The sequence below is a fragment of the Henckelia pumila genome, chromosome 3 (genome assembly GCF_033568475.1).
Source record: "Henckelia pumila isolate YLH828 chromosome 3, ASM3356847v2, whole genome shotgun sequence".
Classification (NCBI taxonomy): domain Eukaryota; kingdom Viridiplantae; phylum Streptophyta; class Magnoliopsida; order Lamiales; family Gesneriaceae; genus Henckelia; species Henckelia pumila.
Genome location: NC_133122.1, coordinates 48,489,679 through 48,561,767, shown reverse-complemented (window position 1 = coordinate 48,561,767; position 72,089 = coordinate 48,489,679). Strand labels below are relative to the sequence as shown.

Genomic DNA, 72,089 nt, shown 5'->3' with positions numbered 1-72,089 from the left:
TGGTTTTGAATCCTATACAGCTGATATGAATGTTAGAATTGACTTAGTTGAGTTCGGGATTGCCGAATGATACCGATATGCTGTTGAACTTTTGATTTGAGGCTGTTTACTATCTTATGCTTGAGCTGCTATTGAGATAAGTTTAAGCTGATGTTTTTTGGCCATTATGTTGTGGTTTCAGCTTGTAAACAAGGGATATTAAGCTCGAGAACGTCGACTTCGAAACCAATAAAAGAAAGCACAAGGTTTGTAACTTTTTGCCTTGAAGTTTGGTTGAAGCTTGAGCAGCTTTTGAGATGGTTTTGGTGGTTGTGTTGGTTCAGATTGGATAGCTTGAAGTTGCCTTGAAACCTCACATTTGAAAGGTAAAAGTGGACTACTATTTGAATGGGATTACAACTCGAGATGGTTTCTATCGAGTTCCCTAAATCACATACTTATTTGCATATTTGCTTTTATATGTTTTCCTATGAATGGATGAAGGAGTATTGATGTTAATGAATGTGATCTTATTGATATATATTTCCTTCATCTTGTAAGACTTGTTCTTTGATTTCGAAATGAACGGAAACGTTCGATTAGACGATTTGAGGGATTGTATATGTATGGCCTGGGTGGTTGATTTAGCCTAGCGTCTGATTTACATATATAATGACTTCAAAGTCTAGAGAAGCAAGATAAGTAGCCCCACCTCGATTGGAAGTGTCGGTGGTTTAGCTATGATATCTTCTTCTCGGGATTCCAACCGATGAAACGATAGAATTCGATTAATGAACCTTGTTTTAAAACATGCATTGTCATTATTTATATCATGAGTTTGATATATGTTTTATATGCATATTTAGTTGCTTTTACTGGGAAATATATTTCTCACCAGAGTTATCCGGCTATTGTTGTGTTGTATGTGTCATGGAAATAGGCGAGAGTGGATCCGGGCAAAAGCAAACTTGAAGAACAAGGGATGAGGAGAATAGCGTGATGATCCGCTGTAGAATTAAAGTTGCTGTCATATATGTTAAGGATAAGAGTTCAAGTTAAGAACTATTAGACTTGAATCTTAGTGTTGGGTGTTGGTATTTGATCTTGTAAACACACTTGAACTAGATGTTTACTCTTATCTTGAGTTGTTAATATATATGTTGTTGACTTGTTAAGATTTCTATACCATGATAATGCTTATGAGAGTTGATTCAACATGTTTAGAACTTGATCCTTACCTTGTGCATGATTTGGTGTATCAAAGAATCAAGTTGGGAAGCTATTTTGCAGAGTTGGATTGAGCTGCAATCCTTGGGCAAAAATCTGCCCAGGGCAGCGCTCGAGCTGTAGAAAACAGCAGCCTGAGTGCAGCCCGGGTGTAAGGCCCGGGATTATTTAATTTTAATTCGAGAATATTTAATTTGGGAATATTTAGAGTTTAGAATTAAATTCTAATATTCTTAAATGGAAAAGGATTGAAATTGAATTAAATCGCTTCTCCGGGGACTGAATTGCAAATAGCCAAAAGTTATATATATCTCATTCTCCACTTGAATAATTCTGAATTACACGTGACATATCAGAATTTGGAGAAGGAAAACAGAGGAAACGCTTCAACCCTCCAAGACACCATTTTTGATCTGAAAAAGCTTCGATAACTCGCGCTCCGGTTGTCAGAAATTCCAGATAAATATATATCTGCAATCACCACTCCGAGACCTTCGTTTTGGTACAAGTTTCATTCATCTTTATCAGACTTTATTTTTATGTTGAAGATGGAAATTTATGATGTTAATATATAAGCATTTATGAGCTGTACCGATTACGTATTCGCAGACGGTTCGGAAAAAGACTATCGTTCGGATTTTATATGATTTTATGAAGCAAAAATTCAAACCCTACCCTATCTGATTATGATGTTTTTGATGATATTGATATGAGATTATAAGTGAGCTTGATTGTTGGATTGGTTTGGATATTGTTTGGATTGCCGTTTTGTAGCCGTTACGCCGTCGATTCGCAAAATGTCAAAATTTTGATATTATTGATTAAAAGGAGCATGGTTGAGTTGCATCTGATATTGTTAGTTATTCGATATGTTATTTCTCAGCTTTCATTCGAAGATTGACGACTCGAGAATCCCGATTCGAACCGAGAAGGAGTTGAAGCAAGGTTTGCTAGTATTGTATTTGAAATGAAGTTGAGAAGCTAAGCAGATTTTGACATGTTGTTGTTGTTGATTGTATTTATAGATTTGAAATACTTTCAGACTCGACATTGAAAGGTATAAATGACAGCGATGGGATAGAACCCTCGAGATAGCTATTATTCTCGAGTAAATCACATACGTTTTTGTTATTGTTTTGTTATGTGCTTCCATGTGATATATATGCGTTTTGATGCTTTGGTCGATTATGTGATTACATATTCAAGATGTTTTACAGTCTTTAATGCATACAGCTTATGTTGCATTCATCTTGAACTCCAGCCTGTAAAGCATAAGGGCAGATTAGCCTAGAGTGCGAAATGACGTTTGGAGAATTATAGTTGAGTGGCATGGATTGCAGCCTTCGCTTCCAGAGCCAGAATACTCTCTATAATTGCACCAAAGTCAGAGGATTAAAATACTTGATGCCGCCTCGATTGGGAGTGTCGGCGGTTTGATAGATATTTTATTCCTCGGGATCCCAAAGGACCAAGCTTTATTGATATCAGTTTTGATAGCCTATTCTTCAAACATGCATTGCATTTATTATATAGCATTAGATGAGATGCTCTTGTTATTGCATGTTTTGTTATTTATACTGGGATTTTATTCTCATCATAGGTATCCGGCTATTGCTTTGTTTTGTATGTGTGCATGGCAATAGGTGGGGCAGGAGCTAGTCAGAAGAGACAGTGATGGCTCGAGATAGAGTTGTAGCATGTGAGAATACGGGTGTTAGCAGCATTATATGTACTTTGAGTTGATGAACCATGTTAGAACAGATACAAGAATGTTGTATAAGTAGTGAAATATGTCTTAGCTTGTATATGGAAGCTTATCAGAGGTTATTAGATTGCATGTTTATTATTTTGAAGCTTAAATCAGAGTATGTGTTTGTATGTTTTAGGTTTGGATAGCAAAAACCTTCCCTGCATTTTCTGGAAAATGTAGCCCGCTCGATCGGTAGAAAGTCACCGATCGAGCGAGGCCCTTTTCGTGCAAGGCAGAGAAGTCAAGTTTTGTGCCCGCTCGATCGGTAGAAATTCACCGATCGAGCGAGGCCAAGAATCCCTGGACCCGAGAGTTTTAGTTTGAGCTCGCTCGATCGGGCAACTTTTGCCGATCGAGCGAGACTGTGTATTTTTTTTTAAAAAAAAAAAAATTTAGCTTTTGGTTCTTTATATTCTTTGTGTACTTGATTTATGGTTGATTATAATAAATTGCCCTAAGATAAGATTAGAAACCCGGGTCCCCACAACAGGTGGTATCAAAGCATAAGTTTCTGGATTGAGTTAGAAGTTGATGAGCGGGGTAGATTGAGTCTGTCTGATTGTTTGATATTACATGAGAGTATATGTTGTATCTGATTATGTGCATTATTTGCTAGCATGCTTTATATTGCAATAATTATGTGATTGCATGCTTATGTGCTTTTATTGCTACTGCATGCTATATATGCAATTGTATTCCAGATTATCCTCAGTCAGAACCTGAATTCTCATGAGAATGCATGAGAATGCTTATCAGAGAAGGATGGAATAAATTGTTGCATATGATATTATTTATGCACTAATCTGTTTGACAATCAGATATGCCTCCCCGTAAAGCACCGGCCATTAGACAGCCATTAGTGGTTCCTCCAGCTGAACCATCACCAGTACCACCGCCAGCTGTTGAACCCCAGAATGCACAGGGTAGTACATATGTTGACCCGATGGATCCTACTGCTACTCCAATGGAGACTTTGTTAAAGCGATTTCAGTCATTCAAACCGCCAAAATTGAAAGGAACAGAAAACTCAGTGGATTGTGAGAATTGGCTTGAAGATATAGAACAGTTGTTTGAATCACTCGACTATACAGATGATCGTCGTATCCGACTGGTAATACATCAACTTCATGAAGTTGCCAAAAGTTGGTGGATTACAACAAAATGGGCATTGGAACAACGAGGTACGATTATCACCTGGACTGTCTTTAAAACTGAGTTCTATCAACGTTTCTTTCCAGTCTCCTACAGTAAGGATAAGGGTGCTGAATTTGCCAATCTAAGGCAAGGTAATTTGAATATCGAAGAATATGTGGCCAAATTTTCAAGTCTTTTGAAGTTTGCACCACATATAGCAGCTACTGATGAAGCAATGGCAGATCAGTTTATCAATGGCCTTAATCCAGATGTGTTTACCTTGGTGAATAGTGGAAGACCAAATACTTTTGCTGATGCCTTGAACAAAGCTAAGGGAGCAGAAGCGGGGTTATTGCGACAACGAGGAACACCGTTCATTTCCCATCCATTTCCACAGCTTGTATCAGCATCACTTCCACAGAATCCGCCACAGTTTCAGCAACCATCTCTCAGAGTTGAGGGAGGAATCAGTGGCAGAAAGGATTCTAGATTCAGGCCGAAAGGGAAGCAATTCAAGCGGGCACCTAGTAGTTCTTCCAGTTCTAGTGGACAGCGACAGTTTGGTACAGGTCAGAGAATTGGTGAATCAGGAGTGTTTTGTGGTAAGTGTGGTGGACGACATGCTATCGATCAGTGCAAAGGTGTGTTAGGTAATTGCAATATTTGTCGCCAACCTGGTCACTATGCCAAAGTATGTCCCCAACGAGCTATTGGTGAAAGTTCTTCTCGACCAGCACCTCAGGCAGAAAGACAATCAGTGCATTCATTCCAGCCGCAACAACAGCCCAGAGCAGGAGGAAGCCAGATTGTGACTCAACCTCCTAGACAACAGGCTCGAGTATTTGCACTTACTGAGGAACAGGCTCAGGCAGCACCTGACAATGTCATAGCAGGTAACTATTTTATTTATGGTTATCCTGCCTATGTTTTGATACATACAGGTGCATCACATACATTCATATCTGAACAATTTGTTATGATGCATTCTTTATCGTCTGAGACATTGCCTACTGTTGTTTCTATTTCATCACCTTTGGGTGAAGGTATTATATCTGTTCGAATGATTCGAAATTGTGCGTTTCAATATGACGAGAATGTGATTGATATAGATTGTATAGTACTTGGATTATCAGATTTTGATTGTATTGTTGGTATAGACATGTTAACCAAGTACAGGGAAACTGTAGATTGTTTCCATAAAGTGATTCGATTTAGACCAGAAATGGCATCTGAATGGAAATTCTACGGTAAGGGTTCTCGAGCCAAGATCCCTTTGATATCTGTGTTATCTATGACCCGTTTATTGCAGAGAGGGGCGGAAGGATTTCTGATTTATGCAGTCGATGTATTGAAATCCAGTCCAGCAGTAACAGATATTCCAGTTGTACATGAATTTGCTGATGTATTTCCTGATGAAATTCCTGGTTTACCTCCAGCCCAAGAGATAGATTTCAGTATTGATTTAATGCCAGGTACGCAACCAATATCCAAAGCTCCTTACAGAATGGCACCTATTGAATTGAAGGAGTTGAAGGATCAACTGGAAGATTTATTGGCCAAAGGGTACATTAGGCCGAGCGTTTCACCTTGGGGTGCTCCGGTACTATTTGTACGAAATAAAGATGGTTCAATGCGATTATGCATCGATTATCGTCAATTGAACAAGGTAACAATCAAGAATAAATATCCACTGCCTAAAATAGATGATTTGTTTGACCAGCTACAGGGTTCAGCTATCTATTCTAAGATTGATTTGCGATCTGGATATCATCAGCTGAGAGTACGAGATAAAGATATTTCTAAAACTGCTTTTAGAACAAGGTAAGGACATTATGAATTTATCGTCATGCCTTTTGGTTTAACCAATGCTCCTGCAGTATTTATGGGATTGATGAATCGGGTATTTCAGAAATATTTGGATGACTTTGTCATTATTTTTATCGATGATATCTTGATCTATTCCAAGAATGTACATGAGCATGCTGAACATCTCCGACTCATTTTACAGACTTTGAGAAATGAGAAATTATATGCCAAGTTATCGAAATGTGAATTTTGGTTGCAGAAAGTTGTGTTTCTTGGGCATATTATTTCAGGTGATGGGATTTCAGTGGATCCAAGAAAGGTCGAGGCTGTTTTAAATTGGCCTAGACCTACATCAGTGCCAGAAATACGGAGTTTTATGGGCTTGGCAGGTTATTATCGATGCTTTATCAGAGATTTTTCCAGCATTGCAAAGCCTATTATGCAACTGACACAGAAAAATAAGCCGTATGTCTGGACTGAAGCCTGTGAAACTAGTTTCTTGGAGTTAAAGAAGAGGCTTACCAGTGCACCTGTCTTGACGATTCCATCAGGTACGGGTGATTTTGTAGTATATTGTGATACTTCTCACAAGGGTCTGGGTTGTGTGCTTATGCAGCGAGGGCATGTTATTGCTTATGCTTCGAGACAGTTAAAGCCACACGAGACTCGATATCCTATCCATGATTTGGAGCTTTCCGCTATTGTCTTTGCATTGAAGATATAGCGACACTATCTTTATGGTGAGAAGTTTGAAATCTTTTCGGATCACAAAAGTTTGAAATATATGTTTTTGCAATTAGAATTGAATATGAGACAGCGTAGATGGCTTGATTTATTGAAAGACTTCGATTGCGAGATTAAATATTATCCAGGAAAATCTAATGCAGCTGCAGATGCCTTGAGTAGAAAGGTATGTTCGTTATCCTTATCTACGATAGGTGTATCTCAATTGGTGGAAGATTGTTGTATTTCTGGATTAATATTTGAAACAGATATGCAACCTATCCGTGTTTGTGCTATACGAGCTGAGCCAGAACTGTTAATGAGAATCAAAGAAGCACAGAAAGAGGATCAAACTATTCAGAATTCGATTGCTATTGTCAGATCTGGACATCAATCTGAATATCAGGTCAGTGCTGATGATGTTTTATATGTGAATAACAGACTTGTTGTTCCAGATGTTTCAGACTTGAAACAGCAGATTTTGAAAGAGGCTCACAGCAGTCGATTCAGTATTCATCCTGGTGGCAGGAAAATGTATAATGATCTGAAGACACAGTATTGGTGGAAACAGATGAAAGCAAATGTCACAGATTTTGTGTCTAAATGTTTGAATTGACAACAGGTAAAAGCAGAAAGAAAGAAACCAGATGGTCTATTGCAGAGTCTATCAGTTCCAGAATGGAAATGGAATCACATTTTCATGGATTTCGTTACACAGCTACCACGTTCATCCAGAGGGTATGATGCCATTTGGGTGATTATCGATCGTTTGACGAAATCAGCATGTTTTATTCCGTACAGAATGACGTACAGACATGATCAGATGGCAGAAATCTACGTCAGAGAAGTGGTAAGATTACATGGTGTGCCTAAATCTATCGTTTCAGATCGAGACCCTAGATTTACATCACACTTTTGGCATAGCTTGCAACAAGCTCTTGGTACTCAATTGCATTTGAGTACAGCTTATCATCCTCAAACAGACGAACAGTCAGAGCGGACTATCCAGACACTTGAGGATATGTTGAGAGCTGTAGTACTAGATTTTGGTACTAGTTGGCAAGATTCATTACCACTTGCAGAATTCTCTTATAATAACAGCTATCAGACGAGCATTGAGATGGCTCCTTTTGAAGCACTGTACGGGAAAAAATGCAGATCACCGTTGTATTGGGATTATATCTCAGACATACCAGATGTTGGGCCAGATATGATCCGAGAAATGACTGAAAAGGTAAAGCTTATACAGAAAAGAATGAAAACAGCTCAAGACAGACAAGCAAAGTATGCAAATATCAGACGACGACCTCTATCTTTTGATCAAGGAGACAGAGTTTTCTTGAAGATTTCTCCGTTTAGAGGTACAGTCAGATTTGGAAAGAGAGGAAAGTTATCTTCACGTTTTATTGGTCCATATGAGATTATCGAGAAGATAGGCGATCTTGCTTATCGACTCGCTCTTCCTCCATCTCTGTCTGGTATTCATGACGTATTCCATGTCTCTATGCTGCGGAAATATCAGCCTGATCCTTCCCATATTCTTCAGCCTGATGAAGCTGAACTTGACGAGACTCTCAGTTATTTTGAGCAGCCTATTCAGATTCTTGATCTCAAAGATAAACAGCTCAGAAACAAGACAATTCAGCTAGTCAAGATTCAGTGGAGTCGGCATGGCACTGAAGAAGCGACTTGGGAGACTGAGTCAGATATGAGACAGAGATTTCCAGAGTTGTTTCATTGATGTGAGTTCTTATTCTGCTTTATGTTATTTCCTTATCTTATGTGTATACAGATTGTCTATACAGCTTGCTTATGATTTCGAGGACGAACTCATGTCATAGTGGGGAGATATGTAAGGCCCGGGATTATTTAATTTTAATCCGAGAATATTTAATTTGGGAATATTTAGAGTTTAGAATTAAATTCTACTATTCTTAAATGGAAAAGGATTGAAATTGAATTAAATCGCTTTTCCGGGGACTGAATTGCAAATAGCCAAAAGTTCAGGGACTAAAGTGCAAATATGCTATATATATCTCATTCTCCACTTGAATAATTCTGAATTACACGTGACATATCAGAATTTGGAGAAGGAAAACAGAGGAAACGCTTCAACCCTCCAAGACACCATTTTTGATCTGAAAAAGCTTCGATAACTCGCGCTCCGGTTGTCAGAAATTCCAGATAAATATATATCTGCGATCACCGCTCCGAGACCTTCATTTTGGTACAAGTTTCATTCATCTTTATCAGACTTTATTTTTATGTTGAAGATGGAAATTTATGATGTTAAGATATAAGCATTTATGAGCTGTACCGATTACGTATTCGCAGACGGTTCGGAAAAAGACTATCGTTCGGATTTTATATGATTTTATGAAGCAAAAATTCAAACCCTACCCTATCTGATTATGATGTTTTTGATGATATTGATATGAGATTATAAGTGATCTTGATTGTTGGATTGGTTTGGATATTGTTTGGATTGCCGGTTTGTAGCCGTTACGCCGTCGATTCGCAAAATGTCAAGATTTTGATATTATTGATTAAAAGGAGCATGGTTGAGTTGAATCTGATATTGTTAGTTATTCGATATGTTATTTCTCAGCTTTCATTTGAAGATTGACGACTCGAGAATCCCGATTCGGACCGAGAAGGAGTTGAAGCAAGGTTTGCTAGTATTGTATTTGAAATGAAGTTGAGAAGCTAAGCAGATTTTGACATGTTGTTGTTGTTGATTGTATTTACAGATTTGAAATACTTTCAGACTCGACATCGAAAGGTATAAATGACAGCTATCCAGATGGGATAGAACCCTCGAGATAGCTATTATTCTCGAGTAAATCACATACGTTCTTGCTATTGTTTTGTTATGTGCTTCCATGTGATATATCTGCGTTTTGATGCTTTGGTCGATTATGTGATTACATGTTCAAGATGTTTTACAGTCTTTAATGCATACAGCTTATGTTGCATTCATCTTGAACTTCAGCCTTTAAAGCATAAGGGTAGATTAGCCTAGAGTGCGAAATGACGTTTGGAGAATTATAGTTGAGTGGCATGGATTGCAGCCTTCGCTTCCAGAACCAGAATACTCTCTATAATTGCACCAAAGTCAGAGGATTAAAATACTTGATGCCGCCTCGATTGGGAGTTTCGATGGTTTGATAGTTATTTTATTCCTTGGGATCCCAAAGAACCAAGCTTTATTGATATCAGCTTTAATAGCCTATTCTTCAAACATGCATTGCATTTATTATATAGCACTAGATGAGATGCTCTTGTTATTGCATGTTTTGTTATTTATACTGGGATTTTATTCTCACCGGAGGTATCCGGCTATTGCTTTGTTTTGTATGTGTGCATGGCAATAAGTGGGGCAGGAGCTAGTCAGAAGAGACAGTGATGGCTCGAGATAGAGTTGTAGCATGTGAGGACACGGGTGTTAGCAGCATTATATGTACTTTGAGTTGATGAACCATGTTAGAACAGATACAAGAATGTTGTATAAGTAGTGAAATATGTCTTAGCTTGTATATGGAAGCTTATCAGAGGTTATTAGATTGCATGTTTATTATTTTGAAGCTTAAATCAGAGTATGTGTTTGTATGTTTCAGGTTTGGACAGCAAAAACCTTCCCTGCATTTTCTGGAAAATGTAGCCCGCTCGATCGGTAGAAAGTCACCGATCGAGCGAGGCCCTTTTTGTGCAAGGCAGAGAAGTCAAGTTTTGTGCCCGCTCGATCGGTAGAAATTCACCGATCGAGCAAGGCCAAGAATCCCTGGACCCGAGATTTTTAGTTTGAGCTCGCTCGATCGGGCAACTTTTGCCGATCGAGCGAGACTGTGTATTTTTTTTAAAAAAAAAAAATTTAGCTTTTGGTTCTTTATATTCTTTGTGCACTTGATTTATGGTTGATTATAATAAATTTCCCTAAGATAATATTAGCAACCCGGGTCCTCACACCGGGGCAGAGATGTTCTGCTTCGATGCAAGCAGGGCGCGCCCGAGCGGCGCTTTTCTGCCGCTCGAGCGCAGCCCAGGGTTTTAAAAAAAAAAAAAATTTTTTTGCAGCTTCAGATGCTTGATGATTGCTTATTCCTAATTCATGATCTTGGATTAATTTTGTGATTTGAGAGATTAAGAACCGGGTCGTCACAACAGGTGGTATCAGAGCAAGAAGATTCTGGACTGAGTTAGACAGTGAGTGGGGTAGATCGAGTCTTCTTCCTTGCTTACTTATTTTATCATGCTATGATTTAATTACATGATTGAATTACATGTTGTAAATGCTAGCATGGTTTACTTTCAAGTATTTTATTACATTGTATTTATTTTATTTAAAAGTATGATTTACGATGATTAAAGATGCATGCTTACTGGACTATCTGAACTGATTAGAGGCATGTGTTCTGATGAATTATGATATGCTACCTGATTATCTGAATTGATAGGTTCCGCATGTCTTGTTTGAGTACTTGATTATTTATTTAAGATTGAATCAGAACCGAGTCTTGATCAGAGGTAAGATGATCAGAGGAGGACTGAGATAGATTTGATGATTGTGGTATCCTAACCATTTTGATAATCAGATATGTCTCGACGACCAGGACGACCTCCTCTTAGACCATGGGTTTCTACTCCTATGCCAGAGCAGACAGTTCCTACTCCTCTGCCAGAACAGACAATGGTAACACCGATAGTGCCTCAAGCTATAGTCCCGAGCAATGAACAGGGAAGTACTTCTCGAGATATGACGGATATGACTGCCACTCCGATGGAAAAATTATTGAAAAGATTTCAATCATATCATCCGCCTACTCTGAACGGTACTGAAAATGCAGTTGTATGTGAAGGATGGCTCGATGACATGGAGATGTTGTTTGATTCGCTTGATTATGGTGATGAACGGAGAGTCAGATTAATTGGACATCAGTTGCATGAGGTTGCGAAGAGCTGGTGGTCCACGACCAAGAAAGCTTTGGAGCGTAGAGGAACTGTACTGACGTGGAATGTCTTCAAAACTGAGTTTTACCAACGCTTCTTTCCAGTGTCTTACCGCAAGGATAAAGGTGCAAAATTTGCGAATCTGAAGCAGGAAAACTTAAATATTGAAGATTATGTTGCAAAATTCACTACATTGCTACGTTTTGCTCCACATGTTGCTGATAGTGACGAGACAATGGCTTATCAGTTCATTAATGGACTGACTCCATAAGTATTTACTTTGGTGAACACAAAGCGACCAAATAATTTTGCGGAAGCATTGAACAATGCTAAGGGAGCGGAAGCTGGCTTGATACAACAGCGAGGAGCTTCGTATATCGCTCAGCCTCCGAGGCAGTCACAAACCTCAGCTTCCATTCCACAATAACCTCCTCGATTTGAAAGTGGTGGTAGTAGCAGTGGCAAGAAAGGGTATTTGCAAGCTCGAGGAAGATAGTTTAAGAAGTCAGGAAGCAGTTCTTAGAGTTCCAGTGGCACGAAACAGAAGTCTGGAGTGTTTTGTAACAATTGCGGTGGAGGTCATCCAACCGATCAGTGCCGAGGTGTATCTGGGAGGTGCCATATATGCCATCAGACTGGCCATTTTGCGAGGGTGTGTCCTCAGAGAGGTTATGGACAGTCACGAGGTGCAGAGTCATCACGATCAGTGGCTCAACCTGCGAGGCAAGCCTCTTCTATTCATTCCTTTCAACCACCACATCCACAGCAACAGCCAAGGCCAGGAGGAAGTCAGACGGGCAGTCAGCCTTAGAGGCAACAGGCTCATGTCTTTGCACTGACAGAGGAACAGGCACAGGGAGCACCAGATGATGTGATTGCAGGTAACTGTTCTCTTTATGGTTATCCCGCATATGTATTGATAGATACAAGTGCATCCCATACGTTTATCTCTGCACGATTTGCTTCATTACATTCTTTGCCTGTTGAAACATTACCTGTTGTAGTATCTGTTTCTTCTCCTTTGGGGAGAGGTCTTATATCTATCCAGACGATTAAGAATTGTGTGCTACAGTATGACGGTAATGAGATAGAGATAGATTGTTTTGTGCTTGGTTTGTCTGATTTTGACTGCATTATTGGGATTGATATGCTAAACAAGTACAGAGCTACCGTCGATTGTTTTCAGAAGATAGTGAGATTCAGACCTGAGATGGCTGGAGAATGGAAATTCTATGGTAAGGGTTCTCGTGCTAAGATTCCTCTGATTTCTGTATTATCAATGACCCGACTTTTGCAGAAAGGAGCGGAGGGATTTATTGTATATGCAGTTGATGTTTTGAAAACTAGCCCGAACCTGGCTGATTTGCCAGTGGTTAGTGAATTTGCGGATTTTTTCCCTGATGAGATTCCAGGACTACCTCCATATCGTGAGATTGATTTCAACATAGAACTGATGCCAGGTACTGCACCGAATTCAAAGCACCTTATCGAATGGCACCAGTAGAATTAAAAGAGTTGAAAGATCAGTTGGATGATTTACTGGCCAAGGGATACATTTGACCCAGTGTTTCTCCTTGGGGTGCTCCAGTATTATTTGTACGCAAGAAAGACGGTTCAATGAGATTGTGCATCGATTACCGGCAACTGAACAAGGCAACGGTAAAGAACAAATACCCTTTACCTCGTATTGATGATTTATTTGACCAGTTGCAGGGTTCTTCTGTGTATTCCAAGATCGATCTGAGATCTGGATACCATCAGCTGAGAGTTAGGGATTCTGATATTCCGAAAACTGCTTTTAGAACCAGGTATGACCATTATGAGTTTATAGTTATGCCGTTTGGTTTGACAAATGCTCCAGCTATGTTTATGGCTTTAATGAACCGTGTGTTTCAGAAATATCTTGACGAGTTTGTGATAATTTTTATTGATGATATTCTGATATATTCGAAGAATCTGATTGATCATTCTGAGCATTTGAGAACTGTGTTGAAGACCCTGAGATCTGAGAAACTGTATGCTAAACTGTCAAAATGCGAGTTTTGGCTTAAACAAGTTGTATTTCTTGGACATATCATATCTGGAGATGGTATAGCTGTTGATCCAAGTAAATTCGAGGCAGTGATCAGTTGGTCGAGACCAACATCTGTTCCTGAGATACGTAGTTCTATGGGTTTGGCTGGGTATTATCGTTGTTTCATCAAAGACTTTTCTAGTATTGCGAAGCCGATTACTCAGTTAACTCAGAAGAATACTCCATTTATCTGGTCTAAAGCCTGTGAATCCAGTTTTATTGAGTTGAAGAAGCGACTGACCAGTGCACCAGTCATGACGATTCCGTCAGGTACTGGTGGTTTCACTGTTTATTATGATGCATCTCATCGAGGTTTGGGGTGTGTTTTGATGCAGCGAGGGCATGTGATTGCTTATGCCTCGAGACAGTTGAAACCTCATGAGACCAGATATCCGATTCATGATCTTGAATTGGCCGCCATTGTATTTGCTTTGAAGATTTGGCGACATTATCTGTACGGGGAATAGTTTGAGATCTATTCTGATCACAAGAGACTGAAATATTTGTTTTCACAGTCAGAATTGAATATGAGACAGCGTAGATGGCTTGATTTGCTTAAAGATTTTGATTGTGAGATTAAGTACTATCCGGGAAAATCGAATGCAGCAGCTGATGCATTGAGTCGAAAGGTATGTTCTTTGTCCCTGTAGACGATTGGTATATCCCATTTGATTGAAGACTGTTGTTGTTCTGGATTAGTATTTGATATGAATTATCAGCCTCTTCGACTCTATCAAATTCAAGTTGAACCAGAGTTACTTTTGAGAATTAAAGATGCTCAGAAACTTGATCAGTATGTACAGAATTCAGTTGAGAAGGTCCGATTAGGGCATGTGTCTGAATACCAGGTTCGAGATGATCTTCTGTATGTAAACAATCGCCTTGTAGTGCCTGATATTTCTGATGTGCGACAACAACTACTGAAAGAGGCGCATTGTAGTCGTTATAGTATTCATCCTGGAGGTAGGAAGATGTATAACGATTTGAAGACTCGATATTGGTGGAAACCAATGAAGTCTGATATCATTGATTTTGTGTCTCGATGTCTAAATTTCCAACAGGTGAAGGCTGAAAGAAAGAAACCGCCTGGTTTGTTACAGAGTTTATCAGTGCCTGAATGGAAATGGGATCATATTTCCATGGACTTCGTGACGAAGTTACCTCGATCTTCTAGAGGTTGTGATGCTATTTGGGTGATTATCGATAGATTGACGAAATCAGCGTGTTTTATACCTTATCGTATGACATATAGACACGATCATATGGCAGAGCTTTATGTCCGAGAAGTTGTCATATTGCATGGAGTGCCGAAGTCTATTGTATCAGATCGTGATCTTCGATTTACATCTCACTTTTGGCACAGTTTACAGAGTGTTTTGGGTACTCAGTTACACTTGAGCACAGCCTATCATCCACAGATAGACGGACAGTCTGAGCGTACTATTCAGACATTGGAGGATATGTTGAGAGCTGTAGTGCTTGATTTTGGCACGAGTTGGCAAGATTCATTACCTCTTTGTGAATTCTCGTACAACAACAGCTATCAATCGAGTATTGAGATGGCTCCGTTTGAAGCTCTGCATGGTAGAAAGTGTCGATCACCTCTTTTCTGGGATGATATTTCTGAAGTACCTGGCATTGGACCTGACATGATTCGAGATATGACTGAACAAGTGAAGCTTATTCAGAAGAGAATGAAGACAGCTCAAGACAGACAAGCGAAGTATGCCAATGTTCGACGTCGACCTTTGTATTTTGAACAAGGGGATAGGGTGTTTCTGAAGATTTTTCCATTCAGAGGCACTGTACGATTTGGCAAGCGAGGAAAGTTGTCTCCACGATACATCGGTTCGTATGAAATTCTGGAGAGAATAGGCAATCTTGCTTACCGATTAGCTTTGCCTCCATCCTTATCTGGAATACATGATGTCTTTCATGTATCGATGCTTCAAAAATACCTTGCTGATGAATTTCATGTGCTTCAACCTGATGAGGCTGAACTCGATGAAACTTTGAGTTATTTTGAGAAGCCAATTCAGATTCTTGATCGTAAGGACAAGCAACTTCGAACGAAGACTATTCCGCTTGTGAAAGTCCAGTGGAGTCGTCATGGTATTGAAGAAGCAACTTGGGAGACAGAATCAGATATGAGGCAACGTTTTCTAAAGATATTTCAATGATGTGAGTCTCCTTTAGTCTTTTTTTGGTTCTCTGATATATCTCATGTGCTGTTCGTACCTGAGATTTCGAGGACGAAATCGTATCTTAGTGGGGGAGAATTGTAACGCCCGGAATTATTTAATTTTGATTCGAGAATATTTAATTTGGGAATATTTGGAGTTTTGATTTAAATTCTAATATTCTTAAATTATTTAGGATTGAAATTGAATGAATTTAGAAGCTGAGGACCAAATTGCAATTTTTAAAGATTTGAAGGGTCAAAGTGCAAAATCCTTATTTTGTTGGACACTTGTTATTTTTATTAGAATGCACGTGTGGTTCAACATATTCCATCAGATTGATTCAGCAAAGAAAACAGAGCAAATCGATTCCTCTTTATTTCTTTGAAGTTGTAATTTTCGAATGCCAATATCTTGAGTTTCGGGTATCCGACTTCGATTCCGAAATATGTTCTGGAATCCTTGAAACGAGACCTTCGATTTGATGTAAGTTTTATTTCAGTTCATCAGGGTTTGAGAATTCGAAAATGGTTTTTATCAGATTTGTGTTGTGAATTGAGGTTGATGAGCTTCTATACTTTGTTATATTGAAGTTGGGTTGAGGAATGATTGTTGTATCATGTTCTTATGATTTCTCAGCCACTATTCGATGTATATGTTGCTGATATGTTGAGGAATTATGATGGTTTTGAATCTTATACAGCTGATATGAATGTTAGAATTGACTTAGTTGAGTTCGGGATTGCCGAATGATACCGATATGCTGTTGAACTTTTGATTTGAAGCTGTTTACTATCTTATGCTTGAGCTGCTATTGAGATAAGTTTAAGCTGATGTTCTTTGGCCATTATGTTGTGGTTTCAGCTTGTAAAAAAGGGATATTGAGCTCGAGAACGTCGACTTCGAAACCAATAAAAGAAAGCACAAGGTTTGTAACTTTTTGCCTTGAAGTTTGGTTGAAGCTTGAGCAGCTTTTGAGATGGTTTTGGTGGTTGTGTTGGTTCAGATTGGATAGCTTGAAGTTGCCTTGAAACCTCACATTTTAAAGGTAAAAGTGAACTACTATTTGAATGGGATTACAACTCGAGATGGTTTGTATCGAGTTCCCTAAATCACATACTTATTTGCATATTTGCTTTTATATGTTTTCCTATGAATGGATGAAGGAGTATTGATGTTAATGAATGTGATCTTATTGATATATATTTCCTTCATCTTGTAAGACTTGTTCTTTGATTTCGAAATGAACGGAGACATTCGATTAGACGATTTGAGGGATTGTATATGTATGGCCTGGGTGGTTGATTTAGCCTAGCATCTGATTTACATATATAATGGCTTCAAAGTCTAGAGAAGCAAGATAAGTAGCCCCACCTCGATTGGGAGTGTCGGTGGTTTAGCTATGATATCTTCTTTTTGGGATCCCAACCGATGAAACGATAGAATTCGATTAATGAACCTTGTTTTAAAACATGCATTGTCATTATTTATATCATGAGTTTGATATATGTTTTATATGCATGTTTAGTTGCTTTTACTGGGAAATATATTTCTCACCGGAGTTATCCGGCTATTGTTGTGTTGTATGTGTCATGGTAATAGGCGGGAGTGGATCCGGGCAAAAGAAAACTTGAAGAACAAGGGATGAGGAGAATAGCGTGATGATCCGGTGTAGAATTAAAGTTGCTGTCATATATGTTAAGGATAAGAGTTCAAGTTAAGAACTATTAGACTTGAATCTTAGTGTTGGGTGTTGGTATTTGATCTTGTAAACACACTTGAACTAGATGTTTACTCTTATCTTGAGTTGTTAATATATATGTTGTTGACTTGTTAAGATTTCTATACCATGATAATGCTTATGAGAGTTGATTCAACATGTTTAGAACTTGATCCTTACCTTGTGCATGATTTGGTGTATCAAAGAATCAAGTTGGGAAGCTATTTTGCAAAGTTGGATTGAGTTGCAATCCTTGGGCAAAAATCTGCCCAGGGCAGCGCTCGAGCTATAGAAAACAGCAGCCTGAGCGCATCCCGGGGTAGAGATGTTCTACTTCGATGCAAGCAGGGCGCGCCCGAGCGGCGCTTTTCTGCCGCTCGAGCGCAGCCCAGGGTTTAAAAAAAAAAAAATTTGCAGCTTCAGATGCTTGATGATTGCTTATTCCTAATTCATGATCTTGGATTAATTTTGTGATTTGAGAGATTAAGAACCGGGTCGTCACAACCGATATAACTGAGATTTTCTCTTCAACCATAATTGCTTGCACAGCACAACAAGAAGAGTTTGAGAGAAAATGTTAGGAAAAAAAAGAATTACAGAAATCCCAAAAATTACGAAGATTTATTTTTTGTAAATGTTTCAGTTAAACGCGGTTAGGGCATCCCCAATGCCATTGGGGTGCCATGGCACACTTGTAGAGCAAAGTGTGCTCTTACTGTCAAGAGCGCCCTTTGCCCAAATAATGGCAACGGGGCAGGTTTGGAGCGGGTTTGGGCAAACCCGAGACCCTTCCTGCCCCGTGGACCCGAAGGGTCCAATCCGAGTTAGACACGTTGGACCCGTCAAATTAAATATAATTTAAATTTTATTAAATAATAAATTTAAATAAGTTAAAAAATTAACAAATCATCATTAAATTTATTTTTCAAATTTATATTAATAATATTTACGACAAAAAAATATTCTACAAAGTTAAAATATATCCTTTTTTATTTAATCAATAATTAATATACAAAAATCATAATAATATATTTTCATATTAAAAATATCATAATATATTAAAATTATTTATATCCAAAAATATTATAAACTCAAATTATGGATAAATTATTGATTATGTATATATATACATATATATTTTATATTTATATTTAATAAATATATTTTTGTCGGGTCGGGTCTGGGGCGGGTCCGGCAAAACCCGGGACCCACCCCGAACCCGCATTTGGACCTGCTTGGCGGGGTCTAAACCCGTCCCGGTTTAGACCCGACCCATTGTCATCCCTACTTTGCCCCCTTTTCTTTTTTTTCTTTTTTTAATTTATTTTTTTATAATATATATATAATTATATATATATAACACGTATATAGGTATTACCTTCTTTTTTGTTTATTTTTTGTCTTTTTTACATTTTAATTATAATCTTTTGTGTTTTTATTTTTAAAATTAGTAATACATAATAAAAATACATCATTTTTATATATATATATAACATTTATAAATTGATAGTTGATATATTTGAATTGAATGTGAGGTCCATAAAAAAGTTTTTTGAGTTTTTTTTGTTATAGTGGAGAGTTGTATGAGATTTTTTGTTTTTGACGTGACAATGATGTGACAGAGAGAGAAGCACGAAAAAGCTCATGTTGGGGTTTTTCTACTGTGGATGTGTAAGGCCCGAGATTAATTAGAAATTAATCCGAATTTAATTTGATTTTAATCCGAGTATATTTAATTTGAGAATATTTAGAGTTTTGATTTAAATTCTAATATTCTTAAATTATTTAGGATTGGAATTGAATTAAAATAAGGGCCGATGACCAAATTGCAATTATTGAAGAATTGAGGGAATAAATTGCAATTTCTATTGAAGCTATCTGATTTGAAATATATTACTCAGCATATCTACGTGTGATATGTTAAGTAATTCAGAAAATTGAGAGAAAGTTGAACAGAGCAAGCCGAGATCTCTCTTTTCTTTTGATTTTCCGATCTTCAAATCCTTATAACTTTTGCACCGGTTATTCGATTTCGATTCCGTAAAGTGTTCTGGAATCCTTACGACGAGGGCTTCGATCTCGTGTAAGTTTTATGTTGTGTTATATGGATTTCGAAATCAATAAAGGGTAGATATCAGATTTTGAATCATTGATCATGTTTTTGAGTTTGTATCGGTTCTATTTTCGAAACCGGATGAAGAGCTTATGTTATTATGTTGAATCTTGATGCTAGCATGTTTTATGATTGTTATGACTGTTTGTGCTGAGGTTTTGAAGATTATATCAGCTGGTTTTCTTGATTGAGAGCACGTACACATGGTTTGAATAAAAGAAATGATTTTGGGATTACGTCGGTTACCGATTTTGAATCGCTACGCCGTCGATTCGAGTTTTTGGATCGTTTTGATAGCCTATATCTGAGCTGAAGTTGTTATCTTGATGATGTGAATGTTATAGTATTTTTATTCTTCAATTTCAGTCAAGTTTGAAGGCCAACGATTCAAGACGCTGAGTTAAACCGAAGAAGAAAGAGTTGAGGTTTGAAATGAGTTTGATTGACGATCGATTAATGGTTTTGATTCGTTTCTGAAATAATAATCTTGAATGAAGTTTGATATGAGTATTTTGGTTGTTATATTTCAGATCGAAGAGTTCAGATCCGAGATAAACGAAGGTATAATGACGACATCGCGAAGTAGGAACTTTGAAACTCAAGAACGACTAATCTTGAGTTGGCCCGCAAAAACCACATACTTGTTTATGTTTTTGATTTGATTGTGATGTTGTCGATCCATCTCAGGTAGTGAATCTTTATATTCGAGTTGATATGATGCTATATTGAATCGATTCTATGCCAAGGTTGCGGTTAACCTTATTTGCGAGTCGTTTACGAACTCGTTAGATGGATATCCATGTCAAGATCGTTTACGAATCTTGATGGCACGAAGTTATATGAATCAATTCTTATTCGAAGCGTTAACGTACTCTATTTGTTGAGTCGAGTTTAAATAGAGTCAAGATGATTTATTTAATGTTTTCTATATGTTGGTTATACTGAGAATTGTTTCTCACCGGAGTTTATCCGGCTGTTGTCTTGTTTTGTATGTGTGCACGACAACAGATGGGGCAGGAGCTAGTCATCGACGTCATTGACAGCTGGGAGAGAGTCTAGCACGTGAGGACTCGGGTTGTAGATGATGTCTTGAACTTTAGAAGCACTAAACCTTAGTTATGTTGGTTTTGGATTACATGTATGACACTTGAGATAATTGTTGTCGTTTATCAATCTTTAGCAACTTGTTTGATGTAATAAATGCATGTATTGATGTTCAAGATTTCAATTATGTATGTATGCATATTTCCAGATTTTATAGCATGTGTAGAATCCATGTTGTTGAAGATTTATGCTTTGAACCAAGCCATGACAGCAAAAACTCTTCTGCAGAATTTTTGGAATTTGGAGGCCGCTCGATCCGCAGAAGTTGACGGATCGAGCGAGCCCTGTAATTTGCAAACAGAAGATTTGAGTTTTTGGCTCGCTCGATCCGCAGAAGTTGACGGATCGAGCGAGGCCAAATTATACTTCCATCCGAGAGCTGAGCAATTGTGCTCGCTCGATCGGGTGTTTTTCCCCGATCGAGCAAGACACTGATTTTTTTAAAAAAAAAAAATTTTTACTTTGCTCTTGGTTTCTTAATTGATGTTTAATGAATGTTAATTGTTCATTAATTGCCTTAAGATGAGATTAGCAACCCGAGGTCCCCACAACAGGTTGTATCAGAGCATAAGTTTCTTGGACTGAGATTAGATGAGCGGGGTAGATCGAGTCTTCTATTCTGATTTATTTATTGCTTTCATAATTGTATGGTATATGATTGATTGATTACAGATATTAAATTGTCACATGATGCTGTGATAATTTGCGAAGAATATGCTATACAATGGTTTGAATTACATGCTATTTGGTTATTTGGTTGAAGTACTAGCATGTATTATGAGGATGAATCGAAACTCGATCTTTTATGAAGGCAATGTGGACTGCAACAGACTTGTTGTAATTGAGATTGAACTATACGCTAATCTGTTTGATTATCAGATATGCCTCCCTGACCAGCACCGAGAGTTAGACAGACGTTAGCTACGAATCAGCCTGAACAGACGAATGCTGCATAGGTCCCAGTGACAGTGTCTGAACATGGACAGGGTAGTACTCCTACTGATGAGTTCAGTTATGCTAATCCGATGGAGAAACTTCTGAAACGATTTCAGTCATTCAAACCACCGAAGTTGCAAGGAACAGAGAATGCTGTAGAATGTGAGAACTGACTGGAAGATATTGAGCAGTTATTTGAATCTATTGATTATTCAGATGATCGTCGTGTGAGACTGGTTATTCATCAACTGCATGGCCTTGCCAAGAGTTGGTGGAGAGCGACGAAGAAAGCATTGGAAAACCAAGATACTATTATTATCTGGTCTGTATTTCGAACTGCTTTCTATCAGCGTTTCTTTCCTGTGTCTTATCGTAAGGACAAAGGAGCAGAGTTTGCGAGTTTGCAACAGGGACAGTTAAATATCGAGGAATATGTTGCAAAGTTCACTAGCTTGTTGAAGTTTGCTCCACATATTGCTGTTAGTGATGAAGCTCAAGCCGATCAATTTATCAATGGCTTGAATCCTGATGTGTTTACACTTGTGAATTCGGGAAGACCAAATACCTTTGCTGATGCTCTGAATCGAGCAAAGGGTGCAGAAGCAGGGATACTGAGACAAAGAGGAGCACAGTTTGTGCCACAGCCAGTGAGACAGCCGCAAGAACAGTCACAGATTCCACTGCCACCTCGATTTGAAGCTGGAGGTAGCAGTAGTGGAAAGAAGAACTTCTTCAAGGGCAACAAGCACGAGTGTTTGCATTGACAGAAGAGCAAGCACAAGCAGCACCGGACGATGTGATTGCAGGTAACTGTTTTCTTTCTGGTTATCCTGCCTATATCTTATTCGATGCTGGTGCGTCGCATACCTTCATATCTGAACAATTTGTTACGTTGTATTCATTGCCTGTTGAGTCATTAGCTACTGTAGTGTCTCTATCTTCACTGTTGGAAAAAGGTATAGTATCAGTGAAGTCTGTTAGAAACTGTGTACTACAGTACGAAGGTAATGAAGTTGAGCTTGACTGTATCGTTCTTGGTTTGTCTGATTTTGACTGTATAATCGATATTGATATGCTAACCAAGTACAGAGCAACAGTGGACTGTTTTCAGAAGATTGTGAAGTTCAGACCTGATATGACTGATGAATGGAAATTCTATGGTAAGGGATCACGAGCCAAAATTCTTTTGATATTTGTTCTTTCTATGACTGACTTGTACAGAAAGGGGCAGAAGGATTCCTTATTTATGCAATCGATATACTGAAGACTAGTCCGAAATTGACTGATATACCAGTGGTGAGTGAGTTTGCAGATGTAACACCCGGAAATTTTAATACGTAAATTCGCATGCATAATTAGGGAAAATAATTATTTAAAAATTTATATTTGGGTTAAATGACATTTATGTGTTATTATGTGAATTATATGCATGATTTAAATTTATTTTATCATTAACCCGCAGTTATGGTATTTTTGGATTTTTGAGAATATTTATTATTTTGATCGCGTAGACTGGACCGTGGACGGACGAGATACCAAAATTCTTAGCCAAAAATATTTTATGAGTTTATGAGCCTTAAAATCTTATTTTAAGGTATTTTGTCAAGAAAATTTTAGTATTTAGTTATATATTTATTTAATAATTGATTTTTGGCCAAAATAAGTCATTTTATTGACTTTTATTAATATTTAAAAATCCCTCAAGTCTTAATTTCGGGATAATGGTTTTTAGTATCAGATTATTATTATTTTTAAGAGTTTTAAAGATTTTGCTTAAGGTATAATATCTTTATTTTGAGTAATATCTACTATTAATATATTATCTACCCAAAATTTAAACCTAAAACACTTCCTAATCTATTCCAAACCCCATCAGCCGTCTCCCTCCCCCATTCTCACGATCCAAAAACCCCCAAGATCCCATAGACGTTCCTTCAAGAAATTTAGAAGTTTGGTCGCTCGTTCTTCGTCCCGGTGCTCCCGTAATCGCGTGTTATTCAAGGAAAATTATGAAAGGCATGTTTAATTCTTTTCTCAACACCATATAAGCTATTATTTTGGTTTTTACAGTAGAAAGTTTGTGGTATATATGTTTGTTGTTCAGACTTATATGCAGATGGTATTTTTCTTTCCTTTTTCTCACGTTTTGCTTGATCTTTCATGAGTATGATCACGTTTTTTATGCATGGTAAAGGTCCAGGCGGCTAATCCACATCTGAGGGCATGTCTTAGGGTCCTTGTGGTTGAGTGGTCCTGTTGGTTTTGTCCATGGATGGTCTGAAACGAAGCACTTCTCCTCTAGTGCACCAGATCGCGCAGATTTGGGTTCTGAGGGAGAAGGCTTTGTTCTCCCTCCTCAGTACATGGTTTGGGGTGAGGTCTATAAAAGGTTTGAACCCCCTAGATTTTTGCTAGGATTGAGAAGTGGTTTCATGGAAAAATATGGCCGGAGTAGGGAGAACGATCGAATTTACGGCAGCCGCTCAGGGCTGGGCGCGAGCTGCGGGACAGCCTGTTGCAAGGCTTCGTTCTCCTTCCTCGGACCACCGTTTGGGCTGATTCTTGTCTTGTTAGAACCGCCTAGGAGTAGGTTAGATGTGTGTGGTAATACTTCGGCCAGTGGTGGCCAGAGTTGGCCGGCCAATCGCCGGAAGTAACTGCTGCTCACGGCCGAGGAGAGCTGGGAAGAGGGGGGGCTACGGGTTTGGGCTGTGGGTGGGGTTGGGTCGGGTCTGGGTGATCCAGGTCGGGTCTGGGGGTCTGGGTCGGGTATAGGTCATGGTGGGTTGGGTCAGGTGTGTCCGGGTCCGGGTTTAGTGGGCCGGGCTCGAGTAATTTAATTTTTAAGTATTTTATGTTTTAATTGATTTTTGGGATTCCAAATAATTTTATTTGGGCCTTAAATATTTATTTAAGTTAGCCCAATGATTTTTATGGTTTTGGGAGCCCATGGGAATTTTTGGGCCAGTAAGTGGATTTTTGGGCCAGTCTAGAGTTTTATTGGGTTTAATTAAGTTAGTGGGCTTAAATATTTTTATTTAGGCCCAGTTAAGTTTAGTTAAGTTATTTGGGCTAAAATATGATAATAGGGCTTTTATTTAAGTTTAATGGGCTTTGAGTGAGTGGTCAGCAGTCTGGACCAACCCATAAAAATTAACTAAGTCCGGAATATATATTTAATTCTTTTTTTTATGCATGAAGTTTATTTTAAGTATAAGTATATTTATTATTAAAATTAATTAAATATATATTACGGACATATTTTAAGTGCATGCATACATGAAATATTTTATGATGTGTTTATGATTAAGAATTGAGCATGAAAAATATTTTTATGGAAATTGAAGTGGTGTGACAGCACAGAGGTGGTTTACCACCGGCACAGAGGTAGTTTTACTACCGGCATAGAAGTGGTTTTACCACTGGCACAGAGGTAGTTTACTACCAGCATAGAGGTGGATTTATCCACCGCCACGTACGATGGTTTCTAGACTGATCAGTCGGCACGGTTATTAGTCACATTCATGGATATGACCATACTCAGTTTTTATGATTATGACATGCTCAATTATGTTATGTATGATGAAGAAAGTTATGTTATGTTTATGATTTATGATTCAGCATTTATGTTATGAAAAATGTTTCCATGCATGCTCATGTACATGTATATGTATTAGTATCTACGTGATGCATTATTTTTAACCTTGTTATAAAGGATTAGACATGTTGAGCCCCTAGGCTCACTACGCTTATATGGTGCAGGTGAGCATGATGACATTTATGTAGCTCCTACCGGTGGTGAGGACGTATGAGCTCACGGAGCAGTGGACCCCGTGACCGTCGCAGTTATTTAGTCTATTATGATGGAATTTTGAAACATGTTTTATTTTATTATTATTCCGCATATGAGATTTTTCAGCAGCATTGTTTATCATTTTAAATTGATGCATGAAACATTTTTAAGGATTTATTTATTTATTTAATATTTTTCAGGTTATTTAAGAAATATATGTTATTTTTATATACATATATGTATGGGTGTATATGTATAGTATTATTAAAAAAAAAAAAAGATTTTCCGCATTTTAATAGTAGTAGGCGTTTCAGCAGATGTATTCCCTGATGAGATTCCAGGATTACCACCGTACAGAGAAGTAGATTTCGGTATTGAATTGATGCCAGGTACACAGCCGATATCGAAAGCACCTTACCGAATGGCACTAATTGAACTGAAAGAACTAAAAGACCAACTTGAAGATTTGTTGACCAAAGGATATATCAGACCGAGTGTATCCCCATGGGGTGCTCCGGTATTATTTGTTAGAAAGAAGGACGGATCGATGAGATTGTGTATTGACTACCGGCAATTAAACAAAGCAACGGTAAAGAATCGCTATCCTTTACCTCGTATCGATGATTTATTTGATCAATTGCAGGGATCGTCAGTATATTCGAATATTGACTTACGATCCGGATATCATCAACTGAGGGTTAGAGACGAAGACATTCCTAAGACTGCATTTAGAACCAGGTATGGCCATTATGAATTCATAGTCATGCCTTTTGGTCTAACGAATGCACCGGCAGTTTTTATGGGATTGATGAATAGAGTATTTCAAATATATCTAGACGACTTTGTGATTATCTTTATCGATGATATTTTGATATATTCTAAGAGTCTGTGTGAACATGCTGATCATCTTCGAATTGTATTGAGAACATTAAGAGAAGAGGAATTGTATGCCAAGTTGTCCAAATGTGAGTTTTGGTTGCAAAGAGTTGTTTTTCTTGGTCATGTAATTTCAGGAGATGGTATTTCAGTGGATCCGAGTAAGGTTGAAGCTGTGATCAGTTGGCAGAGACCGACATCTGTGCCAGAAATTGAAGTTTTATGGGCTTGGCCGGTTATTAACGTCGATTCATTCGAGATTTTTCCTTGATAGCGAAGCCTATTACACAGCTTACACAGAAGAATGCACCATTTATTTGGTCTGAGGCATGTGAAAGAAGTTTCGTTGAACTCAAGAAGAGATTGACTACAGCGCCGATTTTGAAAATCCCTACAGGTACTGGTGATTTTATTGTTTATTGTGATGCTTCTCACCAGGGTTTGGGATGTATTTTAATGCAGAAAGGACATGTTGTCGCTTATGCTTCTCGACAACTGAAACCACATGAAGTCAGGTATCCGATTCATGATTTTGAATTGGCTGCAATTGTCTTTGCATTAAAGATCTGGAGACATTACTTATACGGTGAGAAGTTTGAAATTTTTTCTGATCACAAGAGTCTAAAGTATCTGTTCTCACAATCTGAATTGAATATGAGACAACGACGATGTCTTGATTTGTTGAAGGATTTTGATTGTGAAATCAAATACTATCCGGGAAAATCTAATGCAGCAGCGGATGCCCTGAGTAGAAAGGTATGTGCTTTATCCTTGTCTACGGTAGGTGTATCTAATTTGATTGAAGATTGTTGTATTTCTGGGTATGTATTTGAGATAGATAGAAGACCGATGAGAGTGTATGCAATCAGTGCTGAGCCAGAGTTATTGATTCGTATCAAAGAAGCACAAAAAGCCGATCAGAATGTGCAGAAATCGATTGAAATGATCCGATTAGGACATCAGTCTGAGTACAAGGTTAGTGATGATGATATCTTGTATGTGAATGACCGAATAGTTGTTTTCGATATTGCAGACTTGAGACAAAATATTTTGAAAGAAGCCCATTGCAGTCGCTATAGTGTTCACCCTGAAGGCAGAAAGATGTACAACGACTTGAAGATTCAGTACTGGTGGAAACAAATGAAGTCTGATGTGACTGAATTTGTATCTAAATATTTGAATTGCCAACAGGTGAAGGCGGGAAGAAGGAAACCGGGTGGCTTATTACAGAGTTTATCGATTCCTGAATGGAAATGAGATCACATTTCCATGGACTTTGTAACGAAGTTGCCACGATCATCTCGAGGATGCGATGCTGTTTGGGTGATCATCGACAGATTGACGAAATCTGCGTGCTTTATTCCTTATCGAATGACTTATCGTCATGATCAAATGGCGGATCTCTATATTCGAGAAGTGGTAAGACTACACGGTGTGCCAAAGTCGATTGTATCTGACCGATATCCGAGGTTTACTTCGCACTTTTGGCATAGCCTACAGGAAGCTCTAGGTACGCGCTTACATTTGAGTACTGCTTATCATCCTCAAACTTACGGTCAATCTGAACGAACTATTCAGACGCTTGAGGATATGCATAGAGCTGTAATACTTGATTTTGGTGTTACATGGCAAAATTCTATACCACTTGTGGAATTTTCTTATAACAACAGTTATCAGACGAGTATAGAGATGGCACCATTCGAAGCCTTATATGGGAAGAAATGTCGATCGCCTTTGTATTGGGATGATGTTTCTGAAGTACCTGAGTTAGGGCCAGATATGATCAGACAGATGACTGAAAAAGTGAAATTGATACAGCAGAGAATGAGAACAGTGCAGCATAGACAGACGAGATATGCAAATGTACGACGACGACCGTTATCTTTTGATCAGGGAGATAGGGTGTTTCTGAAGATTTCACCATTCAGGGGCACAGTTCGATTTGGCAAACGAGGAAAATTATCTCCGAGGTATATTGGGCCGTATGAGATTCTCGAGAAGATAGGAAATCTTGCTTATCGACTCGCTCTTCCTATGTCTTTATCTGGAATACATGACGTCTTTCATGTATCGATGTTGATGAAGTATATATCTGATGCATCTCATGTGATTCGCTCTGATGAAGCTGAGTTGGATGATACTCTTTGCTATTTCGAACGACCTATTCAGATTCTTGATAGGAAGACGAAGCAACTCCGAACGAAGACCATTCCATTGGTGAAGATTTAATGGAATCGACACGGAGTTGAAGAGGCGACGTGGGAAGTCGAAGAAGATATGAAGCAACGATTTCCTTATCTATTTCACTAATGTGAGTTCTTATTCAGTTTTCAGTTATTCTTTATTCTTATGAGCATGCAGTCTGTATATCTATACTGTTTATGAATTCGAGGACAAACTCATGTCTTAGTGGGGGAGAAATGTAAGGCCCGAGATTAATTAGAAATTAATTCGAATTTAATTTGATTTTAATCCGAGTATATTTAATTTGGGAATATTTAGAGTTTTGATTTAAATTCTAATATTCTTAAATTATTTTGGATTGGAATTGAATTAAATAAGGGTCGAGGACCGAACTGCAATTATTGAAGAATTGAGGGACTAAATTGCAATTTCTATTGAAGCTATCTGATTTGAAATATATTACTCAGCATATCTACGTGTGATATGTTAAGCAATTCAGAAAATTGAGAGAAAGTTGAACAGAGCAAGCCGAGATCTTTCTTTTCTTTTGATTTTCCGATCTTCAAATCCTTATAACTTTTGCACCGGTTATCCGATTTCGATTCCGTAAAGTGTTCTGGAATCCTTACGACGAGGGCTTCGATCTTGTGTAAATTTTATGTTGTGTTATATGGATTTCGAAATCAATAAAGGGCAGATATCAGATTTTGAATCATTGATCATGTTTTTGAGTTTGTATCGGTTCTATTTTCGAAACCGGATGAAGAGCTTATGTTATTATGTTGAATCTTGATGCTAGCATGTTTTATGATTGTTATGGCTGTTTGTGCTGAGGTTTTGAAGATTATATCAGCTGATTTTCTTGATTGAGAGCACGTACACATGGTTTGAATAAAAGAAATGATTTCGGGATTACGTCGGTTACCGATTTTGAATCGCTACGCCGTCGATTCGAGTTTTTGGATCGTTTTGATAGCCTATATCTGAGCTGAAGTTGTTATCTTGATGATGTGAATGTTATAGTATTTTTATTCTTCAATTTCAGTCAAGTTTGAAGGCCAACGATTCAAGACGCCGAGTTAAACCGAAGAAGAAAGAGTTGAGGTTTGAAATGAGTTTGATTGACGATCGATTAATGGTTTTGATTCGTTTCTGAAATAATAATCTTGAATGAAGTTTGATATGAGTATTTTGGTTGTTATATTTCAGATTGAAGAGTTCAGAACCGAGATAAACGAAGGTATAATGACGACATCGCGAAGTAGGGACTTTGAAACTCAAGAACAACTAATCTTGAGTTGGCCCGCAAAACCACATACTTGTTTATGTTTTTTATTTGATTGTGATGTTGTCGATCCATCTCAGGTAGTGAATCTTTATATTCGAGTTGATATGATGCTATATTGAATCGATTCTATGTCAAGGTTGTGGTTAACCTTATTTGCGAGTCGTTTACGAACTCGTTAAATGGATATCCATGTCAAGATCGTTTACGAATCTTGATGGCACGAAGTTATATGAATCAATTTTTATTCGAAGCGTTAACGTACTCTATTTGTTGAGTCGAGTTTAAATAGAGTCAAGATGATTTATTTAACGCTTTCTATATGTTGGTTATACTGAGAATTGTTTCTCACTGGAGTTTATCCGGCTGTTGTCTTATTTTGTATGTGTGCACGAAAACAGATGGGGCAGGAGCTAGTCATCGACGTCATTGACAGCTGGGAGAGAGTCTAGCACGTGAGGACTCGGGTTGTAGATGATGTCTTGAACTTTAGAAGCACTAAACCTTAGTTATGTTGGTTTTGGATTACATGTATGACACTTGAGATAATTGTTGTCGTTTATCGATCTTTAGCGACTTGTTTGATGTAATAAATGCATGTATTGATGTTCAAGATTTCAATTATATATGTATGCATATTTCCAGATTTTATAGCATGTGTAGAATCCATGTTGTTGAAGATTTATGCTTTGAACCAAGCCATGACAGCAAAAACTCTTCTGCAGAATTTTTGGAATTTGGAGGCCGCTCGATCCGCAGAAGTTGACGGATCGAGCGAGGCCAAATTATACTTCCATCCGAGAGCTGAGCAATTGTACTCGCTCGATCGGGTGTTTTTTCCCCGATCGAGCGAGACACTGAGTTTTTTAAAAAAAAATCATTTTTTTTTACTTTGCTCTTGGTTTCTTAATTGATGTTTAATAAATGTTAATTGTTCATTAATTGCTCTAAGATGAGATTAGCAACCCGAGGTCCTCACAGGATGCCATTAGGCAGTGACAAGCGACGGCTTGAGAAGAGTCTTCCAATCCAACCATTATTTTCGTTGTACTTAAAAATTAAAAAATGTTGTGAAAAAATAAAAATTTATGGTAAAAAGTAAAACTCCAAAACTTAAAATATATCAAACTCTACACTTAATAAAATTTTATCTCTTAAATTGTGGTTTTCTACACAAATGAAGAGACCTATTTATAGATCTAATTTGGAGATTAGTCCAAAAATTAATATATCGTCATCTACATCATCACACACTAATATTCAAAATTTTACAATTTAATTTTCAACATTCAACATTCAACATTCAACATTCAACATTCAACTTTAAATGTAATATATTTTCAACAAAAAAATAATAAATTGTTCACGAAATCTGTGGCCACTTTTTCTTGGGCCCGAATATGTATGTGATCAACAGAACCAACTATTTCGGCAATGGCCTTATTTCAACAAATTTATTTTGATGTTTCCGATGAAATTTACGCTAATATTTGGTCATCGGAAACATAAAGTTGGTGGGACAAATATCAGTTAATTTATTGGTTCAAATTAAAATGTACTCGAAAAAAAATTATTTAACAAGGATTTAAATATACTATAACCCAAAATTGTTGTCTAAAAATGAATTAACTTTACACCTTATATATGAAATTAATGGTGCCGACACCAACTTTGTACTCCCACCGTCCCGTTTATATAGGTCACATTTTTTTGTCTCAAATATAAAATATATAGGGATATACCATATTTAGTAATATTTTTTTTACACTCCGTTTTACTAATAAACTCCTATTAACTACACTACATCTTGCATTTTTTGAATACATTAAAAAAAGATAAAATAAGAAGTTTACACATAATTTATTTTTCCAGTGATTTTCTTAACCCGTGTGAAAAATGTAAAACTATATAATCGCAACGGACGTAGTATTTGAAGCCAAGTATCATAAAACGATGAATTTACAGTGCCAATGATATTACAAGTAGCTATAGATGGACCGTTCATCTGGGTAATATTGCGATGATCGATTTTAGAGGTGTCGAAATCACGATCTGTGAACCATGTTGCGAATCTATATATTTTGTTTAATAGTTGATTTGTTATGAATTGATATTATTCATTAATGTTTCAGATATAAATACAGTGAACATCTTTGAAGCCTTATTGATGCTTGCATTGGGATAGATATATAGCCACCCCTTTTTTGTATTTTTAGTAGCTACTTGCAAATGCCTTGTATAATGACCTGACTTAACTTGTTTGTGGGCAAGGTCGTATGTGACATAGAATCTCTCAAATTGTGTTTGTATTGATCGATTTGAGTTGCTTTTAGATTAATAGATTTCAAATTTTTTGAGTTGCTTGGATAGACGAAATTGAAGTAAATTTTAAATTCACTTAAGATGATATGCGTCCTTTGAAAAAATATCATTCGAATTCATTCCCATATCAAATCACTCCTCCAAAATCAAGTGCACGCATCAACATAAACTCAACCATAATATGGAATTAAACTTGTTAAAATAACAACTCATCTTGGTTGGCTAACAAAGACTGGACAATTCAAAGTCGAACCAATCCGAATCCAGGCGTGATCGGGAGGATTCCAATTCACATAAGGTTATCAGATCGAAAATTGAAGAAAAATCATTAAAAACATGCAGAATTATTCAAGGAAAAAGAAAAAAAAAACACACAAACACACGGTTTTAACTCACTGTCACTAGAGCATCTCCTCCATTAAAGAAAAAAGGTTGGCTTTCATTTCAGTTTGACTTCACTTGTGGCTCTTTTCATGGTGCATGGAAATTCAAAAGATATACAGTTCTAAAGCAAAACGGTCAAACTTCAGACTAGCGTCTAACTAGAGCCGTCAATTTGGGTTAGGCCCGCCGGGTCGGTCCGGCTCGCCACACAATTTAAGTGAGTTGGGTTGACATTTTTTCAACCCAACAAAAGGTGGGCCTAGATGGGCCAACCTGCCAAGGCCCGCCACGGGCCTTGAGGAATAATAATTTATTTTTATTTTTATTATGATATATGTATTTTTTTAATAAAAATTATAAATTTTTTTTGTATTAATTACTTTATATAAAATTTACACACATGAAATCAATAATTTAAATTTTTATTAATATATTTCTATTAATATTTATTTATGAAATGATATTTATAATTAATTATAATTTTTTTATTTATTTTTATTTGTCGTGAGCCAACCCGCGGGCCGGCCCGCCTAACCCACAACCCACCTTGGGTTGGGTTGGGTTGAGGATTTTCGGCCCGCCAGGATGGTGGGTCGGCCCGCCATCAACCCGCCAAAAGGTGGGTTTTTGGTGGGCCGGCCCGCCCCGCCATGGGTTGACCCGTTTGACAGCTCTACGTCTAACAATGAAATGCATAAGGAGAATAGTTTTTTTAAAACTTAATCAATTTCGGGTTTTGGTTCATTGAGTTTTAAAATTTTGGTTTTGATATACCAACTTATTCAAATATGGATTAGCCTAAACCTAAAGTGTGTGTTCTTTGAAGATAACATGAAAACAACGAAGATTTAGATACTGTTTGAGATAGCATTTAGGAAGCATTTCTCAGTTTTTCTTTAACAAAATGTCATTAATTTTCAAAATTTTGATAAGAAAAAAGTTAAGAAGTATTTCTTAAAATTATCTCAAACACTAACTTCTTAGTTCTTAGAACGCTTACGACGTTGCTAATCAACATGATATTATTTTAACCCTACAACTTAAACTAATATCTGACTCTGGAATTCTCTTTTATCTTCAGAAAAAGCACATCCCACTAAAAAGAATATCCAAAACTCCCTATTAATATTTAGTTCACTTTAAGGTAAGTTTGCACTAAAAAGACACACTGAGAATCGAGTCAATATAACAACTCATAGGTGCCAGTCCACGTAGTCAAGTCTGCAATGTTCTAATTCTACCAACTTGGGGATCGTTGGTGCGCAGTAGATATACGAGGTATTATTGATTGTACATCTTTGTTTTATTCAGCATTTGATTCAAATTCCGAATATTAGAGTCATAAATCATTATGTAATACATATATTTTGAGTTACTATCCTCATATTACACATCTTTCATCATCTCATCCCACAAATTTCTCATCCCACAAATTTCTTCTAGTCCAAACATTCGGTCGTGTGCTAAACACATCAGTATCGACTCTATTGACAATAGCTGTCTTTCAATAAGAATTCAATACTTCTTTAGTTTAAAAAAAACAAAACAAAAACAAAATTCCACATCATGTCGAAAAAAACTGTCAATTTTTTTGGTCCCTATAATTGAAGAGATTGTGCGCGCACACACGTGCAAATCCTTATCTCCTTTTGACCAGCTTGCTGAGGTTTGAAGAATCATATTCTTTGCAGTGTGTATCTTAGCTTGTTGAAACATTGGGAAAAGCTGGAGGTAAAAGATTCCTTTGAATGTTCATGCAAGTTCTTGACTGGTCCACTCTCTCTTGGTATTTCATCCAATTCAAGGTAAGTTAGATCATATCTATACAGGCACTGCATTAAAATAAATCTAACGGTGTACATTTATCAATAAATGTAGGATCCATTATTTTTTAGTGAACCCCGCGTGTATTGATAAATTAGGACCCTTAGATCTATCATGGGGATAATGCCTGTATAGATAGGTTGAAATGAACCCCAATTCAGACACTCCCCACTTTGTTGTCTTAAGTTTAAACATGTTTTCTAATGCACACATGGAACTTCATAACATAGGTGGTCTCCTTAATAATAATAAGTTTGTGGCAAATGTTGCATGCAGCTTCACATCCAGGAATGCCATCAAATTTCGTGTCGATGTGGTGTAGCAGCCTGGTCATCGTCAATTGAATATGCTCAAGATATCTTAGCCATGTTTCTTCTATACGTTGAGGCCTAGATTGGTACGACATAACGAAATAACGTTGAAATGGAATCAGATTCAAAACTGAATAATGGTGTGAATAGAATTATAGAAATGTAATCATGTCCTATGATTGTTGTCATGAGTAATGAGAACGGATTGAAATACCTATTTCTTACTTAGACCCCCCATTATGTAATTTTACAGACACCAATGCTTGAGAAATTCATCAGAGCCATGAGATGAGACATGAACAAATAATTACAGAAGCTATGGATTAGCCACCCATTTTCACAGTAATATAAGGCTTACTCAATTCCGTGAGTTAGGTAAACTAAAGCAGCACGTAGTAAAAACTTAGTTTGGCAATTGATAGCTATTTGCCCCCGCGTGGGAACAGATCTCTAATAGCTGTAAAATTACCATACGCCATGGAAATTGGAATGCGTGGTTAAAAAATATTAATAGTTTGAAAAATATATATATATGAGTTGTTGCATCGAATTAGAGTCATGAAAGTGGATCAGAATACTTATATTCCACAAGGATGTCTTTTCCACAGCACATCTAAATATTATGGTCCTACTTCAGTCAAAAGATGGTCTTTTGTACACCTCAACATGGCTCTCTCCGAATTTGCTTAATTCAGATTACACAAGCCATAAAAAAATTCTGATTTTTTTCAGATGGGTTCTAGAAAAGATTACCTGTCCTCAGCCAGTTTAATACATTCATCCGAGCATCCGTTGCTTTCGCTGAAACGGCTAGTGTGATGAAAAGGTCTCAGTTTAATGTATTGAGACTCTACTAAAGTGCATTACTTTATCATTTGCCGGAGCCATCGTTGCACATCATGGCACACTTTGCTGAACAGATATTTATCATTTGGAATATGCAGCAGCACAAAATTGCATCACCTGCCAAGATCACATAATGTAATGAGGAACTGAATGCATCGCATCATAAAACACACTTCTCGATAACATTTTTAGTATATTAACCAGAATATATTGGCTCCATAATCTCCTTAATTTGTCTGTATTCTTACTTTAAAACAAAACAATCCACCAGGACATGAATAGCTGAACATTAAACACAATAAATATGATTTAGCACATCACATAATCATCAGAAAAATTATTTATGAAAGTTTAATGCTTCTTAATTTTCACTTATAGTAAACAAAGTAGCATCATGACATCAGAAGAGAGTCTAACACAATTACTAGATACATAATTCAGATCACTTTCCAACTTTGAAGATAAAAATGGTATACAGAACATCACATTTTCATAGAAAAATCAAGAGCAAGTTGCCAACATCACAATGTGGAAGAAGGAGATAATGGCATAGTGATCAGAAATATTCTAGCAACTCATAATATGGCTTCGCAAGGAATTCGGGTTACCAGTATGGTTTTAGGTTAGCCAGTGGTGAGTGGTATAAGCCGGTGAGCGCTTAGCGCCCAAGAAGAGGAGATCGGCATTTACACAACTAATGGTGTAATTAAGGACCTAGGAGATTCTTTCGAACCTAGGGCGGCATATATAAATACCGTCCATCTTGTAACTCTCTCCCTCAAGTGCTCCAAGTTCTCAAGTTAGACGCTATTTTGGCAGGACATTGATCAGATAACTATGGAAAGCAGATATGAAACTTCTGAGAATCTAAGGTAAGTACGACACTTTAATGCAATGATAAAAATGATTAGTTACCTTCAACAGGTGGTGGATTCGATGAATTCACAACAATATTTCCCTGTTAGAAGGGAATTATCTTGAAAAATGCATAAATAACTGGATACTTGCTCAACAGGAACAAATGTGTTGGATGCTATAGACAGTTCAACAAAATGGAGCATCTGGTCGAGCATATGAGGATTTCGTATCATTCAAATCATGAACCTATGTGTGGAATTTGTAAAAAGCATTGCCGGTCATTTGAATCTCTTAGAGAGCATCTAATTGGTATTCTTCAATCTCTCAAATGCTATGATACGTTTCAGTTAGAATATAAAGTTAACAGATGTGAATATATCTTTTAGGACCATTGCCAAAGGCAGAATGTGAAAAGGTATTCAAGGAACAAGGCTGTGAACTTTGTTTAAATATCCTTAACAACCGGTATGCTATTCGGCTTCATCAGCAGACTTGTCAATACACACGTCAAAATAATGTAAGGATCATATAACTCTATCTCCTTTTCATAAAAATTATAAAGAAATTAATCATCAAAGCATTTCCAGGATTTGCAACGTAGAATGGCTAGCTTAGGCATTCAAGACGATTTAAGGACTGATAATAGCAGAGGAAAAGCGGTTTCTCTGTCATGCAAAATGGTTGGTGGTGGCAGTGATGGATCCTTGAATCTTTGCGCAAGGGTTTGCCTCGTTGATGAGGATGAAAAGATAATCTTCCATACGTATGTCAGGCCACAGCTTCCGGTCACAAACTACAGGTTAAAGATTTATGGTAAACTAAGTATGATGTCATCAATAAATTCCAACAGTATCTGAATTATTGAATTTCTTCAGGTATGAAACAACAGGCATACGGCCGGAACATCTGAGGGATGCAATGCCTCTCAAACAAGTTCAGCGGAAAATTCAGGATTATCTATGCAATGGTGAACCAATATGGCAGATCCGCTTTAGAAGTGGAAAATCCAGAATCCTTGTAGGCCATGGTCTAGATCATGATCTCAAATGCCTGGAAGTGGAGTATCCAACTTTATTGATCAGGCAAGCACTTTCAGCTGAGCCAGCACACTGTTTAAGGCCTTTTATGCCATCAAATGTCATTCTCACTTATTTTTTGGTTTTCACAAGATTTCACCATTAAGCTGTAAACTCTAAGTTCAAAGAATTTCAAATGGTCTCGTGATATTCAAGACTGTAAGGGTTAGGATATAAAGGTAAAGGTGAGGGAATAGGAGTCTTCGATGTTATGGGACTATATGCATACTTGCTTAATACTGTAGCTCGGGAATGCTGTAGTTAAGCTTTTGGGGTCAATTGATTTGGACAGAGAGAGGAAGCTAATAGAGCAAATGGGCTAATGAATTTCAAGATTTTGAGCCAAAAGAATGGTACTCTTGTCACTATGCGTGCGTTGAAGAGTAAAAGCAGGTAGGGACAAATACAGCAGGGCACCTATATTGAGAAAAAAAAATCCAAACTTTACTGTGCTAGTTTTGGAATAATTATTAGTTGTCCACTCTAAACGAAACATTACATATATCAGGCTAGGAATGCAAGCCGAATGTGTGCACAATCACTATGCTAAAGCTCAATTTTTTAATAATTAGAGCGTATTATATTTCAAGAAACACACGTACAACGCTAAAACCAACAATCACCGACGATGGCCCGACCGAAGCACTAGTAATACATTAGCTCGGAGATATCTTAAATTCAAACACAGTTGACAGTTTCTGGCAGGAGAATATCCCTTGTAATTGGTATGGCGTAAAATGTAACCCCAGATCCAATAGAGTGTCTGACCTTGTTCTTGATGGGTGTGGGTTCTCAGGAAAGCTTGGCAGAGGCCTTCTCCGGCTTCAGTTTCTTCGAAAGCTTTCGCTTGCTAGAAACAATCTGACAGCTTCCTGATCTTAGGGTCTTGGATTTGAGTGATAATGGCTTCTCCGGATTGATTCCTAGTGATTTCTTTAGCCAATGTGGGTCATTGCGATCTGTTTCCTTAGCTCATAACAAGTTTTCAGGCACGATTCCTGAGAGTTTGAGCTCATGTTCTATCCTTGCTTCCCTCAACTTTTCGACTAATCAATTTTGGTGTTGGCTTCAGGGCTCTGGTCATTGCCAGGGCTCGGGTCTCTTGATTTGTCGGATAATATGTTAGAGGGTAAAATTCCCAAGCTCATAGAAGGTTTGAATAATCTGAGGGCATTGAATGAATTTACGTAAGAATCAGTTTACCAGTGAAGTCCCTCATGAAATTGGGAACGGTTTGAGAGGAAATTCGCACTCTGGATGGCTTCCGAGCACAATGCAGAATCTTGCTTTGTGCAATAGTTTAGTTGTAAGCAAAAAATGGATTTGTGGGAGAGGTGCCCAAATGGATTGGAGATATGAGAAGTCATGATACCCTAGATCTTTTTGCAAATAGGTTTAGCGGTCAAGTTATATTTTACACCATACCAAATTTTAAAGCGGGTAACTCGAACCCGAACCCAATCCGACCCGACTTAATCGATTGCCCGACTAGTCGAATACCCGAGGTTATTGGTTCGGTTTTCACGTAATATAAAACTCTAACCAATCAATCGGGTATTCAACCCGTGCCCACCCCTAGTTTTATGTCCATAATATTAAAATTTAGAAGGTTGAGAACATATCATAGTATTAAAAATTTAAGGGAAAATCTAAAAATAAAAAATTGAGATGTAAAAGGCAAAAGGTAGACAAAACAAAAAGGATGTCAATTGTCATCTATGGCCTTGAGACAATTAAAACTCATGAAAAAAGTTCACAAGCAAAGGAGTATAAAGATTCAGAGCTTATCCCTAGTTTTTGAATAAAAAGCTGTGGTAATGCTTGCTTGCCTTGCTCAGGTGAAAACACACGAGAAAAATATCATTACCGTATAGATACCTAATCTTGACGAGATCAGTTTATTGAAAGTAATCACCAGAAGATTGAAAGGCTCTTTTAAATACATGGTTGGAGTATTATGAACATAGACTTGTAAGATAAGATTTTACTTTTCACCAACTGTTACAACTTGGGTGTGGAGTTTAGAATAGTCAAATGATTCTATGGTTGAAAATTTTGTCGAGCTACCTAAATGCATATCCAACGTCTTGAAGTTATGTGATTAAGGTAGTGTTTGGGAGAGCTTCTAGGAAGTACTTCTCAACTTCTCGTTAACAAAATTTCACAAAAATTCAAAATTTTGTTAATGAAAAGCTGAGGATTGCTTCTTAGAAGCTCTCCCAAACACTACCTAAATCATAGATTTATAACAGTGTTTTTTTGTCTTGCGTACAGGGACACAGCAAAATATCCGCCATTGATGAAAACAAGCAAGCTTAGCAACTCACTGAAATACATCACAAAAGCAAACCTTGGGTGAGTACCTTTAACATGCTTAATCAGTTGATTTGTTGTAATCCTTACTCTCCAGAGAGTGAATGTTATGTACGTGTAGGTACGACATTCAAACTGGTGTACAAGATCCTTATGAAGACTGTGTAGCAACAATGAGGTTGTATGTGAAAATGAGATCACAAATTCATAAAGTGGAAGACTACCCCCTAGCTTCAGACCCACAGAATCGAAACAATTTTGCATCGTCAAGGCAGAACGAGCTTGAGAGAATGACCTCAGAAAAGATGTTAGAAATCTCAAGGTCTGATTATTACTGCTGGTGCTTGGACTCCAAATAAAAATCCAATCAAAAGGCTAAGACAATCTAAAGAAGGAGGATTCTCTAAATTGGGCTCTATACTACTATAATGAAAGTTAAGTGCCATTACAATATGCTTGTGTGAACTAATTATGCATTTCAAATTATATTAGAGAGTGCGTTGTAATATTATAAGACAACATGATGCAATCATTCTACTTACAAGCTATCGGTCCTTTTCATGTTATCAAATTCACAATGAAATATCATATCAATTGTATTCCTTGCTACATTAGGCATCGTTCAATGCAAAGGATGATATATTAAATGATATCTCATTGTTTAATTCAATGTTTGGCACAAGTTCTAAATTTGATTACATTCATAATTTGTTATGTTATCCATATATATTGATTAATCATCTTTATGTTATACATCCTACTTCAACCCATCACACATGCCAAATAGTGTCATATGCATATAAAAATATTAATTTTCACATTATGTCAATTGGAGAATAGCAAGTCATAAGCTGAATTAACAACACGCAAAAACTCTCGTGAAACAGTCGCACGGATCAATTGTCAATTTTATCAGACGATTATTTCGGGTCACCCATGAAAAAATATTATTTTATGCCAAATGTATTGTTTTTACGGACAAGGTTCACCCCTCTTACGAATAAAGATCCGTGAGACCATTTCACAAGAGACCTACTCTTAGCAACAAACACAGTAATCTATACATGCAGGACGACTAGAAAACTCACATTCTAGTCAATGAAATAACAAAATCTTCCAATTCTGTGCACATCTGTTTTCATTGATAGTATCACCATGAATACTTTGACAACAAAATGAACTCTGAGTAAACATATTTTGATTTCTTCAAACAGCGCTCTCCAGTTCTTACTGTGTCCTAAACTCAAAGGGCTTCCCAATGAATAGTTTCACAGTCCCATTTTCAAGTTTGTAATCGACTTGTATTCTCCTCACACACACGGAGTCATATGGCCAGCATCAATCTTACCGTCACTAAGGAAAAAATTGAAAAACAAAAAGTCTTTGTAAATAAATACTCACACGACCAAATAAAAATACGAGTGACGTAGGATAACCAACAGAGGAATATGTTAATCTTTAATATGGGTCATTGGTTACCTATGTAGTCTGTAAACTTACTCAGTTCTGAGACAAATATGTTCTCGTTTTCAAATATAATAATTAGCTTATAATAACATCCTCGTCTCTTTTTAGAAGAATATTCAACCACTAATCTTATAAGACCACATAAATATATTTTTTAAATTTCTTGTTCAAGTAACTCAATACACATTGAATCTACTTCCAGCACAGTTGACCACTCAATGACTCTAAAACCTGTGATCCCACGATGTTTCTCAAAACAAATTTAGTACATCACTCACAAAATTTACTGAATCATTAAGACAAAATACCGGCATTGCTCAATAAAAAGGAAGTTCAAGTCTTTTCAGAAGATCCTTGAATCAATAGCCCAAACATGTGATCTATCCAGCAATCTTGTAGCTGGGATTTACAAGATTTTCCAGGCCTGCCACAACTTGCATTGATTCTATTACATCTCCAACCTTTACATCCGCCAAAATATCCTCGTTTTCTGTCACGTACCCAAACACTGCGTAGCGACCATCCAGTATGTTGGCATTGCTAGGAGTTAGTTCACTCTCTTTCAATAGCCAAAACACCTGGCTCGAAGCCGAATTGTTATCGAATTCCTGTAGTCAAAACCAAGCATGGAATGACTTGGAGAACAATTAACACTATTAACCCAAGAAAAATAAAAGACGGGATACACTATACCTGCCTCCCAAAAAAATTTTGTTCGGTGTAATTTTCCTAAAAAAGTGAACTCACACCCTACCACCCACCCACCCAAAAAAAAAAAAATTCCATTGAATCTTCTCATTGTTCACCACCTCTCTCGACTAGATTTTTGGGTACAATGAGGATGGATCAGAAGTCACAACTCACCTCTCGAGCCATGGCCATAGTTCCAAATGCATTAAACGGAAGCTTTGTTTGCGCCTTGTATAGACCAAGTTCCTGTCCAAGAACGACGTCACTTAAATTTCTTACTGGTGAATCGTGGATTTTTATAGGGACTCCGTGAGTAACAAACTTACTTCCAGAGTCTCTCCATAGAAAGGAGCCTTTTCTCCCTTCGCCATAATTTCGAGAGGAATTGTGCGGGTTTTTCCTGTACTGGGATCAACAAAACCCTCTGCGGGACCATCAGGATCTCCTGTTTGGACTACAAAGCCATCCGCTATAAAAGAAACAGAAATATCATATTGAGCATCACAAAATCAATGTATATGATGGCGTAGAATAACTGAAAATTTACTTTCTTGACCCATTTTTTTACCTCTCTGAATCTCCATGCCATCGTAGAAATGCCTTTCAACCAAATCCAACACGTTTCCAGCAGTTACGGGGGCATTATAACCATCCAAAACAATACGGAATATGCATTCATTCTGGTTCGGATTGTTCTTCAACTTGACCTTCATATTGACAGTAGCCCTCCCCTTCAGTAGCGGCATATCTTTATATTCATCAGGCACTTCATAAGGAAAGCCATCCACCATATCCTCTTCAACACTGCAGAAACCCAATGCCCCAGGAAGATCTCAGCTGCAGTCAATGACAAGGGTTTAAATAAGAATAGCTTATTTTAGGAAACTTGATGTCTTCAACTTCTTCCCGTTTTCTAGACCTAAGGAGAACTTTTGGAAATCAACAAGGTTTGGGTATCAACAGTTCTCTATCAAGAAGTCCATCACGATATATTTCCTAAAAAGGCACAGCACCCACAAAAAATTTCCACGAAGCCGTATCAACTCAGATTCAAACTATGAGACATAAAACTAGAACCTTTTGAATATCTGCATCACTTTGCTTACATCGATGGAGAAAGGGTCAACATGAAACTTGAATGTGAGATGATGGTAACAGCATGAACACCATAACCATGCAGGATTCCAAAATAGCCAATGTGTTAGATCGTAGATGTATTAATTATGCATGATATGAAACAGGTTAAGCAACGATTGAGCTTAAAAGTGAACATGTCTCCTATTTACATTAATCCAACTATCCAAGCATCGTAACAAAACCATAGCATTCCCAATAAACACAAACGTTTGGAGTCAGTTTCATGTTCCATATGAATGGTTGAGAAACAAAGATTTCATGTCTCACCCTCCAACATAGTTAAGCAACTCCTTCTGCTTAGGTGCAACAGCATCACGATTCCTGTCTTGCACAATTTGTTGAAGCTCCTCGATTCCTGCTTCCAGCTTATTGAGCAATTCAACCCCATCATCGGCCTTTGACTTTGCTAAACCTTGGACAATCAAGGTCCTACCTTGTTTGAGATTCCTTGATGCCTGCCTCGCATTCTACAGCTCAAGCAAGTGCTAAAAGTTAAAACATTACCATACATTTTTAAAATTGCAAGTACACCTATATAAACACAAAATCTTAATTTCATAGCACGACAAATGATGAATAAGACCAGAGAAACAATAGAGGTTTCTCACTCTTTCCACAGAATCAAGGGCCTTGACACCTGCAATCTTCAAACTTTCAGTAATATCTTCGAGTGGCTTCTGAACCTCCCGAATCGCCTTATTGTCAATAGGCAATGCATACCTCAACAATGCTCCCGGGTCCTTAATCGGCGGCCCCGAAATCAGAACCGAAACATCTGGCAATGCTGGAAAAACAGCTTTGGCACTAGCCATTTCCGGCCACCCCAATCCATGAGCACCGGTAATCAACCCAAATGCAAGTGCTACGGAAATGGCACATTGTCTCATAGCAGAAAACCCATCCCTCCTCTGCAAGACATAAATCACATCAAACCCATATCAAACTTCAAATTTCTGACAAAAGACTACACACACCAATATCAACATTCATTCACAATCCATCCCCCACAAGAAATCTATCAAACAAGAGAAATCTTGAAACATGTATACGAGCTTGCCTGTACATCCGCAGGGAGAAACGAACTCGACTTTTGAGAAGAACACAGAGGTGTAAACTGCCGGGTCGAAGAAGCATTTAAAAATGAAGCCTTGCCACACTTAGGTGGAATCCTATGGGCAATAAACTTCGTGGTGGCAGTTAAATGAGAAAATGGACAACGGTGGGATGAAATCATTGCTGCCATTGATGAAAAAACTTAGTTCCAGCTTCAGCAAAAGATTAAAAACAACATCGGGATCTTGGATAAAGAAAGACAGGCTGTGAGAAAACGATTGGAGAGAAAAGGATAAGGTAAACAAATATCCATCCAAGCCAAGCCACAGCGGCTGCGGATTCGAAATGTTGAGCGTCGTCTATGCACATTAAGTCAACCTCACACTCCAGATAAGATGATCGCCACTGCGTGTTGTAGGCCTCGGACTATTGGGCCTAGAATTTGGACCGGTCTTAATTTTTTATTCTGAAATCCTGGTAAAGCCCAATCCCTAATCCAAATCCACTACCCCAACATTATACAGTAGTTAGTAAAGATTATTTAATTTTAAGAAAGGAATACAGATCGTTGCTTCGTTTGGTTGGACATGTACTTATAAAATTTTTTTATAAATTTTTTAAAAAGTTGTTTTATGAATAAATATGTATTTGGACAACTATTCTATAAAAATATTTTAAGATTTCAAAAATTACGTTGTTCAGCCTCGTCTTCCTTAATTTTATTCTAAAAACACCTCTCAAGTGTTCTTTAAAAACTATTTTTGGAGAACACTTTTTAAAAATTATTTTTCAAAAATATTTTATAAAAATATTATCCAAACACACAATTTAAGTTTTTTTCACAAATAAAACACTAAAAATGTTTCTAAAGTATATGTCCAAACGGAACTAATGTTTTTTTAAAATTTTAAAATTTTTGTTTCTTTATGTTGTCCATTATACTTTTAAAATATTATATTATATTATATTATATATATATATATATATATATATATGCCATATTATTTTCTTAAAATGTATACATAAGATACTAATTTAGAGGAACAGAATAAGTTTATAAGATGATTACTTAGGGATGATCATGGAACACTTTAGTCGGTTTTTTCAATAAGCCTAAAAACCAAATTTCCACCGACAGTCTAGTTTGAAAGATCTCTTTAAATCATGATTTTTAAATTAAACATCTTAAGTGGTTTTGAGCATAATTTTCTAACTTTTAAAAGTCGAGACACGTATATTCAGTGGCAGAGCCACATTGAAAGCCACCTCGAAATTTTTTGATTAATTTGATATTGAATAATGTTATATGTTCAACCAATACATCCTACAATAATATTTATAATAATTATGTCGTGATATTTTAATATTATATTGTGATATTTTGCATTCAATATATCATGACATTTAATAAATTAAATTTTTGTATTGAATTTGTGTGGTGTAAAATTGTTGTAAAAATTTCGTTGTACATGTAGCATTGCTCATTTGATATTAGACCGAATAACTCAAATCAAATTATTAAATAATTCGATAATTTAAAATTCTAGTTGGATAGATTGAAAATCTTAACTATGTCATTGGCACATAATACACACTAGCGTATTTGCACATACCCGTTGTTTGTGACGAAAAAATTGATTTTTTTTATTAAAATTAATTTCGGAAAATACATCTAAAAAATTAATGGAACAAAAAATAAATGGTTTTTGGATTAAAATATCAACCATAAGGATTAGTTAAAAGATAATGAATTATTTTAGTTATTTTTCATTTTCTTTTCAAATAATTTAAAATTTCAAAATTAAAACCTCATGTCAAGATCATGTTAATTTCTCAAATGTATTTTTACTTAATAAATAGGTACATGTGTAACATAAACCGTCGGAGAAAAGCTCTTTGGATTATGCGGAGTGACTACTACCAAAAGTAGGAACAAAACAACTTTCACCAAATGGTCCACTAAATAAAGAGGCACCAATATGCAAAAGATTATCATCGTCACTCTCCAAAAGATGATAAAAGAACGAAAGTGGATGAAAATATATTACATAAAAATTAAAGAAAAATAAGAGAGAGGGAGACACACGTTACACACTCAATTCTAACTCTCCTCTTCCTAATCCTCCGCTTCCGGCGGTATTTTTTTTAAAAAAAATAAAATAAAATCTAACTCTACTCTTAGATAAAGATGGAAAAAAAACATTATGCACATTTCATGGCCACTTCTTCATTACCAATTGATAGTTGGATGTTAAGTTTTTATTAGTGTGATAGTTTTTTAAATATGTAATTTTTACCCATGTCAATCCACCATTTATTAGGAAATGTTACATCATTGCTAAAAAAAATTCTCATAAAAGATATGCATATTTATGTAGTTAACCAAATGTAATGATATCCCAAAAGACACGAGATTATATTTCTCGCGTACAAGGAAATTGGATAACCCAAATGCACTAATCCACTCATGCAACGCGCGTTCAAGATTTCAAGACAAGAGAAGGCAGTAGGTCTACCCAAATACGAAAATTAAACAAAAAACCATTTTGAAGCGATTGGTTTGAGGTTAATGCACTAAAAGAAACACTTTAAATACATAAGGGTTGGAATTCGCGTTCAATAAAGATCCAACTAGTTACATGACCTACATCTTATTACCTAGTTTCTTTGTTTGTTCCGACCAGGAAGCGCTGATTCTTTAAGCAAACGGAAGCCAGACAGCAGTTCACCGATCCATGATCCATCAAGAAGGCAAATAAATGAGTCAAACATCAATCAAACACCTTCGGTTCTATGCATCCATGGCAAGTTCATGTTAGGCGAATGTGAATTGTCCTGTCGGAAATCCGATGAACTGGCGAATTTCCCCTTCTTTGACCATAACCAGATCTTGGAAATCGAATAGCTATCAGTCTTTGTACCAATTCTTATAGCCTTCCCTTCCATACTCTCATCATCCAAACAACCACTTGTCTCCTCCCTCCTTTTAACAGCCTTTGGCTCCTGGAAACTTCGGTCTTCGCCCAAAGACACGCTAAGGTTAACATCACCAACCACATACTGATATGAACCCATCGAAAAACACCTTCTACCATCTAGTTTACTACTGCTCGTTTCATCTCCCAGGTCCCCTGTCTCATCATCTAATTTTCTGAATTTTCCGAGCCTAACCGGAAATACCCCCTTTCCTTGTGCAACTTCCTCGATTTCCAACCTCTTAAAAGCAGTATTTGATCTATGTTCCCCATAACCAGAGAATCCATCCTCTCCACTAAAATCATTGAAATCAAAAATGGGGTTTTCAATGGTGAAATCGGGATCAAAAAGGATCCCCCTACATAAGGGACATGTTGAATTTGACAATAGCCAAGTATCAATGCAACTGATATGAAAGGCATGACTACACACTGGAAGTAGTCTTAGGTGGTCCGTCTCCGAGAATTCGCACAAGCAAACTGCGCAATCAAGGGGCTCTTTCTGACCCACAATCTCCTTATATGAAAACACGGGCAAAGCATCGATGAAAGCTTGATCTAGACCAGATTCATGTAAATTAAAGAGCTGTTGAAGCTGTCTCTGAAGGGCATCCGAGGTGGAAGCCTCTAAATTTCTACCAGTAGGCAAGGACGACCGATTTTTGGTAAGAAATCTCACAAGTAAATGAAGAATGCCAGCTATAAAAAACAGAAGGGACAAAATTACTATAATGAAAAGAACAGCAGGGCTAATTTTAGAGGCTGATGAAGATGGAGCAGGGGTCGATTCTCTTTGAGAGCTACTACCAACACCAAGCGAAGAAGAAGACGAAGGCATAAATGAAGGTGGATAATTTACTAAACCATCGTTCTGATACATTTGATGCTGACTCCAAAAATTTTCCAATTGAGTGTACCCAGAAATTAGCAATAGAATCGCAAATTTAAAAGAACCCAACCCATTTTTCTACACAAGATCCAATCTTAACACAGAAGAGTTGAGCTTCAACCACTCGAACACAAACCCCGTCAAAAGCAACACATCCAACAGGAGAGTTAAATATCAAGCTCGCAGATTTGTACAAAAAGAAAGTGAGAAATCAAAATACTACAAAAAGCCAGCTCGTTTTACTAATAAAGCAACAATTTCTGCACGTTTCTCAGGGGGAAAACCCATTGATTGTTCAAATAGTAAAATACGAAAAGAGGACAGCAGAAGTTGATCGAATCTTCACCGACCTTGATACTGAAGAAGCCGACCCATCAGAATCTAAACATAATTTACATGGGCCCCCTTCTGCTGTTGCAGAAACCCTAAAATACACAGCTTTTTATCGGAATCTTTCTGCCATAAATAGCAAAATCCAAACTCCACCTCGCTGAAACAGAAACGTACGTAACATTATATACAGATACAAAAACGAGATTTCAGTTACACCACATCAATCTATATACTTGTATGTATATATGTATATATTTGTCCCGCAAAATAAAAATTTTCTCCTCGATATGAATGCATTGAGATTCGAGAGAAAGGCGGAACAGCAAAGTCTGAGTCGAAAGAGATGTAAGCTTCTGTTTTTTCACACGCTAATTAGTTAAAATTTGAGTTATACTATATATTACATTGTTTGAACATTACTATCTCTTAGGTCGTATTATTTATTTATTTATTAATTATTAATTTTATATTAATTAAAATATTAATTATTTATTTTATATTAATTAAAATATTAATTATTTATTTTATTAGTTTTTATAAATAAAATTATTTGTATTTTATTTATTGTTAAAAAGATGAAATAATAATTTATTATTTTTATATAAAATTTAATCAATCAAATCAAATCAAATAATCTATAATGACTAAAATATATCGATCAAATCAAATATTATATTAATTATCGTTTTTTATTTATTTTTTATTATATTATATTATTTATCTAATCACTCGAATCAAACGATATTTACAATAAAGTTAAACGATACTTACAATAAATTAAATCTACCACAGTTAGTGGTGTTAAAATGGGCTAGGTCCGTCAGGTTGGTCAGTCCCGCTATACAAAATAGGTGGGTTGGGTTGACAATTTCCCAACCCGCCTTAAAGGTGGGCTGGCCCGCACAGCCCTGTCTAATGGTGGGTTGTGGTGGGTTGCGGGTTGGCCCGCCAAAACCCGTCAAATTACACGTAAGCTCGTCGGATTGGCCCGCCCACCATTTAAAATAGGTGGGTTGGATTGGGGTTTTTTCAACCCGCCTTAAAGGTAGGCCGACCCATCCCGGCTCCCATAATGGTGGGTTGCGATGGGTTGTGGGCGGCCCACCCCGCCAGCCCGTTTTGACACCTCTAACCACAGTACCACTATACAATTGTCTTAAAATACAAAATTATTATAGAAACACCACTTAGTTACAATAATTTTGTAATTTTAAGTTTAACATATAGCCGTTAACTTTTATTATACATATTTTATTTGTCTTCAAATTTTGGGGGAATTTTTTATATATTTTTTAGGGAAAAACTTTCATTATTCCGGACGAACACATCCTTATAACCAAGAAGTAAAATCAGATACATCATCCCAAATTACAACTTGAGGAATAGAAGAACTAACAGTAGAGTTTAGTTCAACCTATTTATTTTTGGTACACTTGATAAATAAGTGATTAATAAATTATCTTTTTTATCTCATGTTTGATATATTTTTAAAAAGTACATGATAAGTCATTGAACTCATGATAAATATTTTTACAAGTAGACTATGTATCTCTTTAATTTTATGTGATAAATTTAATACGAGCAAAACAATACTACAAAAATTCAAATTTAATTATGACATTTATGCATGTGCAAGATCTTGAGAAGTAATGAAAAATAAAATTTATTATCATAAGATTAATTTCGTCGATACAATCCAATATATAAATTTGATCACTCTTATTAAAATTATACCAAATATTTAATATAGTATCCTATCATTTTACTTATCTTAAATTTATAGTTATATTATATATCCTTTATTTATCTTATTATATTACCAAACTATGTCTAAAATAGGGAGCGATCTACAGTTGGAAACAAATTAAGTTGGAATTTGGAAATATATATATATATATTGTGATAGTGCAAGTTGGAAACGTACATTTTCATAAAAGGGAAAGAATGAGAAAGTAAAAGGAATTATAAAATAAAAATTAACAATTGCATTAAACGCGGTCGTTTGAGCACCACAACACCATTTGCTGTTGGCCCCCACTGCAGAAGATCTTGGTAATAGATGACATATATGAACCTTAAAATTAGCATAGAAACAACTCTTGCCTTACAGAACTCCCGTAAATGAGAGTTCACCCAATTAACTTGTATAGGTTGCTCACTCAATGCAGCATCATGTCTACGACCACATAACTCTCTTCAAATTAGCCGTGAACGGTGAAACGATACAAAGTAAACTCAAATAATCGTCAAAAACAACATGATATATTAGAATTATTTTATGCTACACCTGGAGTACTTTCCTCTCATGATGTGATCAAATATTAGTCCTTGAATCATCCATATACATGTCAATTTTTATAAAAATACAAGGGACCCACATGATCTTATGGTGTTGAATTAGGGGGTAAAACACTTTCGTGTAGCATAAACTAACCCGACATATCATATATAATATCCAACAATTTTGCTATGTTGTTCACCAACCGTGCCAATCTCTATGTCCACCATGTATAAAAACTCAACTATTGTATATGATGGGCACAAAGGTTGACACGATTGATGAACAACATAGCAAAACTCTATATCCAAATAGGAAAAGCCACAATTGTGATGAATATATATATGGCCAAAGAATGCAATCTTCCCAAATGGATTTTAATCAAGAATACATACACTTTTTCCAAAATTTACGGTTAATCCATTAGCTGATTTATTTATTTTTTTACTCAATCCAAATTTAAATTTATTCATATAGAATACAAAAATAAATAAATAAATTTGTTATACTTATATTATATTTTAACACAAACAAATTCATGAACATTAGTGATATATATGACGTATTATCATGATCGTTATATACTATATCGTGTCAAATTTATATGTTACACGTTTGTTTTTCTATCATAATATACAGGCAAGTGTCCATATTTAACTTAAATATTTTTTTACTGAAATATTATCATCAACTATTTCTAACCGTTTATATATATAATAAAACTATTTAGGACAACATTTTCAATGACTTTTTAATGGTTTGAAAATCAAATATATATATATATATTTGAGAGAAATGTATATATCATATCAAATAATGGTTGTGGAAATAGTTTAAATAAAACATCGAAATGATTGAAGGAATCAAACTTGGACAAATAATGTTATTTATTTAAAACAAATTAAAGATTAAAATCGCAGATTTGTTTTTAAAGCAGGAGACGATATTAATATTTGTCCGAATGGTTGCCATTAATTTAAGTTACATCAATCACACTGTATGACACTCAAAGTTCAATCCACCAACAGAATCTGCGGCGGCGCGTGGAAGCCACAAGCAATACAAAGCAGCGGACCAGGACATGGCGAGAAGCGGAGCAGCAGCAAACAGAGGCTTCTGCTACCGGGAAGTACTGCCGTTCACGGCGATTGTGGCCATGGAGTGCACCAACGTCGGTCTAAACACGCTCTACAAGCTCGCCACACTCCGCGGCATGAGCCGCCACGTCTTTGTGGTCTACGCCTACGCCGTCGCAGCTCTGCTCCTCCTACCCTCGCCCTTCTTCTCGCGCCGGTCAGCCACCTAGCTAGCTAGCTACAATTTCATTTCTCTCTTAATTTTGACTCTTTTTTTTTGGATCGATCAAATCACGCAGATCACGAGCTCTACCGCCGTTGAATTTCTCCATACTGCTCAAAATCCTTCTCCTCGGAATCATCGGGTGCGCAAAATTATCTGAAATTATCTTACAATTTAACCAAAAATCATCAATTTTCAACTACTTCATGCAGGTATAGTTCGCAGATCATGGGATACACCGGAATCAATTACGCTTCTCCGACGCTTGCTTCCGCCATGAGCAACTTGGTCCCGGCCTTTACTTTTGTTCTTGCCATCATTTTCAGGTTCTCTCACTTCCTCTTATCTTTTTTTTCTTTATCATCTTTGCTTTATTTTATTGGCCTTATTGTTATTAATTGCGGTCGTTTTTTCTTTATGCTTTTTGTCTTCTTTATTTTTATTAGCTTAATTATCTTCAAAACAATTATTTTTTTTCTTTCAATTATTGATTTGATCATTCATGTCTTACGTATACCAAACACTAATTTTTTTCCTTTTCAACATTATTTTTTTGGACTCAATAGAGGCATGCACTAGCGTTAAATACGGTCATTTATGTTGCATATCTAGAAAATTTCATCTTACTTATATAAACACTACCTATATAAACACTGTTTAACGGTTTGTTTAAAAACAAAAATTTATCAATATTTATGAGATCCACTGAAAAAATAATAAACCCCACGTACATTGATAAATCGTCCAAACAAATATGTAGAGCTCGTTAATTAGTTTCGTTTACTTTTTTTTTGTTCAAATGCTAGCTAGAACATCTCGGAAGAACACGTCGGAAAACTTGATGACGAAGAATCTCTACTACTATATATAGAGATATCGTGTTATGTCTGATCGGGTTTTGTTTTTTAAAAACTGGTTGGTTGTGTATCTATATTTTGAAACATGATATAGATATATATATATATGTACCTTATTTAAAACCCAAACGAAAATATTTTCCCAAAAAAGGGGGGAAAAAAAAAAGTAAATTCCGTCGTAGTCCAATCGTTTCAAGATGATAATGGTGGGTCATAATCTTGGAAAGTGGATGGGGATATTTTAACATGCAGGATGGAGAAGGTGGAGTTATCAAGCACGAGTAGCAAGGCCAAAATATTTGGCTCGTTGGTCTCAATCTCAGGTGCCTTCGTGGTGACTTTGTACAAGGGACCGATGTTATTTACTTCCACAAACTACTCCCAAGTTTCACTACATCGTCAAATACTGACTTCCTTGCAATCGAATTGGACGATTGGCAGTTTGTTTCTTGCCGTCGAGTACTCTCTCGTCCCCCTCTGGTACATTGTTATGGTACGAGCTGCAATATACATGCACCCCCTAGCTAGTCGATGACTCGACTCCAAGTTCAAGTTACATGAATTTTTCTACATGATAATAATCTTTTGGTTCTCTCTTGTGTTTATAAATGCACAGACTCAGATATTGAAGGAATATCCAGCGGAACTGACGCTAGTCTTCTCCTATACCTTATGCGTGAGCATTCTGGGTGGGATCGTAGGATTCTTCGTGGAACCAGATTCTAGCAAATGGAAGATAACGCCTGGTGTCGCAATGGCCTCTTTCCTATGCTCCGTACGTTAGTACAATATTAACACACTAGATATATTACATGATGATCATTAATCTTCTCTGATTTTGCATGTGAACCTTTCATAATATGTGATCCAACTCATTGGAATTAGTACTGCAGGGGATTTTTGGGTGTTGTTTAAACAACGCTGTTCATGCATGGGCCTTGCACGTGAGAGGGCCGGTCTATGTTGCTATGTTTAAGCCACTTTCCATTGCTATAGCCGCGGCCATGGGAGTCATCATCCTCGGCGATACTCTTTATCTAGGAAGGTAATCTCATGAATATAAACATTACTGAGTTGACATACAATATTACATTTAGCTGATATCATGTTATCTAGCCAGCAACTCGTAATGTTTTTTTTAACCAAATTGAACACTTGACAGTGTGATCGGTGCTACAGTAATAGTCATTGGATTCTACACTGTGATGTGGGGCAAAGCGAAAGAAGATATGGTTGGGTTCGACGAAACAAGCGATTTGGAGTCGTCCTCGACAACTCTGAAGCATCCTTTGCTGCAAAGTCACAAAGCAGCCGAGGAGACGCACTAAAGGTGATTGAAAATGAAATATATATAACAAAATGATCATGTTTTCAATTCAAGTGTTGCATATTCTTTGTAACTGGTTTTTATGCAGCAAGCGTGCATGTATAGGTATTAGGTTATTATCCTCCAATATTGTTGTATCTACACGTTCAATTTATGAGGACGTTAAGGATTAGGAAGTGTAATGATATTGATTGTAGGGGGAAAAAAGAGAGGTTCACGTATTTTATATAGTTTATTTAATTATAAACATGGCATGCTAGCTTATAGAAAAATTTGAGGTCAAATCCTAACATATGCAAGATATTTTAATTATTTAGGCTAGCTTATGGTACATCACACGTACTTGATCAAATAAGAGTATATATACATATATGTATATTCATATTCGGTTAGGACAATACTCTATTGCTATTTGCTAATATCATAGTTAGCTATTAAAAACATTTTCGATGGTGTTTGAGAATGATATTAGGAATTAATTATGAGTTTTTTATTTACAAAATTTAAATATTTTTTGAAGAAAAATATCAAAAATACTTCGTAAAAGCATTCTCAAAATACTATCTTAGCTTAGATTGCATTTTGATCTGACATAGTTACGTTGTTGTTTGAATAATGCACACTGATATAACTGCGTAATTAAAAGTAACATTGATGATGTCGAAATTTTACCTCGGGTTCGGTCTGGTAGAATGGATCTTCCAAATCTTCTATGAAACAGGTCGGGTCGGGTATCAATGAAATCTGCGCAAGCAACGGCTAGGTCAAGGGGCGCCAAAGGTGTTTTCGGCGTCACCCCTCCGATGCCTAAGTCAGTGTCTTGAAGGAAGAGGATATGATTAATGCGAAAACTGAGAGATATGAGTGCGTGAATGTAAAAGTGAGAGTGAATGTGTGATGAATAATGAATAGTGAATAATGAATAATCACAACCATAACAATACCTGTATTTATAGGAGAAAAATAGTAAGTTACCTAGTCGAATTATAAAATGTTCTGGACTAGGACTCTTCATCCATTAGTCCCTCTGTAAGCTTATCTCTATCTCGTGAATATTTGAAAATATCCAGGCTTATCTCATATATATCAGAGTCCTACTTGAACTCGAAAAAAATACTTGCGGCCCATTAGAAACAGCCTAGATCGGCCCATAATGACCAGCCCTGGTCAAAGTTCAACATAGTCCAAACTGGGCTGGACCTTGACATGTTAGGCCATATCGAGTAGACCAATTATAAACGGGCTCGGGTTGAAATATTTTCTCGGGGTAACAAACATGTTTTTTTATATTATTATTATACAATAAACAAGCAAATTAAAAATGTGTTTTTTTATTTTTGTTAAAAAAAGTATTGTTGAAAGCACATTTAACGATTTCTAAGCTTTTATTTTAAATTACCTTATAAATGATTGAAAAGTTTATCACTTGACGAAAATGGAAATCAATCATGATCCAGAGTAAGGACACTTTTTATCACTTGCTCTGATAGTCAAGTTATTACTATTGCTCGATGCATTCATTAATCCACAAATTCTGCCGAGTGAAAAAAATTATAAATAAAGGGAATCAATAGTATTTAATTTGATTGATAAATTATAATTTATTTGATTGATTAAATTTTATATAAAAATTATTTTTTTTATTTTTTAATAATAAATAAAATATAAATAATATTATTAATAAGGTGTAATATATTATTTTAAATTCAATAATATGATTGATATAAGATAAATAATTATTTGATAAAATAAATTATACATAGATATATAAAATAGACTAACAAACAAAACCTTAATATAGTAACTTGGATATGTAATGGACTAAAGTGGCGCTTCCAGTTAATCCCCTATATTTTATATTACCAAAAATAAATATGTCCAAATTAGATTATATATATATATATATATATATATATATATATATTGAATGTGATATTAAAATAGTGTTTGAGATTGCTTAAAAATTCTTCAAAAGAAACATAATTTTTTCTAACCAATCCCAAACAGCCAATTAAATAAAGTTATTCACATTTCTTTTAAAAAAAAAATTAGTCATTCATATAAATGCAATCAATTGGTTTTCACTTTCCAGATCAAAATCTATTCTAGTTTAGGGCCCCAGAAACAGTTGGGCTGCATAGAAAATGGGCTGGGCTTTGAAGACCGAGACGCTTTCCCGCCAAGAAGCCCATATTTAGAGCCCGTATAAAAGCCGAACAAAAAAAAGTGTATTTTTTTAATTGTTTTTTTTTTAATTTGTAATGTGTTTGGATGGACTTTAAAATCCTTAAAAACATTTATCTATATGTATATATAAACAGAGTTTCACTAAAAATAGTAGTTTTATGCCAAAACGTAATTACTAAAAAAAATCATTTTAATTAATGATATATATATATATATATAATATGAGGATGATGATGATTTTTTATTTACAATTTAAAATTTAATCGAATATTATCATTATTTTGAATTTCAATTAGTTGTTTTGACTGTAAAAATATCCATAAATATTGTACATGATAATATATTAATTTTCGATTCAAAATTTGATAAAATATTATATTTTCAATTATTGTGTCTCCAAATATATATGAAAAAATAAATTTTATATAAATATATGATAATATCTCAAATTTTAGTTAATTTTTTTTATGACCATAGTGAAATTTGTATAAATACAATATATGATAAAATATCAATTTTTTGTTCAAATTTTGAAATTTAATTGGATGTTATCACTATCGTTAATTTTGTTGTAAACGCTACTTTTGATAATTCACCGATAGTCCGTTCAATTTTTGAATTTTGATATTGTCTTATCATCATTTTTAATTTCGGTTAATTTTGTGTTCATATATTTGTGAAAATTTCCACAAATGTTATACATAGTAACGTACCAATTTTCATTTCAAAATTTAAAATTTAATTAGGCGTTATAACTAATTTTTAATTTCACTTACTTTTTATGTTCATATATATGTGAAAATTTCAATAATACACTATATGGTAATATACAAATGTTCGGTTCAAAATTAGATCGGAGATTATCACTCCTTTATAATTTCAGTTAATTTTTTATATATATAAGTGAAAATTTTTATATTGTATATGATAATGTTCAAAATTTCAAATTTGATCGGATGTTATCACTAAATTTTAGTTTAATTTAATTTTTTTATCTATATGTATGTAAATTTTTTCATAATTGATATATATGATAATGTAACAATTTTTGGTAAAATTTTGAAATTCGGTATATATGCAAAAATTTCCCTAAACTCTATACATGATAATATAAAAATTATTTTTTTTTCAAATTATTATATTATTTTCAATAATTTTTAAAATTATGCTTTTCATGTCTAAAATAATATAAAAATAAATTTTAAAGTTACTTATCATTCTATACTATCTGTAATTGTTTGTTGAGAAAAATATGTAAATATGTAAATAAAAGGTAATGCTATTCACACTTGATTTGTTGTTAAATATACTTTATTTTTAATTTTTTTTATATTAGTTGACAATTGTACTCTTTATTTGATTGCTCCCAGTTTTAGTAAATTAATCAATAGTCTTAATTCCTAAACTAATAAGCCTAAAATATTAACAATTCAAAATTATGTGTAATTTGTATATATATCCTTAAATGAATAAAAACTCAGGAGTACAAAAATTAAAAGAATGATTCACTTAACTAATTATTGGTTTTTTAATTTTAATTAACATATTATTTTATTTATTTACGGATATTTGAAACAATTAATATTGCTTACATTATAATGTTTTAATATGTTAATCAATCCTAATATCTTATAAATTATATATTTATAATAAAAATATAAAATAATATATCATTGATAAAAATTATAGTTGAAATATTTTTCATAACACTCTTCATTAATATATATATATATATATATATATATATATATAATTTGATTTAATATTTATTATTTATTTACATAAATTTGGTAGAGTTAAAATAATAAATTATGTATAAATATAACGTTGATAATTACTTGATAGATTTATTAAATATTATAAAAAATAATATACATACAATATTATTTTTTATGTCAAATTGTAACATAATTTGTATTTTTCTAAGTTTTAAATTTTAATTAGTTTTTGGTAAATTATAATGTTTTGTGTCACAATATTTTACATTTTTTTATGAGTTTATGGTTTACCAATATTTTGTGTCATATTAAAATTTGATATAAAATATGCATAATATCACATTTTTAGATTAAATTTTTTTTTGATGTTCTATATTTGATTATGTATGAAAAAATTTGGATAGTTTTTTAAAATATTTAATTTTATTTGTTGATATACAAAAATATTGTATTTGTGCTTTTTTAAATTAAATAAAAAATTTAAAAATATAAGGAATTTTGAAGTTACGATAATAAATTTTTTTAAAGCTAGTTATGATAATAAAATTAAGAATATATGCAATAAAAAGAATTAAAAATGAGAAATCAAGCATAAATTAAGATGAACAAAAGTATAATTTATTTTTAAATATTTGATCTGGGTATCTTTCTATAATGTGAAAAACAATTACAAATTTAACTATGCGTTTTATAACAAATGTAAGTAATAAAAATGTTACCAAAAATAAATATAATCAATTAAAGGGTATCATTGTCAATTTTGAGTACAAAACTTAAATATGGAGTGTGTTTTATTTATTTAACAAATAGTGGAGTGTAAATAACACTCTCTTTTAGTCCCCATAAATAAAATCTATTTACTTATTTATATATTGTAAAGGGTAATTTTGGAGGAAAAAAAATGGTGTACTCCCTTTAAGATGCTCAACTTTTATATATACTATAAATATGTAATTAAATCGCATAAATTCATTTTAAGTTTTTGTTTCGTTTATATTGATTCACATTTTCATGCATTCATATATATATATATATATAATGTACAAAAATAATGAGTTCAAATTTACTCGCTTAAGAGAAATTTTATTTGCCAAAAAATTAATAATAAAAATAGATAATAATTAATAATATAAATATAATATTATAGCAATTTTCAATTCAAAATTTTCTTTGTCGTGGACATAATTTAGAAATTATAATTTCTTTAAAAAATAATCATGTTATGAAAGGAAAATTGATTAATCTTAATTGTGTTATAAAGTCTAAAAGAAAGCCAAACTAATTGAGCAACTATAAAGCGCTAAACTGATATTCGGAACTAAATTGCGTCATCATCATCGACCGCCCTCAACTGGCTAAGGAATGCAGTTTACCTCGCTAAACTGAATCCATCAGTTTACCCGTGCCAAACTGACTACATCAGTCTACCCACAACAGTTTACTATCTTGCCATTTTTGGATAAGATCATCTGTACTCTGACAACTCTGCAGAAGGTAGTGCCGCGATACTAAGGGAATGTCAGCTCTAGAATTCGTTGGTGATAGTGACAAATCTAACGGGAATAATTTGAAACATATCTGAAGAATTCAAATTGGATTTATGACAGTTGGCAATCCAAAGGGTATAAATAGAGATCTTGATCAATCTCAGAAGTCACCGAAGTTCTGAAAACTCTGCCATTTTTACGAGAATACTTTAAGCTTCATACGCTTAAGATTTGATCAAGAAACTCGAAGCACTTTGATCATTGCAGGATCAATTTTGTGCTAAGGATTTCGAGTTGTATTCATTTTGTTATATCATCAGTCTAAGACTGAAACTAAAGTGTTGTACTAGGAGTTCTTATTTAGGCAGTGTCTAAGTCCTAAACTGGATCGGGGTTTTGCAAATTGCTTGTAAAATTTAAAGTCTTCTAGTGAAATCCTTCCGAGGTTGAAGAAGGGGTGATGTAGCAATGATTGAAATCTCCGAACATCCATAAACAATTGCTTGTACTATTTCAGTTTACTCATCTTCATCATACACCCTAAACTGATATTCACTCAGTGTTTTAAATCTGCAGTTTGACATATTTCCGCACATATTTTGTTTGTCAAACTACGTCTGACATTAAGATAAGTCTCGAACTCAATCACTAAACCGATAGAGTTCAACATTTCTTATTAAACTGCTTGAAAGTATATTCACCCCCCTCTAGACTTTAATCCGATTCTAACAAACTGTATACACATTTTTTTTTTTGTATCCCTGAAAGTTTGTTTCGGTCCAAACTTTGTAGATTTACCATATATGCAAAATGTTCTTTGAATGATACAACAATCTACCGGCTCAAATTTTGGTAGATTTACCATATATATAAAAATTACTATTCAATTTGAGCACACTTGAAATATATAAATAATGCTTAAAATACAAAACCATAAAATAAAAATTCAATCAAATAGTTATATATATTTATATATATAATTAATACACGTAAACTCTTTTCAAATTTTTCTTCGTTTAGTGGCTCACAATTCCAAATATGAATATATATATATATATATATATATATATATATATATATATATATATCTATAATAATATACAAAAATAATTGGTTCAAATTTACTTTATTTACAGAAATTTAATTAGCCAAAAAATAATAATAATAAATAGATAAATTAATACTATAAATAAATTAGTAGGTCTCTCGTGAAATGATCTCAATGATCTTTATTTGCGAAACGGGTCAATCATACTCATATTACAATAAAAATTAATATTTTTACCATAAAAAATACTATTTTTTCATGGATAATTCAAACAGAAGATTCGTCTCACAAAATTGATCTGTGAGACTGCCTCACTAAATATTTTTTGTAAATAAATATAAAAATATAGAAATTTTCAATTCAAAATTTGCTATTTCGTTTACATAATTTAGAATGTCTAATTTAATTCAAAATATACTTATGTCATAAAAAAGATAAATATTAACGATATACACATTTTTTATGAAACAAAATACGACTGAAAACTTGTTTCCGTTCAAATTTTGATATATTTATAATGCATATGCAAAATTTCCATAAATGATGCACACACACTCACACACATGCACACACACACACATATATATATATATATCTATATATATATAATAACTGAGTTTTTGCCATTTTTGAAAAAATCCCGCCAAAACTTTCTTTCTAAAAACGGAAATAATACTTAATTATTTTATTATATATAGTTAAAATAATGGTACATTTCGATATCAAACATAAATGATATATATTCGGTTTTTACAATTACGTATAAAATATTCTGTAAATTATATAATTTACCATATATAATCAAAATAAAAATTTACTTCAAATCAAATACTTTTATTTTACGAGAAATGTCTGAAAAAAATGCTCTATTTTAAGATTAAAAAAATCGTCTCTAATAAAATCGAAAAATGTCTAAAAAATACACAGAATTATTTTTTGTATCGACTATCGATATATTAATACACTATCTTTCACAAAATCAAGAATTGTAAAAAAAACAAAAAAAAAAACAAAAAAAAACACATAAGTTTGGTTTCAATCTCATAATATTTGCTTTCCAAATATACAACCTATCAATTAACATACAAATCAATAATAGATATACACATTTTTACCATATATGAATTAAAGATACACAAAATCAATTATAGATATTCACATTTTTACACATAATTTTTTTGTATCGATATATTAATACACTATCTTTCACAAATCAAGAATTGTAAAAAAAAAACAAAAACAAAAACAAAAAAAAAAACATATAAGTTTGGTTTCAATCTCATAATATTTGCTTTCCAAATATACAACCTATCAATTAACATACAAATCAATAATAGATATACGCATTTTTACCATATATGAATTAAAGATACACAAAATCAATTATAGATATACACATTTTTACCATATATGTAATTTTTTTTTTCGATTTGTATGTATTTATATCAATCAATTCAAACAAACCATTAAACAAACTTTAAAATGTAAATTAAAACTTTTAAATTACTTATAAATTCAAAAAAAACCATATAATATCCCAAATATCAGATAAATATTATTTATATATATATATATATATAATTATAACCGAATGTTTAAATTTTAAACTTGAAAATTAAAATAAACCACCCTTAAATCAATTATACATATTCGCATTTTTACCATTTATGTATATGTGTATATTTTTTTATGATATGTATGTATTTATATCAATTCAAACAAACCATTAATCAAACTTTAAAATTTAAAATTCAAATTTTAAAATTAAAAAATAATAATATATATAAATATCTGATATATATATATATACAAACTTATAGCCGAATATTTAAATTTTAAGCTTGAAAATTCAAATAAACCACCCTTAAATTAAGTAAATCATTAAATTTTTTAGAACTTAATACACATGCATGTATATATAATTATAACCAAAATTAAACTTGAAAATTCAAATAAACCATCATTAAATTCAGCAAACCATTAATTTTTTTTAAAATTAACACATATATATATATATACAAAATATAACCGAATGTTTAACATTCAAACTTGAAAATTCAAATGAATCACCCTTAAATTCAGTAAACCATTAACTTTTTTTTAAACTTAACATATATGTATATATAAAAATTATAACCGAATTTTTAAAATTCAAATAAACCACCCTTAATTTCAGCAAACTATTAAATTTTATAAAGCTTAACATATGCATCAGAACATGTCAAATATAGATTTGAACACAATGATAGTATAAATATTGTTCACGTCCACAATGTTGTAATATTTCCAAAACAAAAACCCATCGATTTTATTAAGAAAACTAAATGACTGAATTGTTTAAAGTTATCCCTGAACTCGAGCCTTCAAACTGTTACTCCGCCCTAAAACTACCACTGATTCATTCTTACAATTTACCTTCATATGATATCATTGGAGATACCACAATTGAATGCATATTTCAAGATGTTGAGATATACATTTTTTTTTTATCTATCTATCAATCTAAAAAATGTTAATATAATTTACATTTTTCTCATTTTTACAGGGAGCACGCATATATGCAACCATAAAATATGGCATCTTTGAGAAATTGAAGTCAATTCTTAAATAAGGTAATCTTTATACTGTTAAAAACATGATTGTTCACAAAGAAATTTCATCATTTACATACGTTGATGGGAAGGTTCTATTCAAAGTTCAAGTCAGAACCAACTAGATTCGCCGATTTAATTGAACATATAGTACTGTCATGAAATGAATAAAAACCTATTATTGTGGAAAAATATTGTGGATAATTTATTGAAAGTCAGGTATAATAATGCTATTTTACTTGAATGTCTATTTTTTTTAGCTTATTTGGGAAGATGAAGTCTCCACACCTTCAAAATCCATTAGCAAGACTGTGATTTCAAAAAAATGCTCTAAATGATTCTGCACTGTAAAGAACCCTCATTGATGAGTTCTCATCTATTGCATCTGACAAAAAATTGAAGGCTAACATCAAGCAAGAGAATGACTGAAATTTATTTCTTCGCATTGAGAAAATTTATTCCAAGTTTTATTTAGATATTAAGGTTTCATGAAACATTTATCTTGATTTACAGTTTATGAGAATTTGTGGATTTTTAATTCTACTACTATTGTTTTAATTCGAGGATTTAAGTTTAATTGTTGAATTTTAAATATTTTTTGAATTTATAATTATAATTTTCTTATTCTATAATGTCTCAAAATTTATACAACTAGGTTATTTATACAATTTCAATTAAAAACCTTTCAACACAACTTAAAATATTTAAATCCTTTCATTTAATTTTCACAATACCATCAGTTGAATATTTTAAAAATAATCAAATATTATATTTAATACTACCATAATTACATATATATATATATTTTTTTGAGAAAAAAGTCATTCATATAGATTAAAATCTCCAGTCAAGAGAAGCTATTACAGAAAGCCAATTAGGTACATTATCAAATAACCATAATAAACATGAAGAGAACTAAAAGCTTTATGGGTCAACTCATGAGCCACTCTGTAGGCTGCACGTTTCATATAAATTTGATTTAATTATTCAAAGCGTAGTGTTTTTTGCATATGAAGTGAAATGCTAATAAAATACAAACACACAATTTTTTTTCTAACACATTCATTTAACAGATTTTTGCAATTTTTGGGAAAATATCGCCAAAACTCTATTACTAAAATAAGTATTTTTTTCACCAAAAAAGGAAATACAATTTTTAAAATTTATTATATTAACCCACCTCAAAATATAGGTTGCATTTAAATATCTACATTAATGTATCATTTTATTTAATTTATGTTACGATTTTGAGTGTTGTGTTACTTTTATATATTTAGTTATCACTATTTTTTTTTCATGTTAAATAACTGTAAATATTTTTGTTTTTGTTTTTTTATAATATTACATTTTTGAACATTTAAAAAGTACCGTTATAAATTTTTGGTTTATTGAATATTTGTAATTCGATATTAAATGTATATTAATTATAAACTTGATATAATTTTTTTAACATATTCTAAAAAATAATTTAAAATTTAATTTAATAAAATACTAATACTCCGTGCATCGCACGGGTGAAATACTAGTATATATATATAACAATCTACCCAATTAAATTTTGGTATTTTATCACATATTGTGAAATGTTCAATAATTTTTATGTATGTATATCATATCTCAATTTTCATTTTTATTGATAAAAATTTGAAAAGTTTACCTTATATACAAGAAAATTATCATTTTGATTTGAACACACACAAAATATATAAAAAATATTCAAATACAAATCCATGATATTTGAATTCAATCAAAATATACAAATGACTCATTTATTTTGATTAGAGTTGTCCTTGAAGTATACACTTTAATCTTGCACTGAGTGCTGCTTAAGCTACGATTGGTCCGTTGTTACGATCTATCTTCGTATAAAAACAAGGTAAATTCCACGTTGCAATACATATTTCATGATATTGAGGTGTATTTATACTTTTTTTTATTGATATTTATCTATCAATAAATTTGAGTATAATTTATATTTTTTTCTATTTTACAGGGTTCATGCATACATGCAATAATAAAATATTGTTTCATAGAGAAAGTGAAATGAATCCTCAAAAAAGATCATATTTTTGCTATTGAAACATACTTGTGACAGAAAATAGACTGAAATATACAATTAAATTTATAACTAAAATAAATGTTTGCGAGATATTTTCGATGATATTTTTCTTTCGAAAATGTTTGAATTCAAGAGCTTTAGAGATTTGAAAAATATGGATTCTTTCGATTAAACAAAACTTTTTGCTACATTTTTTTCTTGCTTCATGAATATATCACATTTATATCTTTTTTTTACTTATTAATTTTTTTTATTAGATTTAATTTTCTTACTTATAATTTATTAATCTAACATATTTCCTATCATTTTAATTTTTTTATAGATGCCATTGACAAAATGGTATCAAGAGATTCCCTTCAAAATAAAAAAATTAATATTGTACTACGAAACTTATTAATTTTGTCATTGAAGAATTAATATAAATTCCATTTTTTCTCAACTTTCTCATTTTATTTGTGATGAGTTATTTTTTCATCTATATTTATTTTTTTGTTAGGAACATTAATAAATTACCATATACTTTGTGAGAAGAATTTGTTTTCTAATTGTATAATATATAATCCATTAGATAATTTGTATTTTATTTATTTGTTCAAATTTTCACACTTACTAACATTTATCATTAATTATATAAAATAATATCGAGTGCAATGGGAATAGAGTCAAAATAGTCTTGTAAGTTTGCCCATTTTGTGTTTTGGTCCTGTAAGTATTTAATTTTAGGTTTTGGTCCTATAAGTTAAGTTATAATTGGTTTTTAGTCCTTTCTTCATAGAGTGTTGATGTGACATCAAAAAATGCCGACATAACAGCTAAAAATGTTTAAGTGGCATTGAAAAATGATGATGTGTCTGTTGTGGCATCAACAATTAAATGTTATGTTTTCAAAATCGAACTGTAACCACCGGTTCAACCGGTTCGATTCGAAATCGGTCACTGATTTGATCTGAAACACTTCCAAAAACCATTTTAACAGTTGAACCGGCAGAACTGGTCAAGAACCGAAAAATAAGGTTTCGCTTTTTTTTTTTTCTTCAAAAAAATAGTTTTTTTTTATTTTAAAACCTTAATTTAATATTTTATTATATATATATACATGGTTATTTGAAATTTTTTCCTCGCTAAAAATATTATTTATTAATATTAGAGTGTATAAGTTTTTTGAATATATTTATATAGTTATTTAGTTTTCAAATTATGAGAAATATATATATATATATATATATATATATTTATATAAATTTTTTAGGTTCTTATAATTTAAAATATATTATGAAATATATTATATTATATAAATGATTTTCGATTCGATCGTTCGGTTAAAACATTCCAACCAGTTGGACCATTTTTTTAAGTTAGATCCGTTTGATCACCTGTCCCGTTATAAATTAAAAACATTGCTTAAATAAAAAAATCAAAAACCAAACTATAACTAAACTTACAGGACCAAAACCCAAAATTAAATACTTACTAGACTATTTTGTCTATTATCCCTGTTAATTATTAAATTAAAAATTAAAAAAGAAAAAGAAAAGTCCAAACGGGCTCTTCTTCAAGTGCGCACACTGCACTCGGCGAGTTTCCGACATAACACTGAAACCCGAGGATCGCTGGTAACAGTTTCGTCTTTTCGTAATCTTTTTCCATAATTTTATACCTTTTTTCATATTTTTCGATCTGTTAAGCACGATAACAATCTGTTACTGTCTTCGGAATTTGAGTAGAAAGTTGTAGTTCTGCGATTTTTCGCCTCGCCCGTTTTCCTTCTGTTTTCAGCCAAATCATTTTCATCTTGTTGGGGTTTTCATTTACTTCTTGTTGATGCTGTGGTTATTTTTACTTTCATTTGGTGCAGCGATTCAGAAGCGGCTTAAAACGATGGGTGATGAAAAGGAGGCGTTTTATGTAGTGCGGAAGGGTGAGACTGTTGGGGTGTATAAAAGCATAAGTGACCTTCAGTCTGTTCTCCGATCTTCTGTAATTTACTAATCCATTGTGCTTTACCATGCTCTTTTTTTTTTTTATCCATCTCAATTTCCGTCAGTATCAGCATTTTACTCCTTTTCCTTACTTCTCTTTTTCTAAAAAATTAAAAAAAAAATCCAGAAAGTATTGGTTGGGAAGATCTCCACTTTTCCAATTAATTTCCCCTGAACATTCTTGTACACATCATTTATCTAGTGTTCCTATTTTTCCCCGCGAGGGTCATACTGTTCAAGATTTGTGCTTTTGACTGTGGCTGACATTCGAGGAAATTGCTCCTTACGTGTTTGCCTATGTTTTCCTTGTGCGAAGTAGATTTTTGTTATTGGGTTTTATTTTATCAGTATGTTGTTCTATTTTTCAGGTGAACGATCCTTCTGTAAGTGTATATAAAGGATTTGGCCTGTCTAAAGAAGCTGAAGACTACCTTTCATCGCACGGACTTGGGAATGCTATTTATTCCATAAATGCCAGTGATGTCCAAGATGATCTTTTTGGTCAACTTGTCACATGCCCTTTTCGTGTTCGATTCTTGACCTTTTAGACTAATTGAGTGTTTTTTAATGTCTTAGAAATCTTTTTGAATAGTATACTTGGGTTTCCACCCAACAATTTTCACTTTCTGTAATCATAACAAAATGCTTCTGGTTGGTCGGCTGGGTTGAATGTCTGCCCATCTTTCCTAGCGGTGGTGCTCTCTCAGCCTCTTTTTGCGTCAGTGGGTTTAAAGTTTTCGTATTCAACAGTCTCAACACACACTTAATGCTTTCTGATATGTAATGTGAGTGCTTGTTTATTTTGAATGATTGATTCCATTTTCTGTTACTTTCTGGGTCAAAACATGTCTCGTTTTGCATTACTGTGATGCAATCAAAACACATTCATTATGCATTTCTGTGATGTAATCAATCCTGATGGTTGCCATTTTAAGTGTTTTGATATTTTTATTTAGTTCTTCAATTTGTTGAATATTTTAGCGGTATTCGGTGGTTGAATGTTGTTTATGCTAAACAGTTTAATTGTTCAAATTATGTGGCTACGATTTTAGCTGCTCCGTATTGGAAGCATTTAACTCATGAATGGAACTGTATATCAGAAATCTACAAATGTGATTTTATGTTGTGTTAAATCGCTCCTTTGCTGGCTTTGCAACCACAACAATGACTTTTTAGAAAAAGATTACGTCTTGCTTGTATTTGCATGATGGGTGTTACTTTTCTCAGGAACCAAATTATTCTAAAGATAAAGCAGGTAGCAAGAATCATTTGGACAAGAAGCCACAGGTACTCACTGAACTGAATTAGTTGGAATCCATTTTCTTAATGATGTTTTGTTGCAATGAGTTAGGAAAAGATTGTGTTATTTCACCTTGTTTTTCTAAAACTTGTTTCTGTTCTTTTGCATGTCTATTTGTTAGTAGTACCTTTTGCATGGGTGTTGGTAGAAGAGTTTCATTATTTTTATATTTTCTTGCATCCTTTTGACAACAGTGACAATTGCCTGGACTGCTCATCGACCAATATGTCATAGATTACTCCTTATAATTTTAAGTGAATCATGGTGCTGGCTGTTCATATGTTCCTTGTCTCCTATAAAATTGTTACTTTAGTTTGATTGGGAGAGAAACATAAACCCGGGTTTAATGAACTTTGTCTGTGTGTCTCATACTTGAGTTTTATTCTCAATTCATTTGAAATTGATTCAATATCATGTCTATCAGATATTCAAGTTTAGTCTTTTCCCGTGCTTTAGTATGAAGACATAAGTATTAGATGTAAATCCTTAGTTTATGTGTTAATATATTGCTCAACCTTTTGAATGAGCAGGACTGTAGGGTACTATTACCTCGTTGTTATAATAATTGTGATTCTACTGATTCTTGGATTTGAACTTCACAGTTGGTGCAGATATTTTCCAACTGAATGTTCCTTTTTTTTTCCCTTTTTGTCATACTCAGCAAGAAGTTACCGGATCTGCCTCATTTGCAAACCATCATCTGAAAAGTTACAAATTAGATAATTTTCTCCAAGCTCAACCTGTTTCATCTTATTGTGTAAGTTCCAGGCGCATGTTTATTTATTATATATTGCCAACGACACATCCACAACCCGCGTAGTTCGTTTGGTTCACACCTTCAGGGTTTGGAATAACGAATGATATAAGTGATATGGTCAGTGCGGTTCCAACGTAGACCTGTTTGTGAATTTATCGGAACAATATCCACAACATCACTCTTAGCATTTTCCAGCTCAACGTTTCCACAAAATTATATTATAGAAGAATTCATGAATATCTGCTCTTTGGTTTGGGCGGGTTTTTCTCTTGGCATAACCCTCGAAAGCTTAATTACCCACTAACACAGAAATTTTTTCATCATCCACTTGTCATTTCATTATATTTACAGAGTTCCTGTATTCTCGAGTTTGATGGTGCTTCAAAAGGAAATCCTGGACCAGCTGGTGCAGGGGCTGTGCTGCGTGGCGCAGATGGAAATATGGTGATTATTATTTAATTCTTTCTTATGGCCCTTTTAAGTTGAAACGTTACCTAATATTGTATTTTGAGGATGGAATGATAGGTTCGATTGCGTGAAGGTGTGGGTATTGCTACTAATAATGTTGCTGAATATCGAGGTGCTATCTTAGGGTTGAAATATGCTCTTCAAAAAGGGTTTAAACACATACGAGTTCGAGGGGATTCTAAACTTGTCTGCATGCAGGTATTTGTTTCTTCTTAAAGAATTTTACCAATCTTTTCTTTGAAATTCCAAAAGAATACAGATGAAGAACAAAGTTGGTAAAATAAAAGAATATTCGATAGGAACTATAAATCATCCTGTCCTAATTGTATGTTGACCTTGCAAATATATGAACATGTAGAACGCATTGTTCTTCATTCATTTTATCCCTTTCTTACCTTTTTTTGTTAAAATTATCACACAAACAGGTTCAGGGTCTTTGGAAAACCAAAAATCAGAACATGGCTGAATTGTGCAAGGTGGCTAAAGAGCTAAAGGATCAGTTTATGTCTTTTGAGATCTGCCATATCGATAGAGTATGTTTAATATATGTTGATAATTTGATTTATTTGTCAGTTTCATGAGTGGAGTTCTCATCATTCTTTCTCATCCATGTTTTAAAATCGGTATAGCTATGTAAACACATCAATTTCGGGCTCACTTGCAAATTCTGACTCTGCCAGAATTCAGACAGTCTTCATATATGTGAGAACTCGTGACCATTTTTAAAATGGCTGCCTGGTCGCAAATGTTTCAAATTTCTCTTTTAAATATGCAGCTTTTATCATCCTTACCCCTTCAGATTTTGGACTTAATCACCACCCCTCACTAAATTAACCTTATGAAAAATTTACTGTGCCTCCTTCTTATGGTGGTTCCATTTACTCATTAACCATGTTTGTCTGTCAGTCCCCTTTGTGCAATGCCAACAAATACACGTAAAATATGGAACGCACACGACGACACCTCTCGGTCTTCTTAGCCTACATTGAATTTTATTTGCATTCTATCTTATTGGATGCAATCATTCTCATCTTAGTCCGAAAATTAATTTCTCTTGTTATTAGGAATACAACAGTGACGCCGATTCTCAAGCGAATTTAGGTGTGCATCTCAAAGGTAATCTCATTTAATCTCCTCTTTGTTCTTTGATTGCATTTCATCTTGGGCCATTTCTTATTAATCTTTGGCATATCTTTCAATGGTGTGCAGCTGGTGAAATAGAGGTTGAATGAATGTGACATAAAGTAACTCAAAATGCTGGAAAAAAAAAATCAGCCTCGCTGAAGGGTGGATGATTCTGGCACCGGTTTCGGTTTAGTTCTGGTTCTGGTTTCATCTGGTTCAATCTAAATTTGTATATAAAATATTATAATCTTATCTTGTTAAAAATTGTGATGAAGAACAGATCCATGTATTTGGCACATTGGCAAATTTTAGTTTGTTTGAATTGGGTGGGAGTTCATTGACTTGTTATCTGTAACATAGGACTGCTAATTTTATGGTACAAGCTAATAGCTATAAGCGGCTGCTTCGTAATTTCTTGTGAATTGATTTTACTGATAATTTTCACTTAACTGAAATTTTAAGCATCCCTAATTTTGATAACATTACTATTGTTAATTTCCTTTATCTTAAAATTTTTAACAATGTCACAGTTATAATTATCGTTAATTTATTTTATATAATATATGCTACTTATTCTTTTTTTTTTTTTTTTCCAATATTACAAGTTTTTTTTTTTTAATATAACTAATAATTAAAAAATTTGAAATAAATCCAAAGGGCTCTTCTAGGTTTCAAAAACAAATGAAAGCAAGGTTTTTGCGTCATTAAGATGCTCTATTTTATATATAAATGTAACGATGCATGCGTAGGTGTTTATACGTTTTCTTTAATTAATTTGATTTATATTAAATAAAAAAAATATCATAGTTGTAAAAATTATCGAGTAACTAAAAATGCAATTTGAAATATCGAGATAAAAAAAACAAAAAATGTAATATATATCAAGATAATTTTTGGGAAAAAAATGATATATTCTTTTGTTTAATTGACAAAGTTATATATATATATATATGTATATATATATATATGTATATATATATGTATATATTAGTACTAAAGAATAAAATAATTTATCTATATATATTTGTGACGTCCCGTATTTTCGACATCGAATTAAAATAGTTGCGAAAAAAGAGAGAGAAAATTTTTCAAAACTTTTTAAACTATGCCGGGAGTGCATCGCCCTAGTACATCAATAAATCAAAATATGAAACATGGATGCAAACCTACATTTAAGTCCATCTAAGATACGACACGTCAAAACCTACTACTAATTAACTATGTATATAAAATACATTTGACAATAATCAAAGAACTCACATAACAACATTAACTGAAATAAACATTTGAAATTCTCAAA

The 72,089-nt window shown here is 34.3% G+C and overlaps 5 protein-coding genes and 1 long non-coding RNA gene across 7 annotated transcripts; 3 read left to right on the top strand and 3 right to left on the bottom strand.

Annotated features, from left to right (window-relative positions):
• Positions 1 to 34,619: 34,619 nt before the first annotated feature.
• LOC140890600 (uncharacterized) lies at positions 34,620 to 36,575 on the bottom strand. Its single transcript, XR_012152220.1, has 3 exons — positions 36,434 to 36,575; positions 35,426 to 36,353; positions 34,620 to 34,750 (listed from the first exon to the last, which is right to left on the bottom strand). It is a non-coding gene; the product is annotated as an uncharacterized lncRNA (long non-coding RNA).
• LOC140890599 (RNA exonuclease 4-like) lies at positions 36,343 to 40,135 on the top strand. The gene is made up of 7 exons (XM_073298506.1): positions 36,343 to 36,390; positions 36,534 to 36,685; positions 36,763 to 36,893; positions 36,964 to 37,175; positions 37,252 to 37,458; positions 39,727 to 39,807; positions 39,887 to 40,135. The coding sequence occupies exons 1-7, from the start codon at positions 36,356 to 36,358 to the stop codon at positions 40,122 to 40,124; spliced, it is 1,056 nt and encodes a 351-aa protein (XP_073154607.1). The 5' UTR covers positions 36,343 to 36,355; the 3' UTR covers positions 40,125 to 40,135.
• Positions 40,136 to 41,351: 1,216 nt separating this feature from the next.
• Positions 41,352 to 44,464, bottom strand: LOC140891579 (peptidyl-prolyl cis-trans isomerase CYP38, chloroplastic). Its single transcript, XM_073300144.1, has 7 exons — positions 44,117 to 44,464; positions 43,668 to 43,967; positions 43,327 to 43,526; positions 42,491 to 42,726; positions 42,249 to 42,391; positions 42,097 to 42,168; positions 41,352 to 41,840 (listed from the first exon to the last, which is right to left on the bottom strand). Exons 1-7 carry the CDS (start codon positions 44,300 to 44,302, stop codon positions 41,613 to 41,615), a joined length of 1,365 nt encoding a protein of 454 aa, XP_073156245.1. The 5' UTR covers positions 44,303 to 44,464; the 3' UTR covers positions 41,352 to 41,612.
• A 2,203-nt stretch (positions 44,465 to 46,667) lies between these two features.
• On the bottom strand, positions 46,668 to 48,663 carry LOC140890660 (RING-H2 finger protein ATL46-like). 2 transcript variants are annotated; one of them, XM_073298604.1, is made up of 2 exons: positions 48,327 to 48,663; positions 46,668 to 47,786 (listed from the first exon to the last, which is right to left on the bottom strand). In XM_073298604.1, exons 1-2 carry the CDS (start codon positions 48,349 to 48,351, stop codon positions 46,888 to 46,890), a joined length of 924 nt encoding a protein of 307 aa, XP_073154705.1. In that variant the 5' UTR covers positions 48,352 to 48,663; the 3' UTR covers positions 46,668 to 46,887. The 2 variants fall into 2 exon arrangements, with proteins under 2 accessions (XP_073154705.1, XP_073154704.1); XM_073298603.1 differs by having other exon boundaries at positions 46,668 to 48,663.
• A 2,832-nt stretch (positions 48,664 to 51,495) lies between these two features.
• Positions 51,496 to 54,296, top strand: LOC140890678 (WAT1-related protein At3g28050). Its single transcript, XM_073298642.1, has 7 exons — positions 51,496 to 51,880; positions 51,963 to 52,028; positions 52,099 to 52,212; positions 52,996 to 53,236; positions 53,360 to 53,518; positions 53,637 to 53,788; positions 53,906 to 54,296. Exons 1-7 carry the CDS (start codon positions 51,669 to 51,671, stop codon positions 54,069 to 54,071), a joined length of 1,110 nt encoding a protein of 369 aa, XP_073154743.1. The 5' UTR covers positions 51,496 to 51,668; the 3' UTR covers positions 54,072 to 54,296.
• Positions 54,297 to 66,694: 12,398 nt separating this feature from the next.
• On the top strand, positions 66,695 to 71,185 carry LOC140891235 (uncharacterized). Its single transcript, XM_073299619.1, has 10 exons — positions 66,695 to 66,773; positions 67,016 to 67,137; positions 67,508 to 67,666; positions 68,367 to 68,426; positions 69,101 to 69,196; positions 69,548 to 69,640; positions 69,722 to 69,862; positions 70,090 to 70,197; positions 70,729 to 70,780; positions 70,874 to 71,185. Exons 2-10 carry the CDS (start codon positions 67,039 to 67,041, stop codon positions 70,894 to 70,896), a joined length of 831 nt encoding a protein of 276 aa, XP_073155720.1. The 5' UTR covers positions 66,695 to 66,773; positions 67,016 to 67,038; the 3' UTR covers positions 70,897 to 71,185.
• The last annotated feature ends 904 nt before the right edge of the window (positions 71,186 to 72,089 follow it).

Bases quoted from the DNA above. Each gene is read 5' to 3' on its own strand.
- LOC140890660 (XM_073298603.1), bottom strand. From the start codon at position 47,967: ATGTATCAGAACGATGGTTTAGTAAATTATCCACCTTCATTTATGCCT.
- LOC140890678 (XM_073298642.1), top strand. From the start codon at position 51,669: ATGGCGAGAAGCGGAGCAGCAGCAAACAGAGGCTTCTGCTACCGGGAA. The intron at 52,029-52,098 runs GTGCGCAAAATT...TACTTCATGCAG, and splicing joins CTTCTCCTCGGAATCATCGG to GTATAGTTCGCAGATCATGG. The intron at 53,519-53,636 runs GTACGTTAGTAC...TTAGTACTGCAG, and splicing joins TGGCCTCTTTCCTATGCTCC to GGGATTTTTGGGTGTTGTTT.
- LOC140891235 (XM_073299619.1), top strand. From the start codon at position 67,039: ATGGGTGATGAAAAGGAGGCGTTTTATGTAGTGCGGAAGGGTGAGACT. The intron at 70,198-70,728 runs GTATGTTTAATA...TCTTGTTATTAG, and splicing joins AGATCTGCCATATCGATAGA to GAATACAACAGTGACGCCGA. The intron at 70,781-70,873 runs GTAATCTCATTT...AATGGTGTGCAG, and splicing joins TTTAGGTGTGCATCTCAAAG to CTGGTGAAATAGAGGTTGAA.
- LOC140890599 (XM_073298506.1), top strand. From the start codon at position 36,356: ATGGAAAGCAGATATGAAACTTCTGAGAATCTAAG. The intron at 36,391-36,533 runs GTAAGTACGACA...CTTGCTCAACAG, and splicing joins GAAACTTCTGAGAATCTAAG to GAACAAATGTGTTGGATGCT. The intron at 37,176-37,251 runs GTTAAAGATTTA...GAATTTCTTCAG, and splicing joins CTTCCGGTCACAAACTACAG to GTATGAAACAACAGGCATAC.
- LOC140891579 (XM_073300144.1), bottom strand. From the start codon at position 44,302: ATGGCAGCAATGATTTCATCCCACCGTTGTCCATTTTCTCATTTAACT. The intron at 42,392-42,490 runs GTAAAAAAATGG...TTTCTTTTATAG, and splicing joins TGGCATGGAGATTCAGAGAG to CGGATGGCTTTGTAGTCCAA. The intron at 42,169-42,248 runs GTAAGTTTGTTA...GTTCTTGGACAG, and splicing joins TCTATGGAGAGACTCTGGAA to GAACTTGGTCTATACAAGGC.